General features: G+C 44.8%; 7 protein-coding genes, 1 long non-coding RNA gene and 1 pseudogene across 8 annotated transcripts in view; 6 read left to right on the top strand and 3 right to left on the bottom strand.

The window, feature by feature from the left end:
* Positions 1–1,309, top strand: part of LOC142916599 (uncharacterized) — an 8,396-nt gene extending 7,087 nt beyond the window's left edge. The window contains exon 2 of the mRNA XM_076061734.1: positions 1–1,309. This exon is cut by the window's left edge and continues 77 nt beyond it. Within this exon, the coding sequence (XP_075917849.1) occupies positions 1–433 (433 nt within the window). The 3' untranslated portion in view covers positions 434–1,309.
* A 4,033-nt stretch (positions 1,310–5,342) lies between these two features.
* Positions 5,343–8,259, top strand: LOC142916559 (uncharacterized). The gene has a single exon (XM_076061680.1). It carries the CDS (start codon positions 5,343–5,345, stop codon positions 7,449–7,451), a length of 2,109 nt encoding a protein of 702 aa, XP_075917795.1. The 3' UTR covers positions 7,452–8,259.
* An 8,401-nt stretch (positions 8,260–16,660) lies between these two features.
* Positions 16,661–19,047, top strand: LOC142916598 (uncharacterized). The gene has a single exon (XM_076061733.1). The coding sequence runs from the start codon at positions 16,667–16,669 to the stop codon at positions 17,537–17,539; it is 873 nt and encodes a 290-aa protein (XP_075917848.1). The 5' UTR covers positions 16,661–16,666; the 3' UTR covers positions 17,540–19,047.
* A 4,082-nt stretch (positions 19,048–23,129) lies between these two features.
* LOC142916597 (uncharacterized) lies at positions 23,130–27,733 on the top strand (annotated as a pseudogene).
* A 2,831-nt stretch (positions 27,734–30,564) lies between these two features.
* LOC142916532 (uncharacterized) lies at positions 30,565–34,726 on the top strand. The gene is made up of 3 exons (XM_076061659.1): positions 30,565–30,643; positions 30,961–31,029; positions 32,127–34,726. Exon 3 carries the CDS (start codon positions 32,137–32,139, stop codon positions 33,235–33,237), a length of 1,101 nt encoding a protein of 366 aa, XP_075917774.1. The 5' UTR covers positions 30,565–30,643; positions 30,961–31,029; positions 32,127–32,136; the 3' UTR covers positions 33,238–34,726.
* A 1,669-nt stretch (positions 34,727–36,395) lies between these two features.
* Positions 36,396–38,386, top strand: LOC142916531 (uncharacterized). The gene is made up of 2 exons (XR_012936534.1): positions 36,396–36,515; positions 37,252–38,386. It is a non-coding gene; the product is annotated as an uncharacterized LOC142916531 (long non-coding RNA).
* Positions 38,387–42,605: 4,219 nt separating this feature from the next.
* LOC142916558 (uncharacterized) lies at positions 42,606–45,198 on the bottom strand (the record flags this gene model as incomplete). Its single annotated transcript, XM_076061679.1, has 1 exon — positions 42,606–45,198. A coding segment is annotated over one exon (1,125 nt), but the record flags the coding sequence as incomplete, so codon positions are not given.
* A 10,297-nt stretch (positions 45,199–55,495) lies between these two features.
* LOC142916557 (uncharacterized) lies at positions 55,496–57,325 on the bottom strand. Its single transcript, XM_076061678.1, has one exon. It carries the CDS (start codon positions 57,323–57,325, stop codon positions 56,012–56,014), a length of 1,314 nt encoding a protein of 437 aa, XP_075917793.1. The 3' UTR covers positions 55,496–56,011.
* A 5,207-nt stretch (positions 57,326–62,532) lies between these two features.
* LOC142916556 (uncharacterized) lies at positions 62,533–64,441 on the bottom strand. Its single transcript, XM_076061677.1, has one exon. The coding sequence runs from the start codon at positions 64,439–64,441 to the stop codon at positions 63,260–63,262; it is 1,182 nt and encodes a 393-aa protein (XP_075917792.1). The 3' UTR covers positions 62,533–63,259.
* Between the last annotated feature and the right edge of the window lie 7,648 nt (positions 64,442–72,089).

Genomic DNA, 72,089 nt, shown 5'->3' with positions numbered 1-72,089 from the left:
CGGGAAGGCGTTTGCACAGTCATCACATCTTCAACTACACCAGAGAACACACACGGGAGAGAAACCCTTCAAGTGCAGTGTGTGTGTGAAGGCATTTGCACATTCATCAAATCTGCAAAGACACCAGAGTACACACACGGGAGAGAAACCCTTCAAGTGCACTGTGTGTGGGAAGGCGTTTTTACGGTCATCTGTTGTTAAAAAACACCAGAGAACACACACAGGAGAGAAACCCTTCAAGTGCATTTTGTGCGGGATGATGTTTGCACAGTCATCACATCTTCAAGTACACCAGAGGACACACACAGGAGAGAAACCCTTCAGGTGCACTCTGCAAGAAGGTGTTTGCACATTCATAAAATCTTCAAGTACACCAGAGAACACAGAAGCATCAGAAGATCCGCAAGGAGTGGAGTCTGAAATCGGCTTGTGAAAGTCAAAGTGCCGCAATGAGCCCATCCCTCATGAAACACAAACCGGAAGAAAATCCCAGCGTGGACACTTTTAAAGGTATCGAGGTGAAATATGAAGAGGTGATGGTGAAGAGGGAAGAAGTGATGGTGAAAAGCGAAGAAGTGAAGGTGAAATGTGAAGATGAAGATTCAACTCCAAAATGGGACCTTCACATCGATGGAGGCAACGTGAAGCAGGAAGGAGAATTCTGACTGTGAGGCAGAGTGAGGCAACTCCCAGCAGTTTGTGGAAGTGGAGGTGTGGGTGGACTTCCTCCGAGACAATCCAAAGTCAAGTGGAGACCCGGTAGATGTGTAAGCCAGAGACGATGTCGCTCCAATAGATGCACCTTTGTCAGAGGCCTTTAATGACAAGAATGTGAAGTTGAACACTCAGCTCCTAGGTTCAACTTGCAGAGTAAGAGTGGCCAGTCTTTGTGGACCTGTGGGTTGGGTCAATCTCTCACCAGGAGCGAGAACCAATAAGCTCCCAAGCATTCACGATGTTCTAATGATAATTGCTTTTACATGGTGCTTACTTAATCGCCTCGGCAACTCGGAGTTTTGTATCTCGTCTGAAACTCTCGAAGAGCATCCCCAAGTAGCAGCTGTCCCTGTGTGGCACAGGGTGGTGGCCCTGTACCGGCCTGCATGTGGACAAGAGCCTGTCAGTAGGGGGGGATGATTGATGCGTCATCTCAGTTGTGTAGTTTGTAGGCAATCTTGATTCGAAGCTTTCGTGACTGCAGGAATCCACACTCTTGAGTTCTTTCGGTAAAGTCACCACGTGGGTAGAAACATAACATCACGGCGTTTAGATCACAACACAAGCAATCGTCATCAGGTGGGACAACCACAGCAAGAGAAACTGCTGAAGTAGTAGGCGCCTACTCCAGCAGTTTCCTCTTATTGCTGCTGTGCTTGTCCCACCTGATGACGATTGCTTGTGTTGCCATCGAAACGCCGTGATCTATTATTTGTAGCGTAATGTTTAGAATTTGCTACATTTTGACCCAGACGCCAGCATGCAACGGCCTACTCGTTTTGAATGATGCAACAATAGTACGTTGTACATACACTGTTAAGCAGACGGTGCGTATTTTTAAAATAGCTTCTTGTTAATACGATGTAACGTGATGCAGTCAATTTTGCTGCAGTAATTCAATGTTAATATTCCCGTCAATGATTTAGAATGAATACTTGTCTGATTGTGCGCGTACATGTAACATTTTGTCTGTGAGGGTCAAACATTGAATAAGTGATGTTAGGACAAAGTGTGTGTGTGTGTGTGTTTGGAAGTAACCTGTACAGAGAACTCGGGTGAGACCCGTTGTTCTTGTGATACAGGTCAAAGGGTACTTTTGTGTTTCACGAAGCGTCTGCCTCTGGAGCAACTCATTGTCTTTGAAATAGGTAGCACGCTCGGATCATTAATCAGTTACAAGGCATACCACTTAAAAGTTACACGTATAGGAGGAGGTACATTCTCTACAACACGAATTGTAGTTTTGTCTTACGTGTTGACGTTGATTTTGTCTAACTGGGACTAGAAATGCACCTTGCTGATTCACGTCTGGATGTTCGTACCTATCGGTTGAAGCAAACCCCACTGCTGTTGTTGAGACGCTGTGCACCAATAAGGGTCCAACACATTGACGGCCTTCAGGCCAGGAAAGTCACAACATTTGCACACGAAGGACGCATTCACGCAAGTACCCCATGCTCCGTTTTGAAGTTTTAAAATGAAACATCTTTGAATTGTGTTGTGTTTTGAATTAGATTATTTTATTTCCTCATTAAAAGCTTGTATCAATTTACATCTGGAAGACTTCATTGAAAAGGACATTGCGTGTTAATTTTCTCTCGTCATTAAGTAGATGGCCTTGCCGGGGGTTCACACACACAGTGACACAGTGACACAACAACAACCGCCATTTGCTACTAAGTGGCGGTGACGTCACCACGACGCTTGTGCCAAGCACAGTGACACACAGTGACACAGTGACACACACAGTGACACACAGTGACACACAGTGTACACACACAGTGTACACACACAGTGTACACACAGTGACACAGTGACATACACACAGTGACATAACAACCGCCATTCACCACTAAGTGGCGGTGACGTCACCACGCTTGTGCCAGGCACAGTGACACACACACAGTGACACAGTGACACACAGCGACACACAGTGACACAGTGACACACACAGTGTACACACACACAGTGTACACACAGTGTAAACACACGCAGTGTATACACAGTGACACACAGTGTACACACACAGTGTACACACAATGTATATACGTACACAGTGTACATACACACACTGTACACACACAGTGTACACACACAGTGACACACAGTGACACACACAGTGACACAGTGTACACACACATAGTGTACACACACAGTGTACACACACACACAGTGTACACACAGTGTATACACAATAATGTCCACGTTGCTGAACCCACGCACCCAAGGGAGGGAGCAATGGAAAATGAATCGAAATCAACTTAAACTCCAACTCTGTGACGTCACCACTCTGCATTACCTCATCGGTGTGAAACGCCAGGGGGAGGTGTACCTCGCTAGTGACGTCATGTCACCAAGGTGTTCACCCCAACCCCGTCCACAGCGCTCTTGAGCGTGACGTCACCTCCGCTTGGGTCACTGCCGATATCGTTCCAGTGGCAATCCTTATTTGGGCAAAGCTACGCCCAGTACTCTTTGGTTCTATTGGCTAAATTCTAGATTTAAAGCTTTCGTGACTGCTAGGATCCATACTCTTTGGTTCTATTGGGTAAAGTCACGTAGGTGAAAATAAAATAAAAAAAATAACAAAAAATCACGACGTTTCGGCCACAACACAAGCGGCCTTCATCAGGTGAAGGGACGAGACTGTCTCTAGGACAGCGCTGGAGTGGAAGAAGCCACGCTTAGATCACGACCTTTAAGCTGTGTGAGAAGAAAAAGACCAAGCGCCTTGACAAAGGAATTAGCATATAATTTAGCATTGAAATGGCTCATTGAAATAGCTAAGTTAAAGTATACACATCCGCAGAGGTACCCCTTGACAAAGGAATTAGCATAAAATTTAGCATTGAAATAGCTGAGTGATTAGCTTGTTAAAGTCAGAGCATATACATTCACCGAGGCACCTAGTACTCATCACGTCCAGTGACTGGTGGCTCATTAACATAATGTATCCGTTAAAGCCGTCGAAAGTTTATTGCGACGGGTTCAGCGCCCACGCCCCCATCCCTCCACATATGGGCCGGCGTCATTAACATAATTTATTCAGTTGGAGAGCAGCTCTTGGGAGGGAAGTGACGTCATACTACTTCCTGCTGTCGCGAGGTAACAGGAAGCTGCCGTGTGCGCGCTTGCACTGAAATCCGAGGTGAGAAATTCTCATCGTTGTTGTGGTGGTGGTTGTGGTGGTGGTTGTGGTGGTTGTTGTTGTTTACCAAGGTAGAGCCTCTCTCTCGTAGGGATGTCAGTTGAGTAGCAGCGAGCATGGGAATCGATGTCCAGGTTGGAACTTTACAGCGCGGGGCCTAGCCACGCGGGGCCTTGCCTCCTGCCCTCGCCTGATTGCGTTTACTTTAATTATCTCGCTTAAGTTTAATTTGTCTTCACCCGGCTCGCCACTTTGTAACTTTGTTTTATTGTAAATATTCACGCAGTTTTTATTTTCTTTTGTTTTCACCAGGCCAAGCCCGCTTGAGCTGCTATACCGCTCTTGTTATCAGAAGCGACCTGCCCACAACAACACAAGGTGAGGCTTTGTCAACGTGTGTGAATGTTTTGACTTAAAACTTTGGTGACTGCAGGAATTAATATTCTTGGTTCTTTCGGTAAAGTCACGTAGATAAAAAATAAAATAAGAAAAATAAAAAAAAAAGTAATACACCCACGACGTTTCGATCGCAACACAAGTGGTCTTTATCTTATTGAATTTAATCTGTTATTTTTATTTTCTATCTACGTGACTTTACTGAAAGAACCAACAATACGTGCGTCAATGTATCTATCGGTCAAAGACGCTAAGCGCGTGCCGCTGTTGACTCTGAATGTGTGGAGGGGAACACCTTCACCACGGGGATAGAGAGACAGAGACACGGATAGCCTCGGCTATGTTGATTGATCCTCGATTCATTACTTGGTGGAGTGAGGAAGAATTAATGCTGAGCAGATGAAGGTGGCCAGGCATGGTTCTGGTCACACCACCACCTGTTTACCCATGGCAGTGTGTGACAGTGTCAAGTTTGTGTTTGCAGTAAAGTCTATTAACTCTATTGCACACGGAGGTTATATCAAAACAATAGTTTATTTTTGTTTTCCTCTGGAACGCTTTGTAAGAATGGAAACAGGAGGTGAACACAGCACACACATGCAGCTGAATTCGGAACTCTTCATCCCAGCATTCAAGGACATCTGAGCCTGGATTCACACCTCTAAGTTGCGATTGAACATTAATTTCTGCATAACACAAATAGTATTGCTATGTCAGCTGAATTTAGCTCTCATAAATATTCCTTTTGTAGTCAGACAGCCGAAATTGTGTGCTTAGAGTTTTGGATTATCATTCATCTTGAAGATATGAAGGCTTCCAGGCATATTAATGACATTTGCCCTATCATTGTGTGCCCTAACAGCCCGTGGAGAGAAACCCTTCAGGTGCACTCTGTGCAGGAAGGCGTTTGCACATTCATCAAATCTGATGAATTTGGGAAACTTTTTCACTACATCATGAATATATTAATAAGTATAGACGTGTAAGTCACGTGTGCATTCCTCTGTGCCTGACGTGTAGATGGTGTGGATTTTCTTTTTTTTCTGTCTGCAGCTGACGCTTCCTCTGCAGAATTGGTCTGATGGAGCAAAGGCACTCAGCGCAGCTCGGTACGACAAGTCAACAATGCGACCAGCGTGCATACAGCACGGACCGGACTGGAAATCTGACACGGCACCAGAGAAGTCACAAAGGAGAGAGACCCTTCAAATGTACTGTGTGTGGGAAGGCGTTTGCATTGCCATCAGTTTTTCAGAACCACCAGAGAACACACACGGGAGAGAAACCCTTCAGGTGCACTGTGTGCGGGAAGGCGTTTACACAGTCATGTAATCTTGTAATACACCAGAGAACACACACGGGAGAGAAACCCTTCAAGTGCAGTGTGTGTGGGAAGACATTTTCAGATTTATCTACTCTTAAAAAACACCAGAGAACACACACAGGAGAGAAACCCTTCAAGTGCAGTGTGTGCGTGAAGGCATTTGCACAGTCATCTGATCTTGTAAAACACCAGAGAACACACACGGAAGAGAAACCCTTCAGGTGCACGATGTGCGGGATGGCGTTTGCACAGTCATGTAATCTTGTAACACACCAGAGAACACACACGGGAGAGAAACCCTTCAAGTGCAGTGTGTGTGGGAAGGCATTTTCACATTTATCTACTCTTAAAACACACCAGAGAACACACACGGGAGAGAAACCCTTCAAGTGCAGTGTGTGTGGGAAGACATTTTCAGATTTATCTACTCTTAAAAAACACCAGAGAACACACACAGGAGAGAAACCCTTCAAGTGCAGTGTGTGCGTGAAGGCATTTGCACAGTCATCTGATCTTGTAAAACACCAGAGAACACACACGGGAGAGAAACCCTTCAGGTGCACGATGTGCGGGATGGCGTTTGCACAGTCATGTAATCTTGTAACACACCAGAGAACACACACAGGAGAGAAACCCTTCAATTGCACTGTGTGTGGGAAGACATTTTCAGATTCATCTACTCTTAAAACACACCAGAGAACACACACGGGAGAGAAACCCTTCAGGTGCAGTGTGTGTGGGAAGACATTTTCACATTTATCTACTCTTAAAAAACACCAGAGAACACACACAGGAGAGAAACCCTTCAAGTGCAGTGTGTGTGGAAAGGCATTTTCAGATTCATCTCATCTTCAAAGACACCAGAGAACACGCACGGGAGAGAAATCCTTCAAGTGCAGTGTGTGTGGGAAGACATTTTCAGATTCATTTGCTCTTAAAACACACCAGAGAACACACACAGGAGAGAAACCCTTCAAGTGCAGTGTGTGTGGAAAGGCATTTTCAGATTCATCTGCTCTTAATACACACCAGAGAAAACACACGGGAGAGAAACCCTTCAAGTGCAGTGTGTGTGGGAAGGCATTTGCACAGTCATCTGCTCTTAAAAAACACCAGAGAACACACATGGGAGAGAAACCCTTCAAGTGCACTGTGTGTGGGAAGACATTTTCAGATTCATCTGCTCTTAAAACACACCAGAGAACACACACGGGAGAGAAACCCTTCAAGTGCACTGTATGTGGGAAGGCATTTGTACAGTCATTTGCTCTTAAAACACACCAGAGAACACACACGGGAGAGAAACCCTTCAGGTGCAGTGTGTGTGGGAAGACATTTTCACAGTTATCTGCTCTTAAAACACACCAGAGTACACACACGGGAGAGAAACCCTTCAAGTGCAGTGTGTATGGGAAGGCATTTTCACAGTCATCTGCTCTTAAAACACACCAGAGAACACAGAAGCATCAGAAGATCCACAAGGAGTGCAGTCTGAAATCAGCTTGTGAAAGTCAAAGTGCCGCAATTATCCCACCCCTCATGAAACACGAACCGGAAGAAAATCCCAGCTTGGACACTTTTAAAGGTATCGAGGTGAAATGTGAAGAGGTGATGGTGAAATGTGAAGAAGTGATGGTGAAGAGGGAAGAAGTGATGGGGAAGAGCGAAGAAGTGAAGGTAAAATGTGAAGATGAAGATTCAACTCCAAAATGGGACCTTCACATCGATGGAGGCAACGTAAAGCAGGAGGTGAATTCTGACTGTGAGGCAGAGCGAGGCAACTCCCAGCAGTTTGTGGAAGTGGAGGTGTGGGTGGACTTCCTCCGAGACAATACAAAGTCAAGTGGAGACCCGGTAGATGTGTAAACTTTGCGTTTTAATAATTGTGTTTTTTAATTTTATTTTGGGCACCTTTATAATACACGCCACAGGACCCGCACGAGCTTAATCCGGCACTGTCCGGGATACCGTTCCAGTGGCCAACCAGGCTGTTGAAACCACCGCGGGTGGAGTTGAGGGTGACGGTGGAGGGCGCGAAGGGGGCGAGTGATGCCGATGGGCGGCGAGGTGGTCACCCGAGATGATGCCCAGTGGGGAGACGAAACAATGAAATCGCTCCACGTGTCAGGTGATGTTGATATCGAAAACTGACATATAACTGGCATGCCATAAATAGGAAATTAACTCTGCTTATTCGAATCAATGTATTCATATATGTTGATAAACTGTTTTCAAGCAGATTGTCTCTAACGGCGACTACAGGGACCACGTGATTGTTTAAAAATGTCTTTGATTATAACTATAATTGCCTACAATTCGTCATGTGTAGCTTATTTAGACTATAATTTATTCACTACCCAAACTGTATTTACTTGAAAACATAGAGCTGATATTTGTAAGCAGTCTTTTTTATTTATACGTTAAGTGGAATTGGTAAAAAAAATATTTGTACACGTAGAGGCGTTGTGGTCCATAAGTCTGGTGACACAGAGGCGTTGTGGTCCATAAGTCTGGTGACACAGAGGCGTTGTGGTCCATAAGTCTGGTGACAAAGGCATTGTGGTCCATAAGTCTGGTGACACAGGCGTTGTGGTCCATAAGTCTGGTGACAGAGGCGTTGTGGTCCATAAGTCTGGTGACAGAGGCGTTGTGGTCCATAAGTCTGGTGACACAGAGGCGTTGTGGTCCATAAGTCTGGTGACACAGGCGTTGTGGTCCATAAGTCTGGTGACACAGAGCCGTTGTGGTCCATAAGTCTGGTGACACAGGCGTTGTGGTCCATAAGTCTGGTGACACAGAGCCGTTGTGGTCCATAAGTCTGGTGACACAGAGGCGTTGTGGTCCATAAGTCTGGTGACACAGGCGTTGTGGTCCATAAGTCTATGGGCTGTGTTGAGTCTATGGCAGTGTTGAGTCTATGGAAGTGTTGAGTCTATGGGTAGTGCTGAGTGTGTAGACAGTGTTGAGTCTGTGGGTAGTGTTGAGTCTATGGCAGTGTTGAGTCTATGGGTGGTAGTGTTGAGTCTGTGGGTAGTGTTGAGTCTATGGCAGTGTTGAGTCTATGGATGGTAGTGTTGAGTCCATGGGTAGTGCTGAGTCTATGGGTAGCAGTGTTGAGTCTATGGGTGGCAGTGTTGAGTCCATTGGTAGTGCTGAGTCTATGGGCAGTGCTGATTGTATGTGCAGTGTTGAGTCTATAATAGTGTTGTGTCTATAGTAGTGTTGAGTCTATGGGTGGTAGTGTTGAGTCTATAGTAGTGTTGAGTCTATGGTAGTGTTGAGTCTATGGGTGGTAGTGTTGTGTCTATGGTAGTGTTGTGTCTATGGGAGTGTTGAGTCTATGGTAGTGTTGAGTCTATGGGTGGTAGTGTTGTGTCTATGGTAGTGTTGTGTCTATGGTAGTGTTGAGTCTATGGGTGGTAGTGTTGAGTCTATGGGTGGTAGTGTTGAGTCTATGGTAGTGTTGTGTCTATGGTAGTGTTGAGTCTGTGGGTGGTAGTGTTGAGTCTATGGGTGGTAGTGTTGAGTCTATGGTAGTGTTGAGTCTGTGGTAGTGTTGAGTCTATGGTAGTGTTGAGTCTATGGTAGTGTTGAGTCTATGGTAGTGTTGTGTCTATGGTAGTGTTGTCTACAGTGAGGGAAAAAAGTATTTGGTCCCCTGCTGGTTTTGTACGTTAGCCCCATGACAAAGAAATGATCAGCCTATAATTTTAATGATACGTTTATTTGAACAGTGAGAGACAGAACAACAACAACAACAAAATCCATAAAAACGATTCGCTACGTGGCCACGAGTGACGGTGAAATATGAAGAAGGGGCGACCTTGAAGCGTGAAGGTCAGGAATCTTCTCCGGGTGCTCCTCCCACGTTTGCAGGCGCCTATCAACGTCATCACAGCATCCCAATGGCAGTATTCTCGACACGAATATCTCGAGACTCAAGAAGGCTATTCTGGATAAAAATCATTCGCGTTATTCTCATGATTATTGTAATCCTCATGTGTGTATGTTGAACTCCTTTCGCACAGTACGTAGCCAACCTTGCTATACATCCTAAAAATAATAGAAGAGTCATCCTATGCAGAGACCGGTGCCTGCCAATAAATGTGTAACTTCCACCCTCGAGCTCAGATAAGAGCCGTCAAATGTATATTTGACAATGGTGACACTTTGCTTTGTGTTTCTGGATAAGGTTAACATATAGGTTGCATTTTGCATTCAAACAGATGACTATACAGGAATACAGCTTCTGACCTTCAAGTGTGCATAACGTTCATTTTATTTAAGCCGAGATGCCATTCATTAATGTGAATGGAAATAAGCTCAAATATGTTTTATGAAAGTATACCACATTGATGAAATTTATGGTGTGCATTATTGAAGGTCTGTGAACTTTATAACAGTCTTCCCAGCAAGTGAAGAAACTTGTCAAGCATTTCTAAAACACTTTATATAAACAAGGTTAATGTTTTAATGGTATCTGTGAAAGCAGAGGATGGAGCTCTTTTTTCATCAGCGGAGTACGGTGCCACACTCTTACACAGCAACTCTTTGAGTTTATGGATCACGCAATGATCGTAAAACTCTGCACGCCCGACTTGCAGGGCAGCACTGTGGTGTCTGTCAGAGCGTTCATTTTGATCTATGCACGTAGTCTTCAGTCTCGGTGGTGCTTTCCTGGGTAAATATTCTAATGAAATATGGATGATGAATGTTAGCAACTGCTCAATCTGCTGTGTGTGTATATATTTACATTTCTGCTCTAATTTGATGCGTGAGAAGGGGAGATCCATTTTTCACTTAATGGGAACCAGTCTTTCCAAAAAAAGACTGCAATATAGTGGCTGTACAAATATACTTACAGCTTTGTTGAACAGCACCGCTCACCTTCATTACAGTGGAGATAACCCATGTATATCTGTTCACCAACATTGATCTGTTGTTCACACATTACTAAGCTTGTGGTTATGGTGGTGGAGGCAGAAAAATACATTCTCATCCCCACAGTTCACAATTGTAATGCGAGCTTGTGATCTTTGCAGGTCTTTCTCCGGGTCAGACCACCTTGCCTTGCACATGAAGAGTGTTGTATGTGTAGAGGTGTTACGGGAGGGTGACACGCGGTTGTGTAACGGTGGCCACACAAACACGTGTAGAGGTGTTACGGGAGGGTGACACGCGGTTGTGTAACGGTGTCCACAAACACGTGTAGAGGTGTTACGGGAGGGTGACACGCGGTTGTGTAACGGTGGCCACAAACACTTGTAGAGGTGTTACGGGAGGGTGACACGCGGTTGTGTAATGGTGTCCACAAACACGTGTAGAGGTGTTACGGGAGGGTGACACGCGGTTGTGTAACGGTGGCACACAAACACGTGTAGAGGCGTTACGGGAGGGTGACACGCGGTTGTGTAACGGTGGCACACAAACACGTGTAGAGGCGTTACGGGAGGGTGACACGCGGTTGTGTAACAGTGGCCACACAAACACGTGTAGAGGTGTTACGGGAGGGTGACACGCGGTTGTGTAACGGTGGCCACACAAACACTTGTAGAGGTGTTATGGGAGGGTGACACGCGGTTGTGTAACGGTGGCCACAAACACGTGTAGAGGCGTTACGGGAGGGTGACACGCGGTTGTGTAACGGTGGCCACAAACACGTGTAGAGGTGTTACGGGAGGGTGACACGCGGTTGTGTAACGGTGGCCACAAACACGTCCGCTACGGCCACCACCCTGGGGGACTGGGGGACGCTGTGATCACTCCCAGCCCCGCCCCTCAGTGAGGGACAGTATAAAAGGTGGGACCCGGGGAGCTGAGGTTTAGTTCGACTCAAGCAAGATGAAGAGCCAGTGAAGAACGAAGATCGACTAGCCAGACCCTGGAACTCCTTTGGCCCACTGCCCTTCTGAGGGCCGGGCACAGCAAGCCAGGGTGTGACCCCAGAGCCACGAGGGCCGATGTCCTTCCGAGGGCCGAACTCGTGTGGCTGGTGATCGGGACCTGCGCCGAAGCTGGGCCAGGTCAGACAGCCTCCTGAGAGAGGACCAGGATAGAGGGAACCAGGGAGCTGGCGTGGGCTAAGGCTCGGGGAACGTTCCCTCTGTATAGTACGGGTGAAGAGGCCGTTACCTCTTCAAGTATCAGATTAGCCACTGTAGAGTGAAGTGTCTGTAATAAATACGTGTTGCCTCCGAAGAATAAGTCTCCGTCGTCAATAAGGCCACTACACTTGCACAGCTGCTTCTGAAGTTGCTTGAAAGAGCCATTCTTACCCAATAGACAGTTTTTCACCATGACACAGGGGGTTATTTTGGGGGGTTATATATAAATGTTGTCGTTAAATCTGCCACCACCCGGCGCAGCCAACTAGTAAGGTTTTTCACTTAAACAGAAGACGCCAATTCGTCACTAGTACAACTCACGCCGGTGTGTTGGGGAGCGAAGCCACAACATCTGAGTACGACTTGGCATGTTCTGTTTGTGACGAACCTTACAAATTGGCTGTGTCGGATGGTGGCAGGTTTCATGACACAGTTACGTGTTCACGCAATCTAACCCAATAAAACCTACGAGGATGATATTTTGATTTAAAGCTTTCGTGACTGCAGGGATTCATATTCTTGGCTCTTTCGGTGAAGTCACCACCACGTAGAAGCGAAACAATAAAACCAAGAATAAGGATGATATTGGTCGCGAAAGCCGACGTGTTAAACAGTTCTTCACATTTCAATAATTCAGCAATGTATTTTGATCGCTCAAAGGTAAACTACCATATATGTAAATGCAGAAATAAATGTTTTACAAGACTTTGTTTGAGCTCTTGTTGGTGATTTGGCTAAGATCTTCAACTTGGCTACACTTGAGAATATGGTTTAATTTTGCACGCTCGCCTGGGTTTGAATCCAGGATCGGCGGTGCTGGGCTCAGTCATTTGACGCAGCATTACACCTCCAAACCACCTGTCGACTTTCTCATTTATTTTTCTTTATTTTTCACCTACGTGACTTTACCGAACAAAACCAAAGAGTATGAATCCTTGCAGTCACGAAAGCTTCAAATCTAGAAGAAAAAAATGTCTATATTTGTGCCTTCAAGAATAATACTGGTTGGAGTGCCCTTTCAACGAGTAGCGTTGCATAATAATCAGTCATCCTATTGTTAACAACGTGACAATAATTGCATTAAGGGGCGCGCATGATCAATGACCGAATGCTGTGTTGTGTGACAATTCAAGTAACGAAACATTGCGGCCATTGAGTGGTATTGATAAGGCAATTAGAAGTATTTCAGTCGAACGCTTTTAATTCATAATCGTTATGAATCAATGAACGAACATCGACGTGGTACTGTGCTGAAGATTTCAACCATAATAACTTCGCATATCAGAATGTGTTAAGGATTGGATACGAATCAAAGACCGAGTGCCGTGTTGTGTAACAATTCAAGTATACGAGTTTTCATAATATAAAGTTAAGGTTTGATAGAATAGTTCGCATGTTTTTAATCTCTCTCTCAACAACCGATCGATTGCGTTACGCGTCGGGAATTAACCACAGGTGCAGCTATCGAGGTGAAACAACGCAATTTGTGATGGTATCATGTTAACGCTGTGTTGAAATTCCAAAATCCCGAGATTGAGTTTTCATATTATCCAAAAATTAAAGTTAGCTAGAAAATAAAATTGATTAAAGCAGGTTTGTGTGTGATTCTTCCTGAAATTCTGCATAATATTGTTCTGCGTATGAGATCTGAATCCTGGGGACCTATCATAAGCACACTATCACAACACAATCCATAACACACATAATTCATAATGTTCAATCAAGAGTAATCGTATCCTTATCGATAATACGGAATTAAAGAGCAGAGTCGAATCGACTCTCTCATTCACGCTCACAACGCCTGCGTCACTGCATACGATTAATTGCGTCATTCCAATTCATAACACAATCCTAGTCACCGAGGCTCGACCCGATAATATATAACTACCTACATTATCATAACCATGCCCACTCGCATAAATTAATACGAGTATCTCTCGAATCAGCATAATTTATGCACATAATTACACCAATTAACATAAATACAGATAAATTATGGAAATTTCAAATTTCATTTAATTTTCATTATTTTCATCAATTTTCATAACACCTATATATACAACAGTGTACACAGACACAGTGTACACACACACACTGTACACACACACAGTGTACACACACACTGTACACACAGTGTAAACACGCAGTATAAACACACAGAGTGTACACACACACAGTGTAAACACACACAGAGTAAACACACACAGTGTAAACACAGTGTAAACACACAGTGTACACACACAGAGTGTACACACACAGTGTACACACACAAACAGTGTACACACACATTGTGTACACACATGTACACACACACATTGTGTATACACACAGTGTACACACACACAGTGTACACACTGTGCACACACAGTGTACACACACAGTGTACACACACACAGTGTACACACAGACACATTGCGTACACACACAGTGTACACACAGACACATTGCGTACACACACATTGTATACACACAGTGTACACAAACACTGTACACACACAGTGTACACACACATATTGTGTACATACACACAGTGTACACACACACAGTGTACACACACACACGGTGTACACACAAACAGTGTATACACACAGTGTACACACACACATTGCACACACACAGTATATACACAGTGTGCACACACAGTATATACACACACACAGTGTACACACACACAGTGTACACACAATGTACACACACAGTGTACACACACACAGTGTACACACACACAGTGTACACACACACAGTGTACACACACACTGTCCACACACACACAGTGTACACACACACTGTCCACACACACACAGTGTACACACACACAGTGCACACACACATAACATACACACAGTGTACACACACACAGTGTACACACACACACACACTGTACACACACAGTGTACACACATACACACAGTGTACACACACACACACAGTGTACACACACACAGTGTACACACACACAGTGTACACACACACACGGTGTATACACAATAATGTCCACGTTGTTGTAGCTGAGCCCACACACCCAAGGGAGGGAGCAATGAAAATGAATCTAAATCAACTTAAACTCCAACTCTGTGACGTCACCACTCAGCATTGCTTCATCGGCGTGAAACGCCAGGGGGAGGTGTACCTCGCTAGTGACGTCATGTCACCAAGGTATTCCACCGCGCTCTTGAGCGTGACGTCGCCTCCGCTTGGGTCACTGCCGATTGCGTTCCAGTGGCAATCCTTATTTGGGCAAAGCTACGCCCAGTGACGGCAACTCATTAACATAATGTGTTCGTTAAAGCCGTCGCGAGTTTATTGCGACGAGTTCATTGCCCACGACAAATGGGACGAGTGACATTAACATAATTTATTTATTCTCTAATTTATTCAGATACGGAGCCGCTCATTGTGGGAGGAGCGTGCCTCGTACCCCGGATGTGACGTCATGGCACCTGCAGCTGCGTGACGTCATGAGGTAACAAATCCAAGGTGAGAAATTCTCATTGCGATTGTGGTTGTGGTGGTGGTGGTGGTTGTTGTTGTTTACCAAGGTAGAGCTTCGCTCTCTCTCTCGTAGGGATGTCAGTTGAATAGCAGCGAGCATGGGAATCGATGTCCAGGTTGGAACTTTACAACGCGGGGCCTAGCCACGCGGGGCCTTGCCTCCTGCCCTCGCCTGATTGCATTCACTTTAATTATCTCGCTTAAGTTTAATTTGTCTTCACCCGGCTCGCCACTTTGTAACTTTGTTTTATTGTAAATATTCACGCAGTTTTTATTTTCGTTCTTTTGTTAGCAGGCCAAGCCCGCTTGAGCTGCTATACCGCTCTTGTTATCAGAAGCAACCTGCCCACAACAACACAAGGTGAGGCTTTGTCAACGTGTGTGAATGTTTTGACTTAAAACTTTGGTGACTGCAGGAATTAATATTCTTGGTTCTTTCGGTAAAGTCACGTAGATAGAAAATAAAATAAAAATAACATAATAAACATAAAAATATATTAAATAAAGCAAAAAAAACCCGCGTTTTGATTGCAACTCAAGTGGTCTTTATTTAATGTAATTGTATTATCTGTTATTGTTATTTTCTATCTACGTAACTTTACTGAAAGAAACAAGAATACGTGTGTCAATGTCTATCGGTCAAAGACGCTAAACGGAGATACGCGCAAACTCCAAATATACAGCAGGCGTCAGGGTCGGGATCGAACCCACGACTTCCTGTATACCAGGTGAGGTAGTTAACATCTCACCACGGAGAGAGACACGCAAACTCCAGTTAGCCTCGGCTATGTTCGTTGATCCTCAATTAATTACTTGGTGGAGTGAGGAAGCATTCATGCCAAGCAGATGAAGGTGGCCAGGCATGATTCTAGACACGCCACCGCCTGTTTACCCAGTGACAGTGTACAGTTTGTGTTTGCAGTAACGTCTATTAACTCTGTTGAACACGGACGTTATAGCGTAACAATAGTTTACTTTTGTTTTCCTCTGGAACTCTTTATAAGAATGGAAACTGGAGGTGGACACAGCACGCACATGCAGCTGAAGTCGGAACTGTTCATCCCAGCATTTAAGGACATCTGAGCCTGGATTCACACCTCTGCCTAACACAAATAGTATTGTTTTCAACACCCTTTGCTATGTCAGCTGAATTTAGCTTTCATAAATATTCCTTTTGTAGCCAGACAGCTGAAATTGTGTGCTCGGAGTTTTGGGTGAACATTCATTTTGAAGATACGAGGACTTCCAGGCATGTTTATAACCATTTGCCCTCTCATTGTGTGCCATAACAGCCCTGTGATGAATTTGGGAAGCGTTTTTACTACATCATGAATATATGAATAAGTATAGACGTGTAAGTCACGTGTTACTGTGTATATATGCTTTCCTCTGTGCATCGATACTGACGTGTAGATGGTGTGGATATTATTTTTTTCTGTCTGCAGCTGACGCTTCCTCTGACGCTTCCTCTGCAGAATTGGTCTGATGGAGCAAATGCACTCAGCGCAGCTCGGTATGACAAGGCTCCAATGCGACCGGTGTGCATACAGCACGGATCGGACTGGAAATTTGACACGGCACCAGAGAACACACACAGGAGAGAAACCCTTCAGGTGCACTCTGTGCGGGATGGCGTTTGCACAGTCTCCACATCTTCAAGTACACCAGAGAACACACACGGGAGAGAAACCCTTCAAGTGCACTGTGTGTGGGAAGGCATTTGCATGTTCATCTAATCTTGTAGAACACCAGAGAACACACACGGGAGAGAAACCCTTCAAGTGCAGTGTTTGTGGGAAAGCATTTTCACGGTCACCTGCTCTTGTAATACACCAGAGAACACACACGAGAGAGAAACCCTTCAAGTGCACTGTGTGTGGGAAAGCATTTTCAGATTCATCTGCTCTTAAACCACACCAGAGAACACACACGGGAGAGAAACCCTTCAAGTGCAGTGTGTGTGGGAAGACATTTTCAAATTCATCAAATCTTCAAGTACACCAGAGAACACAGAAGCTTCAGAAGATCCACAAGGAGTGCAGTCTGAAATCAGCTTGTGAAAGTCAAAGTGCCGCAATGAGCCCATCCCTCGTGAAACACGAACCCGAAGAAAATCCCAGCTTGGACACTTTTAAAGGTATCGAGGTGAAATATGAAGAGGTGATGGTGAAATGTGAAGAAGTGATGGTGAAGAGCGAAGAAGTGATGGTGAAGAGCGAAGAAGTGAAGGTGAAATGTGAAGATGAAGATTCAACTCCAAAATGGGACCTTCACATCGATGGAGACAACGTGAAGCAGGAGGAGAATTCTGACTGTGAGGCAGAGCGAGGCAACTCCCAGCAGTTTATGGAAGTTTAGGTGTGGGTGGACTTCCTCCGAGACAATACAAAGTCAAGTGGAGACCCGGTAGATGTGTAAGCTTGAGATGATGTCGCTCCAATAGATGCACCTTTGTCAAAGGCCTTCAATGACAAGAACGTGAAGTTGGACACTCAGTTGATAGGTTCAACCTGCAGAGTAAGGGCGGCCAGTCTTTGTGGACCTGTGGGTTGGGTAGATCTTTAACCGGGAGCGAGAAACAATAAGCTCCCAAGCATTCACTATGTTATAATAATTGCATTTACACGGTGCTTGCTTAATCGCCTCAGCAACTCAGAGTTTTGTGTCGTACCTCGTCTGAAACACTCGAAGAGCATCCCCAAGTAGCAGCTGCCCCTGTGTGGCACAAGGTGGTGGCCCTGCATCGGCCTGCATGTGGACAAGAGCCTGTCAGTAGGGGGCGATGATTGATGTGTCATCCCAGTTGTGTAGTTTGTAGGCAATGTTTATTCCAAGCTTTCGTGACTGCAGGAATCCACACTCTTGAGTTATTTCGGTAAAGTCACCACGTGGGTAGAAACATAACAGACCACGGCGTTTAGATCACAACACAAGCAATCGTCATCAGGTGGGACAACCACAGCAAGAAGAAGACGCTGAAGTAGTAGGCGCCTACTCCAGCAGTTTCTGCTTATTGCTGCTGTGCTTGTCCCACCTGATGACGATTGCTTGTGTTGCCATCGAAACGCCGTGATCTTTTATTTGTAGCTAATGTTTAGAATTTGCTACATTTTGACCCAGACGCCAGCATGCAACGGCCTACTCGTTTTGAATGACGCAACAATAGTACGGTGTACATACACTGTTAAGCAGACGGTGCGTATTTGTAAAATTACTTCTTGTTAATACGATGTAACGTGATGCAGTCAATTTCGCTGCAGTAATTCAATGTTGTTGATATGCCCGTCAATCATTTAGAATTAATACTTGTCTGATTGTGCACATACATGTAACATTTTGTCTGAGGGTCACACATTGAATAAGTGATGTTAGGACAAAGTGTGTGTGTGTGTTTGGAAGTAACCTGTACAGATATCTCAAGTGAGACCCGTTGTTCTTGTGATACAGGTCAAAGGGTGCTTTTGTGTTTCACGAAGCGTCGGCCTCTGCAGCAACTCATCGTCTTTGAAATAGGGAGCACGCTCGGATCATTCATCGTTACAAGGCATACCACTTGAAAGTTACACGTATAGGAGGAGGTACATTCTCTACAACACGAATTGTAGTTTTGTCTTACGTGTTGACGTAGATTTTGTCTAACTAGGACTAGAAATGCACCTTGCTGGTTCACGTCTGGATGTTCGTACCTATCGCTTGAAGCAAACCGCACTGCTGCTGCTGTTGAGACGCTGTGCACCAATGAGGGTCCGAGCATTTTAGGGCCTTCGGCCAGGAAAGTCACAACATTTACGGCACACGAAGGACGCATTCACGCCAGCGCCCCGTGCTCCGTTTTGAAGATTTAAAATTAAACATCTTTGAATCGTGTTGTGTTTTGAACCGCCTCAGCATCTTGGAGTTTTGTGTCGTACCTCGTTTGAAATACTCGAAGAGCATCCCCAAGTAGCAGCTGCCCCTGTGTGGCACAGGGTGGTGGCCCTGCACCGGCCTGCATGTGGACAAGAGCCTGTCAGTAGGGGGCGATGATTGATGCGTCATCTCAGTTGTGTAGTTTGTAGGCAATCTTGATTCGAAGCTTTCGTGACTGCAGGAATCCACACTCTTGAGTTCTTTCGGTAAAGTCACCACGTGGGTAGAAACATAACAGGTCACGGCGTTTAGATCACAACACAAGCAATCGTCATCAGGTGGGACAACCACAGCAAGAGAAACTGCTGAAGTAGTAGGCGCCTACTCCAGCAGCTTCTTCTTGCTGCTGTGCTTGTCCCACGTGATGACGATTGCTTGTGTTGCCATCGAAACGCAGTGATCTATTATTTGTAGCGTAATGTTTAGAATTTGCTACATTTTGACCCAGACGCCAGCATGCAACGGCCTACTCGTTTTGAATGATGCAACAATAGTACGGTGTACATACACTGTTAAGCAGACGGTGTGTATTTGTAAAATAACTTCTTGTTAATACGATGTAACGTGATGCAGTCAATTTCGCTGCAGTAATTCAATGTTGCTAATATGCCTGTCAATGATTTAGAATGAATACTTGTCTGATTGTGCATGTAACATTTTGTCTGAGGGTCACACATTGAATAAGTGATGTTAGGACAAAGTGTGTGTGTTTTGGAAGTAACCTGTAAAGAGAACTCAGGTGAGACCCGTTGTTCTTGTGATACAGATCAAACGGTGTTTTTGTGTTTCACGAAGCGTCTGGAGCAACTCATTGTCTTTGAAATAGGGAGCACGCTCGGATCATTCATCAGTTACAAGGCATACCACTTAAAAGTTACACGTATAGGAGGAGGTACATTCTCTACAACACGAATTGTAGTTTTGTCTTACGTGTTGACGTAGATTTTGTCTAACTAGGACTAGAAATGCTCCTTGCTGATTCACGTCTGGATGTTCGTAACCATCGGTTGAAGCAAACCCCACTGCTGTTGTTGAGACGCTGTGCACCAATAAGGGTCCAACACATTGACGGCCTTCAGGCCAGGAAAGTCACAACATTTGCACACGAAGGACGCATTCACGCAAGTACCCCATGCTCCGTTTTGAAGTTTTAAAATGAAACATCTTTGAATTGTGTTGTGTTTTGAATTAGATGATTTTATTTCTTCATTAAAAGCTTGTATCAATTTACATCTGGATGACTCCATTGAAAAGGACATTTCGTGTGAATTATCTCTCGTCATTAAGTAGATGGCCTTGCCGGGGGTTTGGTTCAATGTGGACACAAACAGGGTACATACACAGTGTATACACACACAGTGACACACACAGTGTACACACACACAGTGACACAGTGTGCACACGCAGTGTACACACTGTCACAGTGTACACACACACAGTGTAAACTGTGTGTGTGTACACACACACAGTGTACACACTCAGTGACACACAGTGACACAGTGACACAACAACAACCGCCATTCGCCACTAAGTGGCGGTGACGTCACCACGACGCTTGTGCCAGGCACAGTGACACACACAGTGACACGCACAGCGACACACAGTGACACAGTGTATACACAGTGTACACACACAGTGTACACACACAGTGTATACACAGTGTACACACACACACACAGTGTACACACACACAGTGTACACACACAGTGACAGTGACACAGTGACACACATAGTGTGCACACACAGTGACACAGTGACACACAGTGTACACACACAGTGTACACACAGTGACACAGTGACATACACACAGTGACACAGTGACATAACCGCCATTCACCACTAAGTGGCGGTGACGTCACCACGACGCTTGTGCCAGGCACAGTGACACACACACACAGTGACACAGTGACACACACAGCGACACACAGTGACACACAGTGACACAGTGTATACACAGTGTACACACACACAGTGTACACACAGTGTATACACACGCAGTGTATACACAGTGACACACAGTGTACACACACACAGTGTACACACACAGTGTACACACACAATGTATATACGTACACACAGTGTACATACACACACTGTACACACACAGTGTACACACAGAGTAACACACAGTGACACACACAGTGACACAGTGTACACACACATAGTGTACACACACAGTGTACACACACACACAGTGTACACACACACAGTGTACACATAATAAAGGTTTTTGGGTTAGATCGCGTTTATTTATAAATGTGTCGTAACCCTCCACCACCCGACACGGCCAATCAGCAAAAAAAAAGTGTCACGTTGACAAAAGACAAATAATTCACTACTTTTGCTGATTGGCCGTGTCGGGTGGTGGAGGGTTACGACACATTTATAAATAAACGCGATCTAACCCAAAAACCTTTATTATGAATAATATTGGTCGCGAAAGCCTACGTGTTAAACTGACAGTGTACACACATAGTGTACACACAGTGTATACACAATAATGTCCACGTTGCTGAGCCCACACACCCAAGGGAGGGAGCAATGGAAAATGAATCTAAATCAACTAGAACTCCAACTCTGTGACGTCACCACTCCGCATTACCTCATCGGCGTGAAACGCCAGGGGAGGTGTACCTCGCTAGTGATGTCATGTCACCAAGGTGTTCACCTCAACCCCGTCCACCGAGCTCTTGAGCGTGACGTCACATCCGCTTGGGTCACTGCCGATATCGTTCCAGTGGCAATCCTTATTTGGGCAAAGCTACGCCCAGTACTCTTTGGTTCTATTGGGTAAATTCTAGATTTAAAGCTTGGGTAAAGTCACGTAGGTGAAAATAAAATAAATAAAAAATTAACAAAAAATCACGACGTTTCGGCCACAACACAAGCGGCCTTCATCAGGTGAAGGGACGAGACTGTCTGGAGGACAGCGCTGGAGTGGAAGAAGCCACGCTTAGATCACGACCTTTAAGCTGTGTGAAAAGAAAAAGACCAAGCGCCTTGACAAAGGAATTAGCATATAATTTAGCATTGAAATGGCTCATTGAAATAGCTAAGTTAAAGTATACACAACCGCAGAGATACCCCTTGACAAAGGAATTAGCATAGAATTTAGCATTGAAATAGCTGAGTGATTAGCTGGTAACTGGTCACAGAAATAGCTATGTTAAAGTCAGAGCATATACATTCACTGAGGCACCTAGTACTCATCACGCACAGTGACTGGCGGCTCATTAACATAATGTATCCGTTAAAGCCGTTGCGAGTTTATTGCGACGGGTTCAGCGCCCACGGCCCCATCCCTCCACATATGGGCCGGCCTCATTAACATAATTTATTCAGTTGGAGAGCAGCTCTTGGGCGGGAAGTGACGTCATACTACTTCCTGCTGTCGCGAGGCAACAGGAAGCTGCCGTGTGCGCGCTTGCACTCAAATCCGAGGTGAGAAATTCTCATCGTTGTGGTGGTGGTGGTGGTTGTTGTTGTTGTTTACCAAGGTAGAGCCTCGCTCTCTCTCTCAGGGATGTCAGTTGAGTAGCAGCGAGCATGGGAATCGATGTCCAGGTTGGAACTTTACAACGTGGGGCCTAGCCACGCGGGGCCTTGCCTCCTGCCCTCGCCTGATTGCATTTACTTTAATTATCTCGCTATTTGTCTTCACCCAGCTCGCCACTTTGTAACTTTGTTTTATTGTAAATATTCACGCAGTTTTTATTTTGTTAGCAGGCCAAGCCCGCTTGAGCTGCTATACCGCTCTTGTTATCAGAAGCGACCTGCCCACAACAACACAAGGTGAGGCTTTGTCAACGTGTGTGAATGTTTTGACTTTAAACTTTGGTGACTGCAGGAATTAATATTCTTGGTTCTTTCGGTAAAGTCACGTAGATAGAAAATTAAATGAAAATAACATGATAAACATAAAAAATAGTAAATAAAGCAAAAAAACCCACGTTTTGAATGCAACACAAGTGTTCTTTATTCAATGTAATTGTATTATCTGTTATTGTTATTTTCTGTCTACGTAACTTTACAGAAAGAACCAAGAATACGTGTGTCAATGTCTATCGGTCAAAGACACTCAGCGGAGAGACGCTCAAACTCCAAATATACAGCAGGCGTCAGGGTCGGGATCGAACCCACGACTTCCTGTATATCCGGTGAGGTAGTTAACATCTCACCAGTTAGTCTCGGCTATGTTCATTGATCCTCGATTAATTACTTGGTGTAGTGAGGAAGCATTAATGCTGAGCAGATGAAGGTGGCCAGGCATGATTCTAGACACGCCACCGCCAGTGTGTGACAGTGTCAAGTTTGTATTTGCAGTGAAGTCTATCAACTCTATTGAACATGGAGGTTATATCAAAACAATAGTTTTTTTTTTTCCTCTGGAACTCTTACTAAGAATGGAAAAAAGGATGTGAACACAGCACACAAATGCAGCTGAAGTTGGAACTGTTCATCCCAGCATTCAAGGACATCTGAGTTGCGATTGAACATTAATTCATGCATTTCTGCAAAACACAAATAGTATTTTGATTTAAAGCTTTCGTGACTGCAGTAATTCATAATCTTAGTTTTTTCGGTAAAGTCACGTTGAAGAGAAACAACAAAATATATATAAAACAATAAAAAATTATCACGATGTTTCGACCATAACTCAAACGGTCATCTTCAGGTGTGTTGGTGTGTTGCAAACCAGGTGTGTTGCAAACCAACACACCTGAAGATGACCGTTTGAGTTATGGTCGAAACGTCGTGAGAATTTTTTTGTTTTATATATATTTTATTATTTTGTTGTTTCTCTTCAACGTGACTTTACCGAAAAAACTAAGAATACAAATAGTATTGTTTTCAACACCCTTTGCTATGTCAGCTGAATTTAGCTCTCATAAATATTCCTTTTCTAACCAGACAGCCGAAATTGTGTGCTTAGAGTTTTGGGTTAATATTCATTTTGAAGATACAAGGGCTTCCAGGCATGTTTATAACCATTTGCCCTCTCATTGTGTGCCATCACAGCCCGTGTGATGAATTTGGGACACTTTTTCACTACATCATGAATATATGAATGAGTATAGACATGTTAGTCACGTGTTACTGTGTATATATGCATTCCTCTGTGCATCGATACTGACGTGTCGATATTATTTTTTTCTGTCTGCAGCTGACGCTGGTCTGATGGAGCAAAGGCAGTCAGCGCAGCTTGGTACGACAAGTCAACAATGCGACCAGCGTGCATATGGCACGGATCGGACTGGAAATTTGACACAGCACCAGAGAACTCGCACAGGAGAGAAATCCTTCAAGTGTACTGTGTGTGACAAGGCATTTGCATGGCCATCAGTTCTTGAGACCCACCAGAGAACACACATGAGAGAAACCCTTCAAGTGCACTGTGTGTGGGAAGGCATTTTCACGGTCATCTGCTCTTAAAACACACCAGCGAACACACACGGGAGAGAAACCCTTCAAGTGCAGTGTGTGTGGGGAGGCATTTTCACAGTCATCTGTTCTTAAAACACACCAGAGAACACACACGGGAGAGAAACCCTTCAAGTGCAGTGTGTGTGGGATGGCGTTTGCACAGTCATCAAATCTTAAAACACACCAGAGAACACACACAGGAGAGAAACCCTTCAAGTGCAGTGTGTGCGGGATGGCGTTTGCACAGTCATCAAATCTTAAAGTACACCAGAGAACACACACAGGAGAGAAACCCTTCAGGTGCATTCTGTGCGGGATGGCGTTTGTACATGTGTCACATCTTCAAAGACACCAGAGAACACACGGGAGAGAAACCCTTCAATTGCAGTGTGTGTGGGAAGGTATTTGCAGTTTCATCAAATCTTCAAGTACACCAGAGAACACAGAATCATCAGAAGATCTGCAAGGAGTGGAGTCTGAAATCAGCTTGTGAAAGTCAAAGTTCCACAATGAGCCCATCCCTCGTGATACAAGAACCGGAGGAAAATCCCAGCTTTGACACTGAAAAGGAACCGAGGTGAAATATGAACAGGTGATGGTGAAGAGCGACGAAGTGATGGTGAAATGTGAAGATGAAGATTCAACTCCAAAATGGGACCTTCACATTGATGAAGGCAACGTGAAGCAGGAGGAGAATTCTGACTGTGAGGCAGAGTGAGGCAACTCCCAGCAGTTTGTGGAAGTGGAGGTGTGGGTGGACTTCCTCCGAGACAATACAAAGTCAAGTGGAGACCCGGTAGATGTGTAAGCCAGAGACGATGTCGCTACAATAGATGCACCTTTGTCACAGGCCTTTAATGACAAGAATATGAAGTTGAACACTCAGTTCCTAGGTTCAACCTGCAGAGTAAATAGCGGCCAGTCTTTGTGGACCTGTGGGTTGGGTTGATCTCTAACCAGGAGCGAGAGCCACTAAGCTCCCAAGCTTTCAATATTTTACCAATTGCATTTATATGGTGCCTGCTTAATCGCCTCTACGTGACTTTACCGAAAGAACCAAGGAGTTTGGATCCCTGCAGTCACAAACTTCAAATCTAGATTGTCTCAGCAACTCGGAGTTTTGTATCCCGTCTGAAACACTCGAAGAGCATCCCCAAGTAGCAGCTGCCCCTGTGTGGCACAAGGTGGTGGCCCGGCACCAGCCTGCATGTGAACAAGAGCCTGTCAGTAGGGGGCGTTGGTTGATGTGGCATCTTAGTTGTGTAGTTTGTTGGTAATTTTTCGATTTAAAGCTTTCGTGACTGCAGGGATTCATCTTCTTGGTTCTTTCGGTAAAGTCACCACGTAGAAGGGAAATAATAAGATAATAAAAATAAAACATAAAATAAAATTCTCACGACGTTTTGGCTGCTTGCGAACGTCGTGAGAATTTTATTTGATTATTTTTATTATCTTATTATTTCCCTTCTACGTGACTTTGTAGGTAATGTTTAGAATGTTATCAATTTTGACCGAGACGCCAGCGTGCAAATGGCAATAGTACGTTGTACATACACTGTTAAGTAGACAGTGCATATTTTTTTAAAATAGCTTATTGTTAATACGATGTAACCTGATGCAGTATATTTCACTGCAGTAATTAAATTTTGTTAAAATGCCCGTCAATAATTTCAAATGAATGCTTGTCTGATTGTGTGTGTGCATGTAACATTTTGTCTGAGGGTCACACATTGAATAAGTGATGTTAGGACAAAGTGTGTGTGTGTTTTGGAAGTAACTTGTACAGAGAAGTCAGGTGATACCCGTTGTTCTTGTGATACAGGTCAAAGGGTACTTTTGTGTTTCAGGAAGCGTCGGCCTCTGAAGCAACTCATCGTCTTTGAAATAGGGAGCACGCTCGGATCATTCATCAGTTACAAGGCATACCATTTGAAAGTTACACGTATAGGAGGAGGTACATTCTCTACAACACGAATTGTAGTTTTGTCTTACGTGTTGACGTAGATTTTGTCTAACTGGGACTAGAAATGCTCCTTGCTGATTCACATCTGGATGTTCGTTACCTATCGGTTGAAACAAGCCCCACTGTTGCAGTTGAGTCGCTGTGCACCAATGAGGGTCCAAGCATTTTAGGGCCTTCGGCCAGGAAAGTCACAACATTTGCACACAAAGGACGCATTCACGCCAGCGCCCCGTGCTCCGTTTTGAAGTTTTAAAATGAAACATCTTTGAATCGTGTTATGTTTTGAATTAGATGATTGTTATTTCTTCATTAAAAGCTTGTATCAATTTACATCCGGAAGACTTCGTTGAGAAGGACATTTCGTGTGAATTTTCTCTCGTCGTTAAGTAGACGGCCTTGCCGGGGGTTCGGTTCGATGCGGACTTTCACCTGGTAGGGGATCGCGGGATCGAGATAAGGCGACACGGAGCTGCTGGCCGTCTGCAGATCGATTCCAACGTAATCGAACGTCTGTCCCTGCGCCTCCGTCGTTGGTACAGGGGGTGCTGGATAATGTTTGGAATTACCCCAATTTTGACCGTGACACCAACATGCGTTGTGAATGACGCAACGTTATGTTTTACATCTGCCGTTTAGCAGACTGCGCATATTGTGGTGAATGTTACTGGGGTAGCCAGGTGTGCCCGTCCGTCGTTCGCATGCAGGGGGTGCGTGTAGGTTTACAGCACCCCATGCGTGAAAACGACAAAGTGCAGCGTTCATCACGGATAAAGTTGTGCGCTTATGTTTTAAATGTTATTCTTTTATAAGGTGATGTTGATATCGAAAACTGACATATAACTGGCATGCCATAAATAGGAAATTAACTCTGCTTATTCGAATCAATGTATTCATATATGTTGATAAACTGTTTTCAAGAAGATTTTGTGTCTCTAACGGCGACTACAGGGACCACGTGATTGTTTAAAAATGTCTTTGATTATAACTATAATTGCCTACAATTCGTCATGTGTAGCTTATTTAGACTATAATTTATTCACTACCCAAAATGTATTGACTTGAAAACATAGAGCTAATATTTGTAAGCAATGTCTTTTTTATTTATATGTTTGAAAACATATATTTGCACAAATTGAACTTGTTCAGATACAAGGTGAATTCACAAGGCTTTGTAAAAAATCCAATATTTCAGAATTTTTGCCTTAACGGAGAATTTTTTTTTTAAATGTTGGTAAAAATAAAGATTAAGAAATATATATTGTGCCGTGTCTACAATTTAATTGTAAAGTGGAATTGGTAAAAAAAATTGATGGTTCAATGAGCCACTCTGTCTACAGGAAAGCTACCCATACGGATGCTTATCTGAAACCGGATTCCCACCACCATCCATCACAGAAGAATTCTCTCATCAAGACTCTGTATCACAGAGCCCAATGCATATCCGACCAGGAACACATAGGCAGTGAACTCAAGCACGTACACCAAGCTCTTAAGGCTAATGGTTACTCCGACTATACAATCCGAAAAGCTATCACTCAAACCATGAAGAAGGACCCTTTTGAGGAGCCTTTCAAAACCATCACTTTACCCTACATTGCGGGGATCACAAAAAAGATTTCCAAAATCTTGAATAAACACAAGATCCAGGTCCGTTTCAACACATTACATAAAATCCGTGATCTGGTTCCGTCTGTAAAAGATGTGATTCCAGACATACAGTACCCTGGTGTCTACAATCTAAGTTGCCTCTGTGGTAGTAGTTACATTGGAGAAACAAAACGCCATGTCTCGGACCGCATTCGTGAACACAAAGCAGACCTTAAACACGGTAGGACCAACACCTCGGCCGTGGCAGATCACTGTTATAATTCAGTAGGCTCACATGACATTGACTTCTCCAAGACAGAGGTTCTTTGCAAGCCATCTGCCTACCATGAGAGATTCGTTCATGAGGCTATCCACATATACAAGCACAGAGACAATTTCAACCGAGAGGAAGGAATTCTGGCTTAGCAATCATTGGAAGGATTTGATAAACCATTTCGGGTCTTAATTGATTGTTCACGCTTACGGTGGCTTTCAGACAGCATACATTAATTTTTAGTCTCCCCCCTCTTTTCAAAACATAGATGGACTCGTCCTTCTAAATAAACTGCCAAATCATTGTCCGTGGCGCTAACGTCATTAAATAAATAAATACAAACCGCGACTCCTTTTTTAAATGTTTCTTGCCGTTGGTTTTCACACCTGATGATGACTGCTTGTGTTACAGTCGAAACGTCGTGAGAATTTTATTGTTTTATATATATATTTATTTATTTTATTGTTTCCCTTTAACGTGACTTTACCGAAAGAACCAAGAATATAATTCATTGTTTATTATGTTCGTGTTACATTTTAAACAGAAAATGTTTACGTTTGTGGGACCTCTTTGGCCCAGAATTAAAATGGTGACAGAAAAAGGGACGTGGCGTGAACACCTACACACACTCAGTGTACACACACAAAGAGTGTACACACACAGAGAAAGGGACGTGGCGCGAACACCTACACACACTCAGTGTACACACACACAGAGTGTACACACACAGAGAAAGGGACGTGGTGTGAACACCTACACACACTCAGTGTACACACACAGAGTGTACACACACAGAGAAAGGGACGTGGCGTGAACACCTTCTGCCTATAAACAAACAGCAGCAGCAGCAGTGGCTGTGAAGGTGTTGATCTGACTGGTGTCAGAACATCACAACAACAACCACCACTACCAGGGTGATGGGGGTGGTGGTGAAGGGTGGTGGGGGGGGGACTCCCCGGGACTGCCAGGTGGTGGCCTGTGTCTGCCTGTGTACACACACACAGTGTACACACACACACACACTGTACACACACACACAGTGTACACACACAGTGTACACACACACACTGTACACTGTCTCTGTGTGTGTGTACACACACAGAGAAAGTGTAAACACACACACAGTGTGTACGTATACACACAGTGTGTACGTACACACAGAGTGTGTACACACACATTGTACACACACACAGTGTACACACAGTGTAAACACACACAATGTAAACACATAGTGTACATACAGTGTGTACACACACACACAGTGTACACACAGACACAGTGTATACACACACAGTGTACACACACACAGTGTATACACACACAGTGTACATACACACAGTGTACATACACAGTGTACACACACACAGTGTACACACACACACAGTGTGTACACACACTGTGCACACACAGTGTACACACATAGTGTACACACACAGTGTACACACAAAGTGTGTACGTGTACACACACAGTGTACACACACACACAGTGTACACACACAGTGTGTACACACACACATTGTGTACACACACTGTGTGTACACATTGTGTACACACAGTGTGTGTACACAATAGTTTCAGTTTATTTTGGTATACCCCTGTGAGCCATTCGGCTCTTGAATCAAGTGCAACCACAACAAACACAAACACGAACAAGAAACACATCTTAAAGTGACTACTTTGTGTGACTCTGCAAACAGAAAATCCATGAAAAAAACATCAAAATGTTCCTGAAAAAAGCACTGTACACCAACGCTGTGTGCTAAAAATCCCAGTGGGATGCAATGTCCACGTTGTTGTTGTTGCTGAGTTCAAGGGAGGGAGCAATGGAAAATGAATCTAAATTAACTTAAACTCCAATCACGCTCTGTTACGTCACTACTCAGCATTACTTCATCGGCAAGAAACGCCGAGGGAAGGTGTCCCTCGCTAGTGACGTCATGTAACCAAGGTATTCATCCCTCCCCCGTCCATCGCACTCTTGAACATGACGGGGCCTCCGCTTGGGTCACTGCCGATATCAGTCCATTGCCAATCCTTATTTGGGCAAAGCTACGCCCAGTGGCGGCTCATTAACATAATGTCTCCGTTAAAGCCGTCGCGAGTTTATTGCGACGGGTTCAGCACCCACGACATATGGGACGGTATCACATTAGCATAATTTATCCATCCTCTAATTTATTTATTTACGGAGCAGCTCATTGTGGGAGGAGTATGTCTCGTGCCAAGGAAGTGACGTCACGTCACCTGCTGCCGCGTGACGTCACGAGGTAACAGGAAGCTATCGCTTCCTGCACTGAAATCCGAGGTGAAAAAATTCTCATTGCGATTGTGGTTGTTGTGGTGGTGGTTGTGATGGTGGTGGTGGTTGTTGTTGTTTACCAAGGTAGAGCCTCGCTCTCCCTCGTAGGGATGTCAGTTGAGTAGCAGCGAGCATGGGAATCGATGTCCAGGTTGGAACTTTACAACGTGAGGCCTAGCCACGCGGGGCCTTGCCTCCTGCCCTCGCCTGATTGCGTTCGCTTTAATTATCTCGCTTAAGTTTAATTTGTATTCACCCGGCTCGCCACTTTGTAACTTTGTTTTATTGTAAATATTCACGCAGTTTTTATTTTCTTTTGTTAGCAGGCCAAGCGCGCTTGAGCTGCTATACCGTTCTTGTTATCAGAAGCAACCTGCCCACAACAACACAAGGTGAGGCTTTGTCAACGTGTGTGAATGTTTTGACTTAAAACTGTGGTGACTGCAGGAATTAATATTCTTGGTTCTTTCGGTAAAGTCATGTAGATAGAAAATAAGATAACAGTAACATAACAAACATAAAAAATTGTAAATAAAGCAAAAAAAAAACACGTTTTGATTGCAACACAAGTGGTCTTTATTTAATGTAATTGTATTATCTGTTAATGTTATTTTCTATCTACGTAACTTTACCGAAAGAAACAAGAATACGTGTGTCAATGTCTATCGGTCAAAGACGCTAAACGGAGAAACGCTCAAAAACTCAAAACATACAGCAGGCGTCAGGGTCGGGATCGAACCCACGACTTCCTGTATATCCGGTGAGGTAGTTAACATCTCACCAGCTAACCTCGGCTATGTTAATTGATCCTCGATTAATTACTTGGTGTAGTGAGGAAGCATTAATGCTGAGCAGATGAAGGTGGCCAGGCATGATTCTAGACACGCCATCGCCAGTGTGTGACAGTGTCAAGTTTCTATTTGCAGTGAAGTCTATCAACTCTATTGAACACGGAGGTTATATCAAAACAATAGTTTATTTTTGTTTTCCTCTGGAACTCTTACTAAGAATGGAAACAGGATGTGAACACAGCACACACATGCAGCTGAAGTCGGAACTGTTCATCCCAGCATTCAAGGACATCTGAGTTGCGATTGAACATTAATTCATGCATTTCTGCATAACACAAATAGTATTGTTTTCAACACCCTTTGCTATGTCAGCTGAATTTAGCTCTCTTAAATATTCCTTTTGTGACCAGACAGCCGACATTGTGTGCTTGGAGTTTTGAATTAACATTCATTTTGCAAATACGAGGGCTTCCAGGCATGTTTATAACCATTTGCCCTCTCATTGTGTGCCATCACAGCCCGTGTGATGAATTTGGGACACTTTTTCACTACATCATGAATATCTGAATAAGTATAGACGTGTAAGTCACATGTGACTATATATGCATTCCTCTGTGCATCGATACTGACGTGTAGATGGTGTGGATATTATTTTTTTCTGTCTGCAGCTGACGCTTCCTCTGACGCTTCCTCCGCAGAATTGGTCTGATGGAGCAAATGCACTTAGTGCAGCTCGGTAGGACAAGGCTCCAATGCGACCGGTGTGCATACAGCACGGATCGTACTGGAGATTTCACACGGCACGAGAGAACTCACACAGGAGAGAAACCCTTCAAGTGCAGTGTGTGTGACAAGGCATTTTCATACCCATCTGCTCTTAAAATACACCAGAGAACTCACACTGGAGAGAAACCCTTCAAGTGCAGTGTGTGTAACAAGGCATTTGCACGGCCATCTGTTGTTAGAAGACACCAGAGAAGTCACACGGGAGAGAAACCCTTCAAGTGCACTCTGTGTGCGAAGGCGTTTACACTTTCATCACATCTTCAAGAACACCAGAGAACACACACGGGAGAGAAACCCTTCAAGTGCAGTGTGTGTAACAAGGCATTTGCACGGCCATCTGTTGTTAGAAGACACCAGAAAAGTCACACGGGAGAGAAACCCTTCAAGTGCACTCTGTGTGCGAAGGCGTTTACACTTTCATCACATCTTCAAGAACACCAGAGAACACACACAGGAGAGAAACCCTTCAAGTGCACTGTGTGTGGGAAGGCGTTTGCACAGTCATCTCCTCTTGTAATTCACCAGAGAACACACACGGGAGAGAAACCCTTCAGGTGCACTCCGTGCGGGATGGCGTTTGCACAGCAACAACATCTTCAAGTACACCAGAGAACACAGAAGCATCAGAAGATCCACAAGGAGTGCAGTCTGAAATCAGCTTGTGAAAGTCAAAGTGCCGCAATGAGCCCATCCCTCATGAAACAAGAACCGGAGGAAAATCCCAGCTTGGACACTTTTAAAGGTATCGAGGTGAAATGTGAAGAGGTGATGATGAAATGTGAAGAAGTGATGGTGAAGAGGGAAGAAGTGATGGTGAAGAGCGAAGAAGTGAAGGTAAAATGTGAAGATGAAGATTCAACTCCAAAATGGGACCTTCACATCGATGGAGGCAACGTGAAGCAGGAGGAGAATTCTGACTGTGAGGCAGAGCGAGGCAACTCCCAGCAGTTTGTGGAAGTGGAGGTGTGGGTGGACTTCCTCCGAGACAATACAAAGTCAAGTGGAGACCCGGTAGATGTGTAAGCTTGAGATGATGTCGCTCCAATAGATGCACCTTTGTCAAAGGCCTTCAATGACAAGAATGTGAAGTTGGACACTCAGTTGCAAGGTTCAACCTGCAGAGTAAGGGCGGCCAGTCTTTGTGGACCTGTGGGTTGGGTAGATCTTTAACCAGGAGCGAGAGACAATAAGCTCCCAAGCATTCACTATGTTATAATAATTGCATTTACACAGTGCTTGCTTAATCGCCTCAGCAACTCGGAGTTTTGTGTCGTACCTCGTCTGAAACACTCGTAGAGCATCGCCAAGTAGCAAATGCCCCTGTGTGGCACAGGGTGGTGGCCCTGCACCAGTCTGCATGTGGACAAGAGCCTGTCAGTAGGAGGCGATGATTGATGCGTCATCTCAGTTGTGTAGTTTGTAGGCAATCTTGATTCGAAGCTTTCGTGACAGCAGGAATCCACACTTGAGTTATTTCAGTAAAGTCACCACGTGGGTAGAAACATAACAGACCGCGGCGTTTAGATCACAACACAAGCAATCGTTATCAGGTGGGATATCCACAGCAAGAGAAACTGCTGAAGTAGTAGGTGCCTACTCCAGCAGTTTCTTCTTCTTGCTGCTGTGCTTGTCCCACCTGATGACGATTGCTTGTGTTGCCATCGAAACGCCGTGATCTATTATTAGTAGGTAATGTTTTAAATTTGCTTCATTTTGACCCAGACGCCAGCATGCAACGGCCTACTCGTTTTGAATGACGCAACAATAGTACGTTGTACATACACGGTTAAGCAGACGGTGCATATTTGTAAAATAACTTCTTGTTAATACGATGTAACGTGATGCAGTCAATTTCGCTGCAGTAATTCAATGTTGCTAATATGCCCGTCAATGGTTTAGAATGAATACTTGTCTGATTGTGCATGTAACATTTTGTCTGAGGGTCAAACATTGAATAAGTGATGTTAGGACAAAGTGTGTGTGTGTTTGGAAGTAACCTGTACAGAGAACTCGGGTGAGACCCGTTGTTCTTGTGATACAGGTCAAAGGGTACTTTCGTGTTTCACGAAGCGTCTGCCTCTGGAGCAACTCATTGTCTTTGAAATAGGGAGCACGCTCGGATCATTCATCAGTTACAGGGCATACCGCTTGAAAGTTACACGTATAGGAGGAGGTACATTCTCTACAACACGAATTGTACTTTTGTCTTACGTGTTCACGTAGATTTTGTCTAACTGGGACTAGAAATGCTCCTTGCTGATTCACGTCTGGATGTTCGTACCTATCGGTTGAAGCAAACCCCACTGCTGTTGTTGAGACGCTGGGCACCAATAAGGGTCCAACACATTGACGGCCTTCAGGCCAGGAAAGTCACAACATTTGCACACGAAGGACGCATTCACGCAAGTGCCCCATGCTCCGTTTTTGAAGTTTTAAAATGAAACATCTTTGAATTGTGTTGTGTTTTGAATTAGATGATTTTATTTCTTCATTAAAAGCTTGTATCAATTTACATCTGGAAGACTTCATTGAAAAGGACATTTCGTGTGAATTTCTCTCGTCATTAAGTAGACGGTCTTGCCGGGGGTTCGGTTCGATGCGGACACAAACAGTGTACACACACAGTGTACACACCCACAGTGTACACACACACAGTCTACACACACAGTGTATACACACAGTGTACACACAGTGTACACACACTGTACATACAGTGTACACACACAGTCTATACACACAGTGTACACACACAGAGTGTACACACATAGTGTATACACAGTGTATACACAATTAGTGTACACACAGGGTATACACAGTGTACACACACACAGTGTACACAAACAGTGTACACACAGTGTACACACTGTACACACACAGTGTACACACACAATGTATACACAGTGTACACACACACAGTGTACACACACAGTGTACACACACACAGGTAGATGCACACACACAGGTAGACACACACACTGTACACACACACACAGTGTATACACACAGCGACACACAGTGACACACAGTGTACACACACAGTGTACACACACACACAGTGTATACACAATAATGTCCACGTTGTTGTTGCTGAGCTCACACACCCAAGGGAGGGAGCAATGGAAAATGAATCTAAATCAACTTAAACTCCAACTCTGTGACGTCACCACTCTTAATTACCTCATCGGCGTGGAACGCCAGGGTGAGGTGTACCTCGCTAGTGACGTCATGTCACTAAGGTATTCATCCCTCCCCTGTCCACCGCGCTCTTGAGTGTGACGTCATCTCCGTTTGGAGATCATTGGAGATCGTCATCTCCAGTGGCAATCCTTTTTTGGCAAAGCTACGCCCGGTGACTGGTAGCTCATTAACATAATGTGCCCGTTAAAGCCGTCGCGAGTTTATTGCGACGGGTTCAGCGCCCACGCCCCCATCCCTCAACATATGGGCCGGCTTCATTAACATAATTTATTCAGGTAGAGAGCTGCTCGTGGGAGGGAAGTGACGTCTTACTACTACTTCCTGCTGTCGCGAGGCAACAGGAAGCTGTCGTGTGCGCGCTTGCACTGAAATCCGAGGTGAGAAATTCTCATCGTTGTGGTGGTGGTGGTTGTTGTTGTTTACCAAGGTAGAGCCTCTCTCTCTCGTAGGGATGTCAGTTGAGTAGCAGCGAGCATTGGAATCGATGTCCAGGTTGGAACTTTACAGCGCGGGGCCTAGCCAAGCGGGGCCTTGCCTCCTGCCCTCGCCTGATTGCATTCACTTTAATTATCTCGCTTAAGTTTAATTTGTCTTCACCCGGCTCGCCACTTTGTAACTTTGTTTTATTGTAAATATTCACGCAGTTTTTATTTTCTTTTGTTAGCAGGCCAAGCCAGCTTGAGCTGCTATACCGCTCTTGTTATCAGAAGCGACCTGCCCACAACAACACAAGGTGAGGCTTTGTCAACGTGTGTGAATGTTTTGACTTAAAACTTTGGTGACTGCAGGAATTAATATTCTTGGTTTATTCGGTAAAGTCACGTAGATAGAAAATTTAATGAAAATAACATTGTAAAAATAATTAATAATTGTAAATAAAGCAAAAAACCCACGTCGTTTTGATCGCAACACAAGTGGTCTTTATTTAATGTAATTGTATTATCTGTTAATCTTATTTTCTGTCCACGTAACTTTACAGAAAGAACCAAGAATACGTGTGTCAATGTCTATCGGTCAAAGACGCTAAACGGAGTGACGCGCAAACTCCAAATATACAGCAGGCGTCAGCGTCGGGATCGAACCCACGACTTCCTGTATACCAGGTGAGGTAGTTAACATCTCACCACGGAGAGAGACACGCAAACTCCAGTTAGCCTCGGCTATGTTCGTTGATCCTCAATTACTTGGTGCAGTGAGGAAGCATTCATGCCAAGCAGATGAAGGTGGCCAGGCGTGATTCTAGACACCACCGCCTGTTTACCCAGTGACAGTGTACAGTTTGTGTTTGCAGTAACGTCTATTAAATCTGTTGAACACGGAGGTTATATCATAACAATAGTTTACTTTTGTTTTCCTCTGGAACTCTTTTTAAGAATGGAAACAGGAAGTTAACACAGCACACACATGCAGCTGAAGTCGGAACTGTTCATCCCAGCATTTAAGGACATCTGAGCCTGGATTCACACCTCTAAGTTGCGATTGAACATTAATTTATGCATTTCTGCCTAACACAAATAGTATTGTTTTCAAAATCCTTTGCTATGTCAGCTGAATTTAGCTCTCATAAATATTCCGTTTGTAGCCAGACAGCCGAAATTATGTACTCGGAGTTTTGGGTGAACATTCGTTTTGAAGATACGAGGACTTCCAGGCATGTTTATAACCATTTGCCCTCTCATTGTGTGCCATCACAGCCCTGTGATGAATTTGGGAAACGTTTTTATTACATCATAAATATATTAATATAGACGTGTAAGTCACATGTGACTATATATGCATTCCTCTGTGCCTCGATACTGTCGTGTAGATGGTGTGGATATTATTTTTTTCTGTCTGCAGCTGGCGCTGGTCTGATGGAGGAAAGGCAGTCAGCGCAGCTCGGTACGACAAGTCAACAATGCGACCAGCGTGCATACAGCACGGATCGGACTGGAAATTTGACACAGCACCAGAGAACTCACACAGGAGAGAAACCCTTCAAGTGCACCGTGTGTGGGAAGACATTTGCTTGGCCATCAGTTCTTCAGACCCACCATAGAACACACAAGGGAGTGAAACCCTTCAGGTGCACGGTGTGCGGAAAGGCGGCGGTGGTGGTAGCAGTCCTGACGTGGCACTGTTCCTCCTCAAGGTGCTTCTCCTCCAAGAGGCGCTTCTCCTCCTTGACGCTCTTCATGTTGGTGAGACACTTCTTCTCCTCCTCCTCATCCTCCTCCAGACGGTTCTCTTCAAGACACTTCATTTCGCAAAGACGCTTCGCATCCGTGAAGCACTTCCCTTTAACGAGGCGCCTCTTGAGGAGATAGCCTCGGAAGCACTTCTCCTCTTTGCGGCACTTCACCCTGGCAAGCCACTGCACCTCAAATAGGCGCTCCTCTACCATGAGGCGTTTCTCCGTTGCAAGGTCCTTCTCCTCCTGGAGATGCTTCACCCCGCGGAAGTCTTTCAACTCCCCAATTATCTTCTGTTCAAGCAAAGATAACCACAGGAATATTCAGACATGCACATGCAAATACATACTCACACATCTGTGTACAGATGCAGACATCCACGTTCACTCATTCCAACTTGGTTAGCACACACATGAATATACACAATCACCTGATGTTAACATAAGGCCTTATCCATCAATACTTTGATCACATTGTACGTGTAGCCATAACGTCTAAATATCCCAAACCCCTACAGAATCAAAATCCATGTTACATCCTCAAATATCCTCACAAACCCCATACATGCACTTAAGGCTGTGATCGACTGTGAAGATTTGATATATGTTGGCAACAATCATCACTGGCAATAGTTTCCACATGTTCAACTTTAACGATCTGGAAGCCCATAATGATGACAAATTTCACTGCAGTGCCCATAATGGGCAACTGGAATGGCAACTTCCAATCAACTAACATAAATAATTAATGTGACTGATTTATATCATTCTGTCTTCATTGTTAATAAATGACCACTTCAAGTGCTTGCATGAGTGGGATGGTCAAGAGATTGGGTGATGGTGTTGGGAGATGGTGTTGTTTTATGAAGAAGTGAAGTAGTGGAATGTTCTAGAGAGATGGTGTCTTGTGATGGTATAGAGACATGATGAGGCTCTATGATGGAGTATTTAAATGATGGTGGTGTGGTGTGATGAGAAAGGTGATGTGGAGAGATGGTTTAGTGATATTTTGGTGTGATGGTGTGATGACACAGTGTGCTAGTTTTGGAGAGAATGTTGTGTTTGACCCCACAACCCATACACACCTTTGGGGAGCGATGCTTGTAACCTTGACCTGGGAAAGGGTCCACATCCATAATGTCCCCCCATGAGGTCGACTGGCAAGACGACTCCCGGCCTACGAAGAACAGAAAATTCATTCAAAGGACGAGTAATGAATTAGAGAACGAAGGACATGGAGTTTCACAGAACTAATTTTAAGATCCCTGTAATTACCTCTTAGCACACAACAGGACCTGCTATTGAGAAATATTCATCACGTAGCAGTAAAACTTTACAAGTCATTTTTTTTGTGGGCATGCTGAGACTATTAAATGCATAAGCTTGAGACATCTGTTTAAACAAGGATGGCTGAAACTCAGATCTAAACCCATCGTCTCTGCCACACTCGATCATTACGTCTTCCCATCACCACCAAGCCATGTCTACTAAAATTAATTGATCAAGGACCCTCCTCTGCATATAAGCCACGTGATGCAGGTATCAGGGAACTTACCCTCATAGTCATCCAAGATCTCAGCCCACTTGATTTGTCCGTCCATGTTGTTACAAAGGAGTAGATTCTGTTTGAAGTTGGATGGTCTGGGGAGGTTGGAACAACGCTCGGATTTAGCAACAATTTGAATCACTGATCCTCTCAATTATTACATATTTGACCACTCACTGTACCAATCCAATCACTTCCCTGCCAGTTGCCTTCAAGCCCACTCACTCGCTTGTTTGCCCACTCATGCGTGTGTCCATCACTCATTCATCCACCAGCACCAACATGTTTATTCCAACTGCCCATTGCATTAAACATAATCGCCAGACTTAATTATATTTAATCTCTAATCCAGACATGCATCTAAATGTACACCCTATTTGTATTAATCGAATATATGATCAAGCCCCTCCCCCCCCCCCCCCGCCCCCCGGTGATTTCATAAAGCAGTGCCTCATCAAAGTCACAGAAATAATGTGCCCGGAAAAAGTGCAGGATTTCAACAGCGTGAGCTTATGCAGAAATACAGTGATGCAGAGAATCGAGGACTTGTCAGCTAACTTGAAACTTCAGCTGAGAGACAAAGCTTGTGCTTTTGATTTTTACTCGATAGCATGCGATGAGAGCACATGCCACAGACACCGCGCAGCTGTTAATTTTTTTGCGGGGAGTAGATGATAATTTTTGCTGTACGGAGGAACTGCTTGATATGATGAGCCTAAAAGGCACAACGACGGGTAGAGATATTTTTGAAGCTGTGTCAGAGGCAGTTGAAAAGATGGGGCTTAAATGGGACAAGCTCTGTGGAGTAACAACGGATGGAGCTCCGGCCATGACGGGCGAGCGCAAAGGAATGGCATCGATGGTGTGCGCCAAGGTAAAAGAGAGCCTAGGTGAGGCTTTTAGGATGCACTGTATAATCCACCAAGAAGCACTGTGTGCCAAGACTGTCCAGCTGGGCGATGTGATGAACACCGTTGTAAAAAATGTCAACATAATTCGAGCTAGAGGACTGTACCACAGAGAATTTCAAGCTTTCCTATCTGATGTGGATGCTGAATACGGGGATGTACTCTACCACTATGATGTGCGCTGGCTCAGCCACGGCTCTGTGCTGCAGCGGTTTCATTCGCTGAGATCAGAAATCGACCAGTTTTTGAAAGAGAAGGGCCGACCTCTTCATGAACTGAGTGACCCTCTGTGGCTGGCAGACCTGGCATTTTTAGTTGATCTTACTCATCATTTGAATACACTGAACAAGAACCTACAAGGCAAAGAACAGCTGGTGCCACACCTGTATGCGCACATGAAAGCCTTCTGCGTAAAGCTCCGCCTGTTTGAGACACAACTACGAAGCTTTAATGCTGCACACTTCCCTGCGCTGTCTGAAATCAAGTCTGCTTTTCCAAAGGACGACCTTTCTGATAAAAAGGAGAAATGTGTCTGTGATTGTATCTCTCGTGACAGAATTCAACCAGCGTTTCCAAGATTTTTCTGTCATTGAAAAACAAATCAAGCTGTTCTCGACCCCCTTCCTGGTGGATGCAGAAGTGGAAGAGAGTCTGCAGTTAGAACTGATTGAAATGCAATGTGATGATTCTCTGAAGAGTCAACATCAGCTTCTCTCCCTCCCTGACTTCTATCAGAGTTTGGATAATGCCAAGTTTCCTCTGATGAGACGCCACACAGAAAGAATGATGAGCCTATATGCTTAGTTTTTTTCGGTAAAGTCACGTTGAAGAGAAACAACGTGACTTTACCAAAAAAACTAAGAATATGAATTACTGCAGTCACGAAAGCTTTAAATCTAAATGATGAGCCTGTTCGGCTCAACATACATATGTATGTTAAATCAGAACAAAAGCAGACTGAGAACCAGAATGACTGATAGCCATCTCTGTGAAGTCCTTCGTGTCTCAACCACCAAACTTTCTCCTGACATGTCAGCCATCCTTCAATCCAAAGGACAGCATCACTGCTCCCACTGAGTGCAATGTTCTTCACATTATAGGTGAGTTAGAAATACACACAGTATTCATGTGTCAATGTCACCTCTAGTGTGTGGCCCGGCCTTTTGTTTATTTTTCTGTATTTGGCCCTCACTAAAAAAACTTTGGACACCCCTGGTGTAGTGTATAGTAGTGTAGTGTATAGTGGAGTGTATAGTGTAGTGTATAGTGTAGTGTATAGTTTAGTATACTAGTTATCACGTGACTAGTGTAGCTAGCCAGGTGGTGACCACACTAGTGCGTGCATCTCCACTCGTCCGTGTCTGCAAGTAAGCGCTCGTGTGTGTATGTGCACCCGCGTGTTTGTTCGTGTCTGCATGTACGCACACTGTTGCACGTGGTTCGCTCGTGTGGGTGTGTAGTGGAACGCACTGCTCATGAAAACGTTGCCTCGTTACGCGGTAAATGCTGCGGCACAACAGGAGGGAACTGCAGGGATGAGGCTCTCCACTCTTGATGCCGTGAATTAAAACAGCGCCAGGGTGGAGCGTCCCGTCCCTACAGCTCGTAGCTGTGACGGAGCGAGAGTGATCAGCGGACAGCCACCATGGTTGCCAGGTAAGGGGAGACTTCACCCGGAACTCTCCTCCACACGTGTTCCCCTTGAACATTGTCGCAAGAAACATACGATCAGGAATCTTTAAAATATCCGACCTTTGTTGTTCCGCAAGAATATTAACGCTCAAACTCGCATCGAAACTCTTCATGAATTCACTTGGTCAAACAGTTCAGGTACTCGGCAAAGCATTTCACCACCTGGTATGTAACAGTTAAACAATCTACTCCAAATCAACACCGAAATGTCAAATTATCATCCACCGTTGACTTCCACATCGATGGAAGCCATTTACCATGACGTCCAAGCCATTAAACACCGGAACAACGAACGTGCCATTCAAGTACATCTTGAAACCCATTATCTGAAGTTGTTTGTATTAAACAATAACTAAATAATAGAAACACGTTTACAATATTGAGCGAAGTTATAGTCACGGACTTTTTACAACTTTAGCTCAACAGGACCACAAAAGCTCGGATGTGGTGCATAATAAATGAATCAATCTGATTGAAATCATGAACTGGCCAAACACTTTTCGATTTCAACATCACCTTATACAAGAATAACATTTTAAATATAAACGCACAACTTTATCTATCTGTGATGAGCGCTGCACTTTCCGTTGTTTTCATGCAGGGGGCGCTGCAAACCTACGCACCCCCTGCATGGACGACGGAGGCGCAGGGACAGACGTTCGATTACGTTGGAATCGATCTGCAGACGGCGGTCTTCTCGCACGGCCAGCTCCGTGTCGCCTTATCTCGATCCCGCAATCCCAAACAGGTGAAAGTCCGCATCGAACCGAACCCCCGGCAAGGCCGTCTACTTAACGACGAGAGAAAATTCACACGAAATGTCCTTTTCAATGAAGTCTTCCAGATGTAAATTGATACAAGCTTTTAATGAGGAAATAAAATCATCTAATTCAAAACACAACACAATTCAAAGATGTTTCATTTTAAAACTTCAAAACGGAGCATGGGGCACTTGCGTGAATGCGTCCTTAGTGTGCAAATGTTGTGACTTTCCTGGCCTGAAGGCCGTCAATGTGTTGGACCCTTAAATGGTGCACAGCGTCTCAACAACAGCAGTGGGGTTTGCTTCAACCGATGGTTACGAACATCCAGACGTGAATCAGCAAGGTGCATTTCTAGTCCCAGTTAGACAAAATCTACGTCAACACGTAAGACAAAACTACAATTCGTGTTGTAGAGAATGTACCTCCTCCTATACGTGTAGCTTTTAATTGGTATGCCTTGTAACTGATGAATGATCCGAGCGTGCTACCTATTTCAAAGACAATGAGTTGCTCCAGATGCTTCGTGGAACACAAAAACACCATTTCACCTGTATCACAAGAACAACGCGTCTCACCTGAGTTCTCTGTACAGGTTACTTTCAAACACACACACACACTTTGTCCTAACATCACTTATTCAATGTTTGACCCTTACAGATCAAATGTTACAAGTATGCACAAAATCAGACAAGTATACATTCTAAAATATTGAGAGGCATATTAACAAAATTGGATTACTTCAGTGAAATATACTGCATCACGTTACATCGTATTAACAAGAAGTTTTTTTTAAAAAGTTGCAGTCTTCTTCACAGTGCATGTAAAACATACTATTGTGTAATTCAAAACGAGTAGGCCATTGCATGCTGGCGTCTGAGTGAAATTGTAGCAAATTTTAAACATTACCTACAAACTACACAACTGAGATGACACATCAATCATCGCCCCCTACTGACAGGCTCTTGTCCACATGCAGGCCGGTGCAGGGCCACCACCTTGTGCCACACAGGGGCAGCTGCTACTTGGGGATGCTCTTCGAGTGTTTCAGAAGAGGTACGACACAAAACTCCGAGTTGCTGAGGCGATTAAGCAAGCACCGTGTAAAATCAATTATGATAACATAGTGAATGCTTGGGAGCTTATTGGCTCTTGCTCCTGGTTAGAGATCTACCCAACCCACAGGCCCACAAAGTGTTCAACTTCACATTCTTGTCATTAAAGGCCTGTGACAAAGGTGCATCTATTGTAGCGACATCGTCTCTGGCTTACACATCTACCGGGTCTCCACTTGACTTTGGATTGTCTCGGAGGAAGTCCACCCACACCTCCACTTCCACAAACTGCTGGGAGTTGCCTCGCTCTGCCTCACAGTCAGAATTCTCCTCCTGCTTCACGTTGCCTCCATTGATGTGAAGGTCCCATTTTGGAATTTAATCTTCATCTTCACATTTCACCTTCACTTCTTCCCTCTTCACCATCACCTCTTCATATTTCACCTCGATACCTTTAAGAGTGTCCAAGCTGGGATTTTTGTCCGGTTCTTGTTTCATGAGCGATGGGCTTATTGTGGCACTTTGACTTTCACAAGCTGATTTCAGATTCCACTCCTTGCAGATCTTCTGATGCTTCCGTGTTCTCTGGTGTGATGACTGTGCAAACATCATCCCACACAGAGTGTACCTCAAGGGTTTCTCTCCTGTGTGTTCTCTGGTGTACTTGAAGATTTGATGAATGTGCAAATGCCTTCCCGCACACACTGCACTTGAAGGGTTTCTCTCCCGTGTGTACTCTGGTGTTTTTTAAGAGCAGATGAATGTGAAAATGCCTTCCTACAAACACTGCACTTGAAGGGGTTCTCTCCCGTGTATGTTCTCTGGTGTGATTTAAGACCAGATGACTGTGAAAATGCCTTCCCACACACACTGCACTTGAAGGGTGTCTCTCCCGTGTGTGTTTTCTGGTGTGTTTTAAGAGCGGATGACTGTGAAAATGTCTTCCCACACACACTGCACTTGAAGGGTTTCTCTCCCGTGTGTGTTGTCTGGTGTTTTTTAAGAGCAGATGACCGTGAAAATGTCTTCCCACAAACACTGCACTTGAAGGGTTTCTCTCCCGTGTGTTCTCTGGTGTTTTATTAGATGAATCTGAAAATGCCTTCCCATACACACTGCACTTGAAGGGTTTCTCTCCCGTGTGTGTTCTCTGGTGTTTTTTAAGAGTAGATGAATCTGAAAATGTCTTCCCACACACACTGCACCTGAAGGGTTTCTCTCCCGTGTGTGTTCTCTGGTGTTTTTTAAGAGCAGATGAATCAGAAAATGTCTTCCCACACACACTGCACAAGAAGGGTTTCTCTCCCGTGTGTGTTCTCTGGTGTGTTTTAAGAGCAGATGACCATGAAAATGTCTTCCCACACACACTGCACCTGAAGGGTTTCTCTCCCGTGTGTGTTCTCTGGTGTGTTTTAAGAGTAGATGAATCTGAAAATGTCTTCCCACACACACTGCATTTGAAGGGTTTCTCTCCCGTGTGTTTTCTGGTGTGTTTTAAGAGCAAATGAACCTGAAAATGTCTTCGGACACACACTGCACCTGAAGGGTTTCTCTCCCGTGTGTGTTCTCTGGTGTCTTTGAAGATGAGATGAATCTGAAAATGCCTTCCCACACACACTGCACTTGAAGGGTTTCTCTCCTGTGTGTGTTCTCTGGTGTGTTTAAGAGCAAATTAATCTGAAAATGCCTTCCCACACACACTGCACTTGAAGGGTTTCTCTCCCGTGTGTGTTCTCTGGTGTCTTTGAAGATGAGATGAATCTGAAAATGCCTTCCCACACACACTGCACTTGAAGGGTTTCTCTCCCGTGTGTGTTCTCTGGTGTGTTTTAAGAGCAAATGAATCTGAAAATGCCTTCCCACACACACTGCACTTGAAGGGTTTCTCTCCCGTGTGTGTTCTCTGGTGTTTTTTAAGAGTAGATGAATCTGAAAATGCCTTCCCACACACACTGCACTTGAAAGGTTTCTCTCCCGTGTGTGTTCTCTGGTGTGTTTTAAAAGCAGATGAATCTGAAAATGTCTTCCCACACACACTGCACTTGAAGGGTTTCTCTCCCGTGTGTGTTCTCTGATGAATTTTAAGAGCAGATGACTGTGAAAATGCCTTCCCACACACAGTGCACTTGAAGGGTTTCTCTCCCGTGTGTGTTCTCTGGTGTTTTTTAAGAGTCGATGAATCTGAAAATGCCTTCCCACACACACTGCACTTGAAGGGTTTCTCTCCCGTGTGTGTTCTCTGGTGTGTTTAAGAGCAAATGAATCTGAAAATGCCTTCCCACACACACTGCACTTGAAGGGTTTCTCTCCCGTGTGTGTTCTCTGGTGTCTTTGAAGATGAGATGAATCTGAAAATGCCTTCCCACACACACTGCACTTGAAGGGTTTCTCTCCCGTGTGTGTTCTCTGGTGTGTTTTAAGAGCAAATGAATCTGAAAATGCCTTCCCACACACACTGCACTTGAAGGGTTTCTCTCCCGTGTGTGTTCTCTGGTGTTTTTTAAGAGTAGATGAATCTGAAAATGCCTTCCCACACACACTGCACTTGAAAGGTTTCTCTCCCGTGTGTGTTCTCTGGTGTGTTTTAAAAGCAGATGAATCTGAAAATGTCTTCCCACACACACTGCACTTGAAGGGTTTCTCTCCCGTGTGTGTTCTCTGGTGAATTTTAAGAGCAGATGACTGTGAAAATGCCTTCCCACACACAGTGCACTTGAAGGGTTTCTCTCCCATGTGTGTTCTCTGGTGTTTTTAAGAGTCGATGAATCTGAAAATGCCTTGTCACACACAGTGCACTTGAAGGGTTTCTCTCCTGTGCGAGTTCCCTGGTGCTGTGTCAAATTTCCAGTCCAATCAGTGCTGTATGCAGGCTGGTCGCATTGTTGACTTGTCGTCCCGGCTTGCTGTGCTGAGTGCATTTGCTCCATCAGACCAGCGTGAGCTGCAGACAGAAAATAAGAATATCCACACCATCGACACGTCAGTATCGAGCCATGGAGGAATGAATATATACAGTCACACGTGACTTACACGTCTATATTCATTCATGTATTCATGACTAGCTGTACTACCCGGCTTCGACCGGGACTTGGATCCACCACGTTCGGCCGCCTTTGTCTCCCCAGTGGCGATGTTCATACCACAGCAGTTACTCGTTTTAGGCTGAGTCGACCTACGGGAGACCCAGAAGCGGTTGAAATAACTGTCGCCGGTGGTGGCCGTGAGCGAGAATCGAACTCGGGTCGCCGGGTTCGTAGCGTAGCGTAGCGCTAACCGCTACACGATAATGCGTTACGCTTCCACACACACACAGACACACACACAGACACACACAGATACACACACACACACAGACACACACACAGACACACACAGACACACAGACAACGCTAACCGCTACACTACAATGCGTGACGCTTCCACGTGCGCGGGTCACGTGACAGATTTGACGTCACAGCTCACTTGCCGTGCAAAAAATCTATACATTATTGAGCTCCCCCCCCGCTAAAACAACACAAAAGTGTATTTGTATAATGTTTGCACGGTGTACAGTCTGGAAAGTACCCACATGGCAAATTTCCAGTTTGTTGCATGTCGGGAAGTACGCTAAACATTTTGAACAGACAACACACACAATCACAACTTTGCCTTTTATATATATTTGGAGATGCAGTGAAAAACTTTCCCAAATTCATCACGCGGTTTCAGTTTTTTGATTTTCAGTTTGATTTATTTTGGTTATAGTCCCGTGAGCCATTCGGCTCTTGAATCGGGTGCAACCACAACAAGCAACAAAACAAAAACACGACCAAGAAAAACATCTTACAGTGACTATGTGTGACTGTGCAAACAGCACTGTCATGGCACGCAATGAGAGGGCAAATGTCATAAATATTCCTGTAAGCCCTCGCATCTTCAACATTAATGTTGCCATAGAAACGTTGTGGGGTGTTTTGCTTCATTGTAAAAAAGATATTATCTGTTATTTTAATTTTATTTTCTATCTACGTGACTTTACCGAAAGAACCAAGAATATTAATTCCTGCAGTCACCAAAGTTTTAAGTCAAAAATTCACACACGTTGACAAAGCCTCACCTTGTGTTGTTGTGGGCAGGTCGCTTCTGATAACAAGAGCGGTATAGCAGCTCAAGCGGGCTTGGCCTGCTAACAAAAGAAAATGAAAACTGCGTGAATATTTACAATAAAACAAAGTTACAAAGTGGCGAGCCGGGTGAAGACAAATTAAATTTAAGCGAGATAATTAAAGTGAATGCAATCAGGCGAGGGCAGGAGGCAAGGCCCCGCGTGGCTAGGCCCCGCGTTGTAAAGTTCCAACCTGGACATCGATTCCCATGCTCGCTGCTACTCAACTGACATCCCTACGAGAGAGAGAGGCTCTACCTTGGTAAACAACAACTACCACCACCACCAACACGATAATAATTTCTCAACTCGGATTTCAGTGCAAGAGCGAAGCGATCGCTTCCTGTTACTTCGTGACGTCACGCGGCAGCTGCAGGTGACATGACGTCACGTCCGGGGTACAAGACACTCCTCTCCCACGAGCGGCTCCGTAACTGAATAAATTATGTTAATGAGCCCGGGCCATATGTCGAGAGATGGGGGCGTGGCTGCTGAACCCGTCCCAATAAACTCGCGACGGCTTTCACGAAAACATGTTAATGAGCCACCAGTCACTGGGCGTAGCTTTGCCCAAATAAGGATTGTACCAGAACAGATATCGGCAGTAACCAACCAGAGGTGACGTCACGCTCAAGGGCGCGGTGGACGGGGGTGGGGTGAATACCTTGGTGACATGACGTCACTAGCGAGGCACACCTCCCCCTGGCGTTTCACAGCGATGAGGTCATGCTGAGTGGTGACGTCACAGAGCGGGAATGGAGTTTAAGTTGATTTAGATTCATTTTCCATTGCTCCATCTCTTGAACAGAGACCCCTTGCGTGCGTGAGCTCAGCAACTACAACGTGGACATTACTGTGTGTACACACTGTTTCTGTGTGTACACACTGTTTCTGTGTGTACACTATGTGTATACACTGAGTGTGTGTACACTATGTGTATACACACTGTGTGTATACACTGTGTGTGTGTACTCTGTGTGTGTACACTGTGTGTATACACTGTGTCTACATTGTGTGTGTGTACACTGTGTGTGTACACTGTGTGTGTGTACACTGTGTGTGTGTACACACTGTGCCTGTATCTCTGTGTGTGCCTGAGTCTGTGTGTGTGCCTGTGTGTGACACCTGATGATTGCTTGTGTTGCAGTCGAAACGTCGTGAGAATTTAATTGTTTTATATTTTTGTTATTTTGTTTCCCTTCTACATGACTTTACCGAAAGAACCAAGAATAAATATCAGCTCTATGTTTTCAAGTAAATACAATTTGGGTAGTGAATAAATTATAGTCTAAAGAAGCTACACATGACGAATTGTAGGCAATTATAGTTATAATCAGACTTTTTTAAACAATCACGTGGTCCCTGTAGTCGCCGTTAGAGACGCAAAATCTGCTTGAAAACAGTTCAACATATATGAATACATTGATTCAAATAAGCAGAGTTAATTTCCTATTCATGGCATGCCAGCTATGTTTCAGTTTTCGATATCAACATCACCTTATAAAAGAATAACATTTAAAAAATAAGTGCACAACTTTATCCGTGATTAACGCTGCACTTTCTGTCGTATTCCTGCAGGGGGCGGTGTAAACCTACACCCGCCCCCTGCATGCGAACGACGGACGCGCAGGGACAGACGTTCGATTACGTTGGAATCGATCTGCAGACGGCCAGCAGCTCCGTGTTGCCTTATCTCGATCCCGCAATCCCCTACCAGGTGAAAGTCCGCATCGAACCGAACCCCCGGCAAGGCCGTCTACTTAACGACGAGAGAAAATTCACACGAAATGTCCTTTTCAACGAAGTCTTCCAGATGTAAAATGACCTTTTAATGAAGAAATAATGTAAATCAAAACACAACACGATTCAAAGATGTTTCATTTTAAAACTTCAAAACGGAGCATGGGGTACTTGCGTGAATGCGTCCTTCGTGTACAAATGTTGTGACTTTCCTGGCCTGAAGGCCGTCAATGTGTTGGACCCTTATTGGTGCCCAGCATCTCAACAGCAGTGGGGTGTGCTTCAACCGATAGGTACGAACATCCAGACGTCAATCAGCAAGGAGCACTTCCAGTCCCAGTTAGACAAAATCTACGTCAACACGTAAGACAAAACTACAATTCGTGTTGTAGAGAATGTACCTCCTCCTATACGTGTAACTTTCAAGTGGTATGCCTTGTAACTGATGAATGATCCAAGCGTGCTCCCTATTTCAAAGACAATGAGTTGTTCCAGAGGCAGACGCTTCGTGAAACACAAAACTACCCTTTGACCTGCATCACAAGAACAACGGGTCTCACCCGAGTTCTATGTACAGGTTACTTTCAAACGCACACACACGTTGTCCTAACATCACTTATTCAATGTTTGACCCTCAGACAAAATGTGACATGCACGCGCACAATCAGACAAGTATTCATTCTAAATAATTGACGGGCATATTAACAACATTGAATTACTGCAGCGAAATTGACTGCATCACGTTACATCGTATTAACAAGAAGCTATTTTAAAAATACGCACCGTCTGCTTAACAGTGTATGTACACCGTACTATTGTTGCGTCATTCAAAACGAGTAGGCCGTTGCATGCTGGCGTCTGGGTCAAAATGTAGCAAATTCTAAACATTACGCTACAAATAATAGATCACGGCACTTCGATGGCAACACAAGCAATCGTCATCAGGTGGGACAAGCACAGCAGCAATAAGAAACTGCTGGAGTAGGCGCCTACTACTTCAGCAGTTTCTCTTGCTGTGGTTGTCCCACCTGATGACGATTGCTTGTGTTGTGATCTAAACGCCGTGATCTGTTGTTTCTACCCACGTGGTGACTTCACTGAAAGAACTCAAGAGTGTGGATTCCTGCAGTCACGAAAGTTTTGAATCAAGATTACCTACAAACTACACAACTGAGATGACGCATCAATCATCCCCCCCTACTGACAGGCTCTTGTCCACATGCAGGCCGGTGCAGGGCCACCACCTTGTGCCACACAGGGGCAGCTGCTACTTGGGGATGCTCTTCGAGTGCTTCAGACGAGGTACAAAACTCCGAGTTGCTGAGGCGGTTAAGCAAGCACCGTGTAAATGCAATTATTATGATAAAATAGTGAATGCTTGGGGGCTTATTGTCTCTCGTTCCTGGTGAGAGATTGACCCAACCCACAGGTCCACAAAGACTGGCTGCTCTTACTCTGCAGGATGAACCTAGGAGCTGAGTGTTCAACTTCACATTCTTGTCATTAAAGGCCTGTGACAAAGGTGCATCTATTGTAGCGACATTGTCTCTGGCTTACACATCTACCGGGTCTCCACTTGACTTTGTATTGTCTAGGAAGTCCACCCACACCTCCACTTCCACAAACTGCTGGGAGTTGCCTCGCTCTGCCTCACAGTCAGAATTGTCCTCCTGCTTCACGTTGCCTCCATCGATGTGAAGGTCCCATTTTGGAGTTTCATCTTCATCTTCACATTTCACCTTCACTTCTTCACTCTTCACCATCACCTCTTCCCTCTTCACCATCACTTCTTCCCTCTTCACCATCACTTCTTCCCTCTTCACCATCACCTCTTCATATTTCACCTCGATACCTTTAAAAGTGTCCAAGCTGGGATTTTCTTCCGGTTCTTGTTTCAAGAGGGATGGGCTTATTTTGGCACTTTGACTTTCACAAGCTGATTTCAGACTCCACTCCTTGTGGATCTTCTGATGCTTCTGTGTTTTCCGGTGTTCTATAAGATGTGATTGCTGTGCAAACGCCTTCCCGCACGGAGTGCACCTGAAGGGTTTCTCTCCCGTGTGTGTTCTCTGGTGTATTACAAGAGTAGATGAAAGTGTAAACGCCTTCCCACACAGAGTACACTTGAAGGGTTTCTCTCCCGTGTGTGTTCTCTGGTGTGCTACAAGAGCAGATGACTGCGCAAATGCCTTCCCACACACACTGCACTTGAAGGGTTTCTCTCCCGTGTGTGTTCTCTGGTGATCTACAAGAGCAGATGACCGTGTAAATGCCTTCCCACACACACTGCACTTGAAGGGTTTCTCTCCTGTGTGTGTTCTCTGGTGTGTTACAAGAGCAGATGACTGTGAAAATGCCTTCACACACACACTGCACTTGAAGGGTTTCTCTCCCGTGTGAGTTCTCTGGTGTTCTACAAGAGCAGATGACTGTGAAAATGCCTTCACACACACACTGCACTTGAAAGGTTTCTCTCCCGTGTGTGTTCTCTGGTGTATTTTAAGAGCAGATGGCCATGCAAAAGCCTTCCCACACACACTGCATTTGAAGGGTTTCTCTCCTGTGCGAGTTCTCTGGTGCCGTGTCAAATTTCCAGTCCGATCCGTGCTGTATGCACGCTGGTCGCATTGTTGACTTGTCGTACCGAGCTGTGCCGACTGCCTTTGCTCCATCAGACCAGCGTCAGCTGCAGACAGAAAAAAATAATATCCACACCATCTACACGTCAGTATCGATGCACAGAGGAATGCATATATAGTCACATGTGACTTACACGTCTATACTTATTCATATATTCAGGATGTAGTAAAAAAGTGTCCCAAATTCATCACAGGGCTGTTATGGCACACAATGAGAGGGCAAATGGTTACACACATGCCTTGAAGCCCTCGTATCTTCAAGATGAATGTTAACCCAAAACTCCGAGCACACAATTTCGGCTGTCTGGCTACAAAAGGAATATTTATGAGAGCTAAATTCAGCTGACATAGCAAAGGGTGTTGAAAACAATACTATTTGTGTTATGCAGAAATTCATAAATTAATGTTCAATCGCAACTTAGAGGTGTGAATCCAGGCTCAGATGTCCTTAAATGCTGGGATGAACAGTTCCGACTTCAGTTGCATGTGTGTGCTGTGTTAACTTCCTGTTTCCATTCATATAAAGAGTTCCAGAGGAAAACAAAAGTAAACTATTGTTACGCTATAACCTCCGTGTTCAACAGAGTTAATAGACGTTACTGCAAACACAAACTGTACACTGTCACTGGGTAAACAGGCGGTGGCGTGTCTAGAATCACGCCTGGCCACCTTCATCTGCTTGGCATGAATACTTCCTCGCTCCACCAAGTAATTAATTGAGGATCAACGAACATATTCGAGGCTAACTGGAGTTTGCCTGTCTCTCTCCGTGGTGAGATGTTAACTACCTCACCTGGTGTACAGGAAGTCGTGGGTTCGATCCCGACCCTGACGCCTGCTGTATATTTGGAGTTTGCGCGTCTCTCCGCTGAGCGTCTTTGACCGATAGACATTGACACACGTATTCTTGTTGATTTCGGTAAAGTTACGTAGATAGAAAATAACAATAACAGATAATACAATTACATTAAATAAAGACCACTTGTGTTGCGATCAAAACGACGCGAGTTGTTTTTCTTTATTTGAAGTTATTCATTTATTTCATTGTTATTTTTATTCAATTTTCTATCTACATGACTTTACCGAAAGAACCAAGAATATTAATTCCTGCAGTCACCAAAGTTTTAAGTCAAAACATTCACACACGTTGACAAAGCCCCACCTTGTGTTGTTGTGGGCAGGTCGCTTCTGATAACAAGAGCGCTATAGCAGCTCAGGCGGGCTTGGCCTGCTAACAAAAAAAACTGCGTGAATATTGACAATAAAACAAAGTTACAAAGTGGCGAGCCGGGTGAAGACAAATTAAACTTAAGTGAGATCATTAAAGTGAACGCAATCAGGCGAGGGCAGGAGGCAAGGCCCCGCGTGGCTAGGCCCCGCGCTGTAAAGTTCCAACCTGGACATCCATTCCCATGCTCGCTGCTACTCAACTGACATCCCTACGAGAGAGAGAGCGAGGCTCTACCTTGGTAAACAACAACAACAACCACCACCACAACCACCACCACCACAATCGCAATGAGAATTTCTCACCTCGGATTCCAGTGCAGGAAGCGATAGCTTCCTGTTACCTAGTGACGTCACGCGGCAGCAGGCGTCGTGACGTCACTTCCGGGGTACGAGACACGCTCCTCCCACAATGAGCGGCTCCGTAAATAAATAAATAAGAGGTTGAATAAATTATGTTAATGTTGCGCCCAAATGTCGTGAGTGCTGAACCCGTCGCAATAAACTCGCGACGGCTTTACCGGATACATCATGTTAATCAGCCGCCAGTCACTGGGCGTAGCTTTGCCCAAATAAGGATTGCCACTGGAACGATATCGGCAGTGACCCAAGCGGAGGTGACGTCATGTTCAAGAGCGCGGTGGACGGGGGAGGGGTGAATAATTTGGTGACATGACGTCACTCGCAAGGTACACCTCCCCCTGGCGTTTCACGCAGGGTGGTGACGTCACAGAGTTGGAGTTTAAGTTAATTTAGATTCATTTTCCATTGCTCCCTCCCTTTGGTGTGTGAGCTCAGCTACAACAACGTGGACATTATTGTGTATACACTGTGTGTACACTGTGTGTGTGCACTGTGTATGTACACTGTGTGTATACACTGTGTGTCACTGTGTGTCGCTGTGTCACTGTATCACTGTGTGTGAGTACACTGTGTGTGTGTACACTGTGTGTGTACACTGTGTGTGTGTACACAATGTGTGTATGTACACTGTGTGTGTACACTGTGTGTGTGTACACAATGTGTGTATGTACACTGTGTGTGTGTACACTGTGTGTACACAATGTGTTTGTACACTGTATGTGTACACAATGTGTGTGTACACTGTGTGTGTACACTGTGTGTACACTGTTTGTGTCCGCATTGAACCGAACCCCCGGCAAGGCCATCTACTTAATGACGAGAGAAAATTCACACGAAATGTCCTTTTCAATGAAGTCTTCCACATGTAAATTGATACAAGCTTTTAATGAGGAAATAAAATCATCTAAGTCAAAACACAACACAATTAAAAGATGTTTCATTTTAAAACTTCAAAACGGAGCATGGGGTACTTGCGTGAATGCGTCCTTCGTGTGCAAATGTTGTGACTTTCCTGGCCTGAAGGCCGTCAATTTGTTGAACCCTTATTGGTGCACAGCGTCTCAACAACAGCAGTGGGGTTTGCTTCAACCGATAGGTAACGAACATCCAAACGTGAATCAGCAAGGATGATTTCTAGTCCCAGTTAGACAAACTCTACGTCAACACGTAAGACAAAACTACAATTCGTGTTGTAGAGAATGTAACTCCTCCTATACGTGTAACTTTCAAGTGGTATGCCTTGTAACTGATGAATGATCCGAGCGTGCTCCCTATTTCAAAGACAATGAGTTGCTCCAGAGGCAGACGCTTCGGGAAACACAAAAGTACCCTTTGACCTGTATCACAAGAACAACGGGTCTCACCCGAGTTCTCTGTACAGGTTACTTCCAAACACACACACGCACTTTGTCCTAACATCACTTATTCAATGTGTGACCCTCAGACAAAATGTTACATGCACGCGCACAATCAGACGCGGTATTCATTCTAAATTATTGACGGGCATATTAACATTGAATTACTGCAGCGAAATTGACTGCATCACGTTACATCGTATTAACAAGAAGTTATTTTACAAATACGCACCGTCTGCTTAACCGTGTATGTAAAACGTACTATTGTTGCGTCATTCAAAACGAGTAGGCCGTTGCATGCTGGCGTCTGGGTCAAAATGTAGCAAATTCTAAACATCACGCTACAAATAATAGATCACGGCGTTTCGATGGCAACACAAGCAATCGTCATCAGGTGGGACAAGCACAGCAGCAATAAGAACAAACTGCTGGAGTAGGCGCCTACTACTTCAGCAGTTTCTCTTGCTGTGGTTGTCCCACCTGATGACGATTGCTTGTGTTGTGATCTAAACGCCGTGATCTGTTATGTTTCTACCCAAGTGGTGACTTTACCGAAAGAACTCAAGAGTGTGGATTCCTGCAGTCACGAAAGCTTCGAATCAAGATTGCCTACAAACGACACAACTGAGATGACGCATCAATCATCGCCCCCTACTGACAGGCTCTTGTTCACATGCAGGCCGGTGCCACCACCTTGTGCCAAACAGGGGCAGCTGCTACTTGGGGATGCTCTTCGAGTGCTTCAGACGAGACACAAAACTCCGAGTTGCCGAGGAGATAAAGCAAGCACTGTGTAAATGCAATTATAATAAAATAGTGAATGCTTGGGAGCTTATTGTCTCTCGCTCCTGGTTAGAGATCTACCCAACCAACAGGTCCACAAAGACTGGCCGTTCTTACTCTGCAGGATGAACCTAAGAGCTGAGTGTCCAACTTCACATTCTTGTCATTAAAGGCCTGTGACAAAGGTGCATCTATTGGAGCGACATCGTCTCTGGCTTACACATCTACCGGGTCTCCACTTGACTTTGTATTGTCTAGGAAGTCCACCCACACCTCCACTTCCACAAACTGCTGGGAGTTGCCTCGCTCTGCCTCACAGTCAGAATTCTCCTCCTGCTTCACGATGTGAAGGTCCCATTTTGGAGTTAAATCTTCACATTTTACCTTCACTTCTTCGCTCTTCACCATCACCTCTTCACATTTCACCTTCACCTCTTCACATTTCACCTCGATACCTTTAAAAGTGTCCAAGCTGGGATTTTCTCCCGGTTCGTGTTTAATGAGGGATGGGCTCATTGCGGCACTTTGACTTTCACAAGCTGATTTCAGACTGCACTCCTTGTGGATCTTCTGATACTTCTGTGTTCTCTGGTGTACTTGAAGAGTTGATGAACGTGCAAACGACTTCCCGCACAGAGTGCACCTGAAGGGTTTCTCTCCCGTGTGTGTTCTCTGGTGTGTTTTAAGAGTAGATGACTGTGAAAATGTCTTCCCACACACAGTGCACTTGAAGGGTTTCTCTTCCGTGTGCGTTCTCTGGTGTTTTTTAAGAGTAGATGAATCTGAAAATGTCTTCCCACACACACTGCACCTGAAGGGGTTCTCTCCCGTGTGTGTTCTCTGGTGTTTTTTAAGAGTAGATGACTGTGAAAATGTCTTCCCACACACAGTGCACTTGAAGGGTTTCTCTCCCGTGTGTGTTCTCTGGTGTTTTTTAAGAGTAGATGAATCTGAAAATGTCTTCCCACACACACTGCACCTGAAGGGTTTCTCTCCCGTGTGTGTTCTCTGGTGTGTTTTAAGAGCAAATGACTGTGAAAATGTCTTCCCACACACACTGCACCTGAAGGGTTTCTCTCCCGTGTGTGTTCTCTGGTGTTTTTTAAGAGTAGATGAATCTGAAAATGTCTTCCCACACACACTGCACCTGAAGGGTTTCTCTCCGGTGTGTGTTCTCTGGTGTGTTTTAAGAGCAGATGACTGTGAAAATGTCTTCCCACACACACTGCACCTGAAGGGTTTCTCTCCCGTGTGTGTTCTCTGGTGTATTTTAAGAGCAGATGACTGTGAAAATGTCTTCCCAAACACACTGCCCTTAAAGGGTTTCTCTCCTGTGTGTGTTGTCTGGTGGGTCTCAAGAACTGATGACCATGCAAATGCCTTGTCACACACAGTGCACTTGAAGGGTTTCTCTTCTGTGCGAGTTCTCTGGTGCTGTGTCAAATTTCCAGTCCGATCCGTGCTGTATGCACGCTGGTCACATTGTTGACTTGTCGTACCGAGCAGCTGCGCTGACTGCCTTTGCTCCATCAGACCAGCGTCAGCTGCAGACAGAAAATAAGAATATCCACACCATCTACACGTCAGTAACGAGCCATGGAGGAATGAATATATACAGTCACACGTGACTTGCGCGTCTATATTCATTCACGTATTCACGACTAGCTGTACTACCCGGCTTCGCCCGGGACTTGGATCCACCACGTCCGGCCGCCTTTGTCTCCCCAGTGGCAATGTTCCCACCACAACAGTTACTCGTTTGAGGCTGAGTCGACCTAGGAGAGGCCCAGAAGCGGTTCAAATAATCGTCGCCGGTGGTGGCCGTGAGCGGGAATCGAACTCGGGTCACCGGGTTCGCAGCGCGGCGTAGCGCTAACCGCTACACTATCGCTCCCCACAACACACAAAAAAACACACAGACACACACAGACACACACACAGATACACACACAGACAACGCTAACCGCTACACTACAATGAGTGACGCTTCCACATGCGCGGGTCACGTGACAGAATTGACGTCACAGCTCACTTGCCGTGCAAAAAATCTATACATTATTGAGCTCCCCCCCCAAAAAACACAAAAGTGTATTTGTATAATGTTTGCACGGTGTACAGTCTGGAAAGTACCCACATGGCAAATTTCCAGTTTGTTGCATGTCGGGAAGTAGGCTAAACATTTTGAACAGACAACACACACAATCACAACTTTGCATATTTTTATATATATGGAGATAAACAGTAAGAGCCAATTTGTTAATCCATTGCCGGACGAGGGTCTCCCCACGCCGCCCCGGGTCGTGATTTGACCATACTTCACCACGCTCGTCCGTGTGGCGGCTTGGTGGAGGAGGGTAGCGCAGACGTGGGAGCGTAGTGACATTGTACTCTACAATGGATGTTGCCCCCACCGCTCCTATGCCGCTCACCAACGTTGCACAGTCCCGCAGCCGCCTGAAACAACAACAAAGTCCCATCACAAGGGAGAAACACACAAATAGAGATTCACTTCGAGTACACTCACCACCACGTAGCTGTCAACCCACTATCAATCAGTGCCCCTACCTTATTACAGATCAATTCAGACCATATCGGCCACCACGTGTCTTTATAAATATCAACGTTCGTCCTACGAAGTCCCATCACAATGTAGAAACACAAATAGACAATATTGTTACCAAAGCATGTTTTTTTGCCCGTATTGAAACGGCTGTACCCCGTATGGGCGTGAAAACTCAATGTCTCTGTACAAGAATACGGGGTAAACCGTACGGGTTATGACAGCTGTGATGCATCAAAAGATAACTTGACCCGTGGTTGTGTTACCTCGTTTAACCAAAGGCTTCAAACTCGCGTGGAACAGCCCGAAACCCAAAGCATGAGGACAAATACAAAGACGGGTATATCACGAGAGAAAAAAACCCCTACATATTTACCAATAACACTGCCCTTAAAAGTAAATTCTGTGGTGCATAATCGGGCAATGGGCCTTTTTCATAACGCCTTTGTTACTGACGATTGTATTTCAGCCTTTCTTCTTACGACTGCTGCCTGTGTATCTTACTGTGAAAACAGTTCCACAAAGCATGTATAAATGTTTATTTTCTTTGTGACAGACTAGGCCCGAGACGCCAGGGAGGGCCTGAATGGCCTGGATTGCCTACCGAGGAGACGCCTTCCCCGGCGGGGAGCAACCACAGCCTGCGGTGTCACCGCCGCAACGGGGGTCACACAACACCGGATTTTTTTTGTGGTCAAAATTTTAAAACCAAAACACCCACTTACCAGTTCGCGTGAGTTCAATGCTGCTCAGAGTTTTAAGGGGCGAGAGGAATTGTTCGTGCAAGTTTAGGGGTGGGTGGGTGGGGGTGGGAAGTCGTTATGTTCCGAACAGTTTAGAAGCGTCCTGGGAGCCGCGCTAGAGGCGTCAGCCATTGGCACTTGGGAGCTACCACTCCCAGCCAAGGGTTGACGCTCAAACTATCAATCTTATACTTTCACTTCCATCACATAATTTGAATCGTATTTACTCAAACAATATATGCTGAATGATCTACTGTGATAGTCACGGTCGCTCCGTTATTGTATTGCTGTTGTAGATGTATATATTTATATATTTAAAAAAAATATTACCGGGTCTGCGACCCCCCCCCCCCTATTTAAAGCGGTAAGTTGGTTTGTTCCAAATGATGACGTTCACACAACGCGATCAAAGTTCGGAACGCTCTTGCAGAATTGTACAACATTTAACTCCGACAGTTATCGCGATATGGCGATACTACGATATTACCTAATCATATCCAACAAGCGTATCGTACATTTTTTTCCACACGGCACGTGCACACACTCAAAGCACTTGCAATTCAAATTTCTATTTAAAGCTTTCGTGACTGCAGGGATTCATCTTCTTGGTTATTTTGGTAAAGTCACCACGTAGAATGGAAACAATAAAATAATAAAAAAATTATTTTGATCCCCTGCCGATTTTGTACGTTTGCCCACTGACAAAGAAATGATCAGTCTATAATTTTAATGGTAGATTTATTTGAACAGTGAGAGACAGAATAACAACAAAAATCCAGAGAAACGCATGTCAAAAATGTTATAAATTGATTTGCATTTTAATGAGTGAAATGAGTATTTGGCCCATCAGAAAGATTTCTGGCTCCCAGGTGTCTATGTGTACACTGTATGTGTGTACACTGTTTGTATACACTGTGTGTGTACACTGTGTGTGTACACTGTATACATTGCGTGTACACTGTGTGTGTATACACTGTGTGTGTGTCACTGTGTGTCACTGTGTCACTGTGTGTGTATACACTGTGTGTGTGTACACTGTGTGTATGTACACTGTGTATACCCTGTGTGTACACTGTGTGTGTGTACACTGTGTGTATACACTGTGTGTGTACCCTATGTGTGTACGCTGTGTGTACACTATGTGTATACACTGTGTGTGTACACTGCGTATGTGTACACTGTGTATAAATTGTGTGTGTACACTGTGTGTGTGTACACTGTGTGTGTGTACACTGTGTGTGTACATTGTGTACATTGTGTGTACACTGTGTGTGTACACTGTGTGTGTACACTATGTGTATACACTGTGTGTGTGTACGCTGTGTGTGTGTACACTATGTGTATACACTGTGTGTGTGTACACTGCGTATGTGTACACTGTGTGTATAAATTGTGTGTACACTGTGTGTGTACACTGTGTGTGTACACTCTGTGTGTACATTGTGTACATTGTGTGTGTACACTGTGTGTGTGTACATTGTGTGTGTGTACACTGTGTACAGACACTGTGTGTGTACACTGTGTGTGTGTACACTATGTGTATACACTGTGTGTGTGTACACTGCGTATGTGTACACTGTGTGTGTGTACAGTGTGTGTACACTGTGTGTGTGTACACTGCGTATGTGTACACTGTGTGTGTACAGTGTGTGTACATTGTGTGTGTACATTGTGTGTGTACACTGTGTGTGTGTACACTGTGTGTGTGTACACTGTATACACTGTGTGTGTGTACACTGTATACACTGTGTGTGTACACTGTGTATACCCTGTGTGTCACTATGTGTACACTGTGTGTATATACACTGTGTGTACCCTGTGTGTGTACACTGTATGTACACCGTGTGTACACTGTGTGTGTACACTGTGTATACCCTGTGTGTGTGCACTGTGTATACACTGTGTATACACTGTGTATGTGTACACTGTGTGTGTACACTGTGTGTGTGTACATTGTGTGTGCACACTGTGTGTGTACACTGTGTGTACACTGTTTGTATACACTGTGTGTGTACACTGTGTGTATACACTGTGTGTGCACACTGTGTGTGTACACTGTGTGTACACTGTTTGTATACACTGTGTGTGTACACTGTGTGTATACACTGTGTGTGTGTACACTGTGTGTATACACTGTGTGTGTCACTGTGTGTCGCTGTGTGTGTCACTGTGTCACTGTGCTTGGCACAAGCGTCGTGGTGACGTCACCGCCACTTAGCAAATGGCGGTTGTTGTGTCACTGTGTGTGTACACTGTCACTGTGTGTGTGCGTCACTGTCACTGTGTGTACACTGTGTGTGTCAGTGTCACTGTGTGCGTGTACACTGTGTATACACTGTGTGTGTACACTGTGTGTGTGTACACTGTGTGTGTACAGTGTGTGTGTGTACACTGTGTGTATACACTGTATGTGTGTACACTGTGTTCGCATTGAACCGAACCCCCGGCAAGGCCGTCTACTTAACGTTGAGAGAAAATTCACTCGAAATAACCTTTTCAATGAAGTCTTCCAGATATAAATTGATACAGGCTTTTAATGAAGAAATTAAATCATCCAATTCAAAACACAACACAATTCAAAGATGTTTCATTTTAAAAAACTTAAAAACGGAGCACCGGGTGCTTGCGTGAATGCGTCCTTCGTGTGCAAATGTTGTGACTTTCCTGGCCTGAAGGCCGTCAATGTATTGGACCCTTATTGGTGCCCAGCGTCTCCACAACAGCAGTGGGGTTTGCTTCAACCGATAGGTACGAACATCCAGACGTCAATCAGCAAGGTGCATTTCTAGTCCCAGTTAGACAAACTCTACGTCAACACGTAAGACAAAACTACAATTCGTGTTGTAGAGAATGTACCTCCTCCTATACGTGTAACTTTCAAGTGGTATGCCTTGTAACTGATGAATGATCCGAGCGTGCTCCCTATTTCAAAGACGATGAGTTGCTCCAGAGGCAGACGCTTCGTGAAACACAAAAGTACCCTTTGACCTGTATCACAAGGACAACGGGTCTCACCTGAGTTCTCTGTACAGGTTACTTCCAAAACACACACGCACTTTGTCCTAACATCACTTATTCAATGTTTGACCCTCAGACAAAATGTTACATGCCCACGCACAATCAGACATGGTATTCATTCTAAATCATTGACGGGCATATTAACATTGATTACTGCAGCGAAATTGACTGCATCACGTTACATCGTATTAAGAAGAAGTTATTTTACAAATACGCACCGTGTGCTTAACAGTGTATGTACACAGTACTATTGTTGCGTCATTCAAAACGAGTAGGCCGTTGCATGCTGGCGTCTGGGTCAAAATGTAGCAAATTTAAAACATTACGCTACAAACAATAAATCACGGCGTTTCGATGGCAACACAAGCAATCGTCATCAGGTGGGACAAGCACAGCAGCAATAAGACGAAACTGCTGGAGTAGGCGCCTACTACTTCAGCAGTTTATCTTGCTGTGGTTGTCCCACCTGATGACGATTGCTTGTGTTGTGATGTAAACGCCGTGATCTGTTATGTTTCTACCCACGTGGTGACTTTACCGAAATAACTCAAGAGTGTGGATTCCTGCAGTCACGACAGCTTCGAATCAAGATTACCTACAAAGGACACAACTGAGATGACGGATCAATCATCGCCCCCTACTGACAGGCTCTTGTCCACATGCAGGCTGGTGCAGGGCCACCACCTTGTGCCACACAGGGGCAGCTGCTACTTGGGGATGCTCTTCGAGTGCTTCAGACAAGATACAAAACTCTGAGTTGCTGAGGCGGTTAAGCAAGCACCGTGTAAATACGATTATGATAACATAGTGAATGCTTGGGGGCTTATTGTCTCTCGCTCCTGGTTAAAGATCTACCCAACCCACGGGCCAACAAAGGCTGGCCGCCCTTACTTTGCAGGTTGAACCTAGGAACTGAGTGTTCAACTTCACGTTCTTGTCATTAAAGGCCTGTGACAAAGGTGCATCTATTGTAGCGACATCATCTCAAGCTTACACATCTACCGGGTCTCCACTTGACTTTGTATTGTCTCGGAGGAAGTCCACCCACACCTCCACTTCCACAAACTGCTGGGAGTTGTCTCGCTCTGCCTCACAGTCAGAATTCTCCTCCTGCTTCACGTTGCCTCCATTTATGTGAAGATCCTATTTTCGAGTTGAATCTTCATCCTCACATTTTACCTTCACTTCTTCGCTCTTCACCATCACTTCTTCACATTTCACCTTCACCTCTTCACATTTCACCTCGATACCTTTAAAAGTGTCCAAGCTGGGATTTTCTCCCGGTTCGTGTTTAATGAGGGATGGGCTCATTGCGGCACTTTGACTTTCACAAGCTGATTTCAGACTGCACTCCTTGTGGATCTTCTGATACTTCTGTGTTCTCTGGTGTACTTGAAGAGTTGATGAACGTGCAAACGACTTCCCGCACAGAGTGCACCTGAAGGGTTTCTCTCCCGTGTGTGTTCTCTGGTGTGTTTTAAGAGTAGATGACTGTGAAAATGTCTTCCCACACACAGTGCACTTGAAGGGTTTCTCTTCCGTGTGCGTTCTCTGGTGTTTTTTAAGAGTAGATGAATCTGAAAATGTCTTCCCACACACACTGCACCTGAAGGGGTTCTCTCCCGTGTGTGTTCTCTGGTGTTTTTTAAGAGTAGATGACTGTGAAAATGTCTTCCCACACACAGTGCACTTGAAGGGTTTCTCTCCCGTGTGTGTTCTCTGGTGTTTTTTAAGAGTAGATGAATCTGAAAATGTCTTCCCACACACACTGCACCTGAAGGGTTTCTCTCCCGTGTGTGTTCTCTGGTGCGTTTTAAGAGCAAATGACTGTGAAAATGTCTTCCCACACACACTGCACCTGAAGGGTTTCTCTCCCGTGTGTGTTCTCTGGTGTTTTTTAAGAGTAGATGAATCTGAAAATGTCTTCCCACACACACTGCACCTGAAGGGTTTCTCTCCGGTGTGTGTTCTCTGGTGTGTTTTAAGAGCAGATGACTGTGAAAATGTCTTCCCACACACACTGCACCTGAAGGGTTTCTCTCCCGTGTGTGTTCTCTGGTGTATTTTAAGAGCAGATGACTGTGAAAATGTCTTCCCAAACACACTGCCCTTAAAGGGTTTCTCTCCTGTGTGTGTTGTCTGGTGGGTCTCAAGAACTGATGACCATGCAAATGCCTTGTCACACACAGTGCACTTGAAGGGTTTCTCTTCTGTGCGAGTTCTCTGGTGCTGTGTCAAATTTCCAGTCCGATCCGTGCTGTATGCACGCTGGTCACATTGTTGACTTGTCGTACCGAGCAGCTGCGCTGACTGCCTTTGCTCCATCAGACCAGCGTCAGCTGCAGACAGAAAATAAGAATATCCACACCATCTACACGTCAGTAACGAGCCATGGAGGAATGAATATATACAGTCACACGTGACTTGCGCGTCTATATTCATTCACGTATTCACGACTAGCTGTACTACCCGGCTTCGCCCGGGACTTGGATCCACCACGTCCGGCCGCCTTTGTCTCCCCAGTGGCAATGTTCCCACCACAACAGTTACTCGTTTGAGGCTGAGTCGACCTAGGAGAGGCCCAGAAGCGGTTCAAATAATCGTCGCCGGTGGTGGCCGTGAGCGGGAATCGAACTCGGGTCACCGGGTTCGCAGCGCGGCGTAGCGCTAACCGCTACACTATCGCTCCCCACAACACACAAAAAAACACACAGACACACACAGACACACACACAGATACACACACAGACAACGCTAACCGCTACACTACAATGAGTGACGCTTCCACATGCGCGGGTCACGTGACAGAATTGACGTCACAGCTCACTTGCCGTGCAAAAAATCTATACATTATTGAGCTCCCCCCCCAAAAAACACAAAAGTGTATTTGTATAATGTTTGCACGGTGTACAGTCTGGAAAGTACCCACATGGCAAATTTCCAGTTTGTTGCATGTCGGGAAGTAGGCTAAACATTTTGAACAGACAACACACACAATCACAACTTTGCATATTTTTATATATATGGAGATAAACAGTAAGAGCCAATTTGTTAATCCATTGCCGGACGAGGGTCTCCCCACGCCGCCCCGGGTCGTGATTTGACCATACTTCACCACGCTCGTCCGTGTGGCGGCTTGGTGGAGGAGGGTAGCGCAGACGTGGGAGCGTAGTGACATTGTACTCTACAATGGATGTTGCCCCCACCGCTCCTATGCCGCTCACCAACGTTGCACAGTCCCGCAGCCGCCTGAAACAACAACAAAGTCCCATCACAAGGGAGAAACACACAAATAGAGATTCACTTCGAGTACACTCACCACCACGTAGCTGTCAACCCACTATCAATCAGTGCCCCTACCTTATTACAGATCAATTCAGACCATATCGGCCACCACGTGTCTTTATAAATATCAACGTTCGTCCTACGAAGTCCCATCACAATGTAGAAACACAAATAGACAATATTGTTACCAAAGCATGTTTTTTTGCCCGTATTGAAACGGCTGTACCCCGTATGGGCGTGAAAACTCAATGTCTCTGTACAAGAATACGGGGTAAACCGTACGGGTTATGACAGCTGTGATGCATCAAAAGATAACTTGACCCGTGGTTGTGTTACCTCGTTTAACCAAAGGCTTCAAACTCGCGTGGAACAGCCCGAAACCCAAAGCATGAGGACAAATACAAAGACGGGTATATCACGAGAGAAAAAAACCCCTACATATTTACCAATAACACTGCCCTTAAAAGTAAATTCTGTGGTGCATAATCGGGCAATGGGCCTTTTTCATAACGCCTTTGTTACTGACGATTGTATTTCAGCCTTTCTTCTTACGACTGCTGCCTGTGTATCTTACTGTGAAAACAGTTCCACAAAGCATGTATAAATGTTTATTTTCTTTGTGACAGACTAGGCCCGAGACGCCAGGGAGGGCCTGAATGGCCTGGATTGCCTACCGAGGAGACGCCTTCCCCGGCGGGGAGCAACCACAGCCTGCGGTGTCACCGCCGCAACGGGGGTCACACAACACCGGATTTTTTTTGTGGTCAAAATTTTAAAACCAAAACACCCACTTACCAGTTCGCGTGAGTTCAATGCTGCTCAGAGTTTTAAGGGGCGAGAGGAATTGTTCGTGCAAGTTTAGGGGTGGGTGGGTGGGGGTGGGAAGTCGTTATGTTCCGAACAGTTTAGAAGCGTCCTGGGAGCCGCGCTAGAGGCGTCAGCCATTGGCACTTGGGAGCTACCACTCCCAGCCAAGGGTTGACGCTCAAACTATCAATCTTATACTTTCACTTCCATCACATAATTTGAATCGTATTTACTCAAACAATATATGCTGAATGATCTACTGTGATAGTCACGGTCGCTCCGTTATTGTATTGCTGTTGTAGATGTATATATTTATATATTTAAAAAAAATATTACCGGGTCTGCGACCCCCCCCCCCCTATTTAAAGCGGTAAGTTGGTTTGTTCCAAATGATGACGTTCACACAACGCGATCAAAGTTCGGAACGCTCTTGCAGAATTGTACAACATTTAACTCCGACAGTTATCGCGATATGGCGATACTACGATATTACCTAATCATATCCAACAAGCGTATCGTACATTTTTTTCCACACGGCACGTGCACACACTCAAAGCACTTGCAATTCAAATTTCTATTTAAAGCTTTCGTGACTGCAGGGATTCATCTTCTTGGTTATTTTGGTAAAGTCACCACGTAGAATGGAAACAATAAAATAATAAAAAAATTATTTTGATCCCCTGCCGATTTTGTACGTTTGCCCACTGACAAAGAAATGATCAGTCTATAATTTTAATGGTAGATTTATTTGAACAGTGAGAGACAGAATAACAACAAAAATCCAGAGAAACGCATGTCAAAAATGTTATAAATTGATTTGCATTTTAATGAGTGAAATGAGTATTTGGCCCATCAGAAAGATTTCTGGCTCCCAGGTGTCTATGTGTACACTGTATGTGTGTACACTGTTTGTATACACTGTGTGTGTACACTGTGTGTGTACACTGTATACATTGCGTGTACACTGTGTGTGTATACACTGTGTGTGTGTCACTGTGTGTCACTGTGTCACTGTGTGTGTATACACTGTGTGTGTATACACTGTGTGTGTATACACTGTGTGTGTGTACACTGTGTATACCCTGTGTGTACACTGTGTGTGTGTACACTGTGTGTATACACTGTGTGTGTACCCTATGTGTGTACGCTGTGTGTACACTATGTGTATACACTGTGTGTGTACACTGCGTATGTGTACACTGTGTATAAATTGTGTGTGTACACTGTGTGTGTGTACACTGTGTGTGTGTACACTGTGTGTGTACATTGTGTACATTGTGTGTACACTGTGTGTGTACACTGTGTGTGTACACTATGTGTATACACTGTGTGTGTGTACGCTGTGTGTGTGTACACTATGTGTATACACTGTGTGTGTGTACACTGCGTATGTGTACACTGTGTGTATAAATTGTGTGTACACTGTGTGTGTACACTGTGTGTGTACACTCTGTGTGTACATTGTGTACATTGTGTGTGTACACTGTGTGTGTGTACATTGTGTGTGTGTACACTGTGTACAGACACTGTGTGTGTACACTGTGTGTGTGTACACTATGTGTATACACTGTGTGTGTGTACACTGCGTATGTGTACACTGTGTGTGTGTACAGTGTGTGTACACTGTGTGTGTGTACACTGCGTATGTGTACACTGTGTGTGTACAGTGTGTGTACATTGTGTGTGTACATTGTGTGTGTACACTGTGTGTGTGTGTACACTGTGTGTGTGTACACTGTATACACTGTGTGTGTGTACACTGTATACACTGTGTGTGTACACTGTGTATACCCTGTGTGTCACTATGTGTACACTGTGTGTATATACACTGTGTGTACCCTGTGTGTGTACACTGTATGTACACCGTGTGTACACTGTGTGTGTACACTGTGTATACCCTGTGTGTGTGCACTGTGTATACACTGTGTATACACTGTGTATGTGTACACTGTGTGTGTACACTGTGTGTGTGTACATTGTGTGTGTACACTGTGTGTGTACACTGTGTGTATACACTGTGTGTGCACACTGTGTGTGTACACTGTGTGTACACTGTTTGTATACACTGTGTGTGTACACTGTGTGTATACACTGTGTGTGTGTACACTGTGTGTATACACTGTGTGTGTCACTGTGTGTCGCTGTGTGTGTCACTGTGTCACTGTACTTGGCACAAGCGTCGTGGTGACGTCACCGCCACTTAGCAAATGGCGGTTGTTGTGTCACTGTGTGTGTACACTGTCACTGTGTGTGTGCGTCACTGTCACTGTGTGTACACTGTGTGTGTCAGTGTCACTGTGTGCGTGTACACTGTGTATACACTGTGTGTGTACACTGTGTGTGTGTACACTGTGTGTGTACAGTGTGTGTGTGTACACTGTGTGTATACACTGTATGTGTGTACACTGTGTTCGCATTGAACCGAACCCCCGGCAAGGCCGTCTACTTAACGTTGAGAGAAAATTCACTCGAAATGTCCTTTTCAATGAAGTCTTCCAGATATAAATTGATACAGGCTTTTAATGAAGAAATTAAATCATCCAATTCAAAACACAACACAATTCAAAGATGTTTCATTTTAAAAAACTTAAAAACGGAGCACCGGGTGCTTGCGTGAATGCGTCCTTCGTGTGCAAATGTTGTGACTTTCCTGGCCTGAAGGCCGTCAATGTATTGGACCCTTATTGGTGCCCAGCGTCTCCACAACAGCAGTGGGGTTTGCTTCAACCGATAGGTACGAACATCCAGACGTCAATCAGCAAGGTGCATTTCTAGTCCCAGTTAGACAAACTCTACGTCAACACGTAAGACAAAACTACAATTCGTGTTGTAGAGAATGTACCTCCTCCTATACGTGTAACTTTCAAGTGGTATGCCTTGTAACTGATGAATGATCCGAGCGTGCTCCCTATTTCAAAGACGATGAGTTGCTCCAGAGGCAGACGCTTCGTGAAACACAAAAGTACCCTTTGACCTGTATCACAAGGACAACGGGTCTCACCTGAGTTCTCTGTACAGGTTACTTCCAAAACACACACGCACTTTGTCCTAACATCACTTATTCAATGTTTGACCCTCAGACAAAATGTTACATGCCCACGCACAATCAGACATGGTATTCATTCTAAATCATTGACGGGCATATTAACATTGATTACTGCAGCGAAATTGACTGCATCACGTTACATCGTATTAAGAAGAAGTTATTTTACAAATACGCACCGTGTGCTTAACAGTGTATGTACACAGTACTATTGTTGCGTCATTCAAAACGAGTAGGCCGTTGCATGCTGGCGTCTGGGTCAAAATGTAGCAAATTTAAAACATTACGCTACAAACAATAAATCACGGCGTTTCGATGGCAACACAAGCAATCGTCATCAGGTGGGACAAGCACAGCAGCAATAAGACGAAACTGCTGGAGTAGGCGCCTACTACTTCAGCAGTTTATCTTGCTGTGGTTGTCCCACCTGATGACGATTGCTTGTGTTGTGATGTAAACGCCGTGATCTGTTATGTTTCTACCCACGTGGTGACTTTACCGAAATAACTCAAGAGTGTGGATTCCTGCAGTCACGACAGCTTCGAATCAAGATTACCTACAAAGGACACAACTGAGATGACGGATCAATCATCGCCCCCTACTGACAGGCTCTTGTCCACATGCAGGCTGGTGCAGGGCCACCACCTTGTGCCACACAGGGGCAGCTGCTACTTGGGGATGCTCTTCGAGTGCTTCAGACAAGATACAAAACTCTGAGTTGCTGAGGCGGTTAAGCAAGCACCGTGTAAATACGATTATGATAACATAGTGAATGCTTGGGGGCTTATTGTCTCTCGCTCCTGGTTAAAGATCTACCCAACCCACGGGCCAACAAAGGCTGGCCGCCCTTACTTTGCAGGTTGAACCTAGGAACTGAGTGTTCAACTTCACGTTCTTGTCATTAAAGGCCTGTGACAAAGGTGCATCTATTGTAGCGACATCATCTCAAGCTTACACATCTACCGGGTCTCCACTTGACTTTGTATTGTCTCGGAGGAAGTCCACCCACACCTCCACTTCCACAAACTGCTGGGAGTTGTCTCGCTCTGCCTCACAGTCAGAATTCTCCTCCTGCTTCACGTTGCCTCCATTTATGTGAAGATCCTATTTTCGAGTTGAATCTTCATCCTCACATTTTACCTTCACTTCTTCGCTCTTCACCATCACTTCTTCACATTTCACCATCACCTCTTCATATTTCACCTCGATACCTTTAAAAGTGTCCAAGCTGGGATTTTCTTTCGGTTCTTGTTTCATGAGGGATGGGCTCATTGCGGCACTTTGACTTTCACAAGCTGATTTTAGACTCCACTCCTTGTGGATCTTCTGATGCTTGTGTTCTCTGGTGTACTTGAAGATTTGATGAATGTGCAAATGCATTCCCGCACAGACTGCACTTGAAGGGTTTCTCTCCCGTGTGTGTACTCTGGTGTGTTTTAAGAGCAGATGACTGTGAAAATGCCTTCCTACACACACTGCACCTGAAGGGTTTCTCTCCCGTGTGTGTTCTCTGGTGTTTTTTAAGAGTAGATGAATCTGAAAATGTCTTCCCACACACACTGCACCTGAAGGGTTTCTCTCCCGTGTGTGTTCTCTGGTGTGTTTTAAGAGCAGATGAATCTGAAAATGCCTTCACACACACAGTGCACTTGAAGGGTTTCTCTCCCGTGTGTTCTCTGGTGTGTTTTAAGAGCAGATGACTGTGAAAATGCCTTCCCACACACACTGCACCTGAAGGGTTTCTCTCCCGTGTGTTCTCTGGTGTGTTTTAAGAGCAGATGAATCTGAAAATGCTTTCACACACAGTGCACTTGAAGGGTTTCTCTCCCGTGTGTTCTCTGGTGTTTTTTAAGAGCAGATGACTGTGCAAATGCCTTCCCACACACAGTGCACTTGAAGGGTTTCTCTCCCGTGTGTGTTCTCTGGTGTGTTTTAAGAGCAAATGAATCTGAAAATGTCTTCCCACACAGTGCACTTGAAGGGTTTCTCTCCCGTGTGTGTTCTCTGGTGTATTTTAAGAGCAGATGACCGTGAAAATGCCTTCCCACACACAGTGCACTTGAAGGGTTTCTCTCCCGTGTGTTCTCTGGTGTGCTTGAAGATTTGGTGACTGTGCAAACGCCTTCCCACACAGAGTGCACCTGAAGGGTTTCTCTCCGGTGTGTGTTCTCTGGTGTGTTACAAGAGCAGATGAGCATGAAAATGCCTTCACACACACACTGCACTTGAAGGGTTTCTCTCCCGTGTGTGTTCTCTGGTGTGTTTTAAGAGCAGATGACCGTGAAAATGCCTTCCCACACACAGTGCACTTGAAGGGTTTCTCTCCCGTGTGTGTTCTCTGGTGTGTTTTAAGAGCAGATGAATCTGAAAATGCCTTCACACACACAGTGCACTTGAAGGGTTTCTCTCCCGTGTGTTCTCTGGTGTTTTTTAAGAGCAGATGACTGTGCAAATGCCTTCCCACACACAGTGCACTTGAAGGGTTTCTCTCCCGTGTGTGTTCTCTGGTGTGTTTTAAGAGCAAATGAATCTGAAAATGTCTTCCCACACAGTGCACTTGAAGGGTTTCTCTCCCGTGTGTGTTCTCTGGTGTATTTTAAGAGCAGATGACCGTGAAAATGCCTTCCCACACACAGTGCACTTGAAGGGTTTCTCTCCCGTGTGTGTTCTCTGGTGTGCTTGAAGATTTGGTGACTGTGCAAACGCCTTCCCACACAGAGAGCACCTGAAGGGTTTCTCTCCGGTGTGTGTTCTCTGGTGTGTTACAAGAGCAGATGAGCATGAAAATGCCTTCACACACACACTGCACTTGAAGGGTTTCTCTCCCGTGTGTGTTCT

Source organism: Petromyzon marinus, unplaced genomic scaffold (genome assembly GCF_048934315.1).
Source record: "Petromyzon marinus isolate PM22_M1 ecotype Great Lakes invasive population unplaced genomic scaffold, UKy_Petmar_22M1.pri1.0 PM_G_Scaffold_4, whole genome shotgun sequence".
In the NCBI taxonomy this organism is placed as follows: Eukaryota; Metazoa; Chordata; class Hyperoartia; order Petromyzontiformes; family Petromyzontidae; genus Petromyzon; species Petromyzon marinus.
This window is presented reverse-complemented; position numbering and strand designations above follow the sequence as displayed.

Bases quoted from the DNA above. Each gene is read 5' to 3' on its own strand.
- LOC142916598 (XM_076061733.1), top strand. From the start codon at position 16,667: ATGGAGCAAATGCACTCAGCGCAGCTCGGTATGACAAGGCTCCAATGC.
- LOC142916559 (XM_076061680.1), top strand. From the start codon at position 5,343: ATGGAGCAAAGGCACTCAGCGCAGCTCGGTACGACAAGTCAACAATGC.
- LOC142916557 (XM_076061678.1), bottom strand. From the start codon at position 57,325: ATGGAGCAAAGGCAGTCAGCGCAGCTGCTCGGTACGACAAGTCAACAA.
- LOC142916532 (XM_076061659.1), top strand. From the start codon at position 32,137: ATGGAGCAAATGCACTTAGTGCAGCTCGGTAGGACAAGGCTCCAATGC.
- LOC142916556 (XM_076061677.1), bottom strand. From the start codon at position 64,441: ATGGAGCAAAGGCAGTCAGCGCAGCTGCTCGGTACGACAAGTCAACAA.